The following is a 72089-nucleotide window of genomic DNA, read 5'->3' as shown; positions in this document are numbered from 1 at the left end:
GAAAGAACAGAGGAAGGCTTTACAGTAATCAGAATTCGTCGGAAAAACTTAGTAAGACGACGCTGAGATTTTGAACCAAAATCTCCCAGGCAAGTTTTATAACTATCTCTCTCCCTTTGACTTGTGTTCTTTACATGCTTAATACAATTCCAGGAAGAAATAAAAGTTAAATTAATCTGGTTTGCATGTTATTAGATTAAAAACAGTATGTGTTCATGAATTGGTATTTTGCTTGTTTTTAAACTGTCTTGCATAATTCTTGTTCTAATTAATGATGAATAATGAATAATGAATTTAAATAATTCTGGAACACACTGGGGCTTAGTATTAACCAGTAGGAAACTAGAATTAGAGGAACAAAGTAGCCGGACACCGCCGGAGTTGAAGAAGATGATGGAACAGGGGAAGAGCCGGCTCCCCTTTGTAGGGAGCCGATTCTATAGGGCTTGGAAGCGGCTCCCTCGTCAATTTTTAATTTTTTTGGTTTTCTGCGATTGTTTGGCTACTGTGCTTGGATTATTGAGTTTCCAGGTTCAACTGAGGGCTAAACTAGGGGTTTGCAGTGATGTTTAGAACCTTATTAAAACTTCTGAGGGCATGGAAATACATAATATACCATAGGAGGTTAATATATGGAACAGTATGAAACTCTTAAGAAAGTTTGTGTGTTAGCTTTGATGCGGATGATTCAACTTGCTTATTTTTAAATTAGCAATTAACTTAGGGATTTTATGTTTAAATCAGGTTGCAGTGGTATTAAAATAAGCATGTCAATTTATATAATTTATGTTATGCTTAATAGGAAATTAGTTGATGTTTACAAATTATTATCTATCATCAACTTACTAGATATTGTTGTGTAGTTTCAAATAAGCATGTTAACTCTGATATTATTATTATTATGCTTATTGTGGTTTAAAGGATGACTACACTTATTCTCTGCGTTTTAAATTGTTAGAGAATCATGTATCAGTAGTATAGAACAAACATGTTAATTACATATTCTTGTTATACTTGTTATGGATTGGTTGATATTGATATTTATATTGTTATCTATGTTATCAACAACTGGATTGATGGATTATATGCACCGGTACGGGATGGTGGCATACTAGGGGGATTAGCTCAAAAACGCTAAGTTCTACCTACTTTGGGATTAAGGAGTGGATTAACTATTAAGTTAAGTCCTATTGATTTATCGTGTCAAGGCAACGAATAGTTGAGCGGCACTGATATGGTTTCTGGATGGATTTTAAATATGTAAAATTATGGTACCTCGATATGAGTGTGAGTCTCATGATTGATGGTTATGGAGCGTATATGTATTGGGATGCATAACTGGCTATGATGGTTGGAGGTATACCCTGTTAGGTCTAGGTACTTATGCCCACTTCAAATGTGAGATACCCCTCGGATTCGAGATACGGGTTGATCAGGCCCAGGCCTAAGCCCGAGGGAATATCAAACAATTAAAGTATTTATAATGAACACGGAATACAAAATGAATTAAGAAATGAAATTAAAGCTGAAAAGAACTAAAAACAGAATCCGCAAAATATTATAATTATTAAAATCCATCAAACCCAAACTCCAAAACTCCATCAGTTTACAACTCGGGAATCCATCCATTGGACCCCTTATTTAAATTCTCCAAACGATACTGAAATAATAAAAACAAAATTCAAAGCTAACATAGAGAAAATTCCTACATAATCGGAGGAGTGAATAGCTGTATCTGCTCTGCACGTCCAAACTCTAACCCTGGAACTGACGAGCACCTGAAAAATAAAGAAGTAGGTCAGGCCCACATGCAAGTCCTGATCTACTACAATCCAAACAGTAATTCGATACGCAGATACATCCTAGGAAGACTCAACAATATCTAGAGTAGTCAATATATGTATATAGTACACACTATAGGACGCTCGCTAGTCCAGTAGGTCTGTCTCAGCTTGAATAGAAGGCAACATGCGAATACGCACCCGAAGGTGGGCATGAGTACCTAGACCTACCAGGGAACAACACCTATGTCCAGTTATCCATCCTAGGCGATATACGCGCCCTAACCATGGTCCTAAGACTCAATCTCATACCATGGCACATAAAATAAATATATAAAGTCCATACTCCTAATACAAAATATCATCTATCTATATAGTGGTCTGATATATGTATAACAAATCCATCCTGAAACCATAGTAGGTCATTCAATTCTCAATTGATATGACACAAGTAGGTGATGGACTTAACCTATATGATTAATCCATACCTTAATCCAAGTTAGGTAGAACTCAGTGTTTGAACAAGTCCATACCAAGTATGTCACCGTCCTATACCGGTACATACAATCCTCCAGTTAACGAAGTTGACAAAAATAGGAATAAGTATTTATCAACCATACTCCAGAATTAGCATAAATATAGTTTAACATGTATATAACCAACTTATGCATTCAATATAAGATTTAGAATTCCAATTACAGTCCGTTAAATTGATAAAGTAGAGTTACACAGTCTACCTCTCCAAACAGTACCATAACTGATGCAATGTAAAACAGATTTTAACACCAGTTGATCCCAACTGAGCATGCATATAACAATACCACAGTATGCTTATAACACAGCTGCAAAACATGATTTATAAATCCAAGTCATGCAGAGAATTAAAGTTCCAAAAATAGTAGACAACAGAAATTAATTTTCAAATCATCCACCCACGGGTTCACTGTTTAATCTTAGATTAATCCCGTCCTCAATTCCTACTTGTAATCATGCTTCCCAACATTTTTACAAGTCTTAAACATTAAATTACAACATCCAGTAGCCTTTAAATAATTTTAGAAAAAACCAATTTCAGCCAAAATTCCCTAAACCTTCAATTTTGTGCGTTTTAAGATTGAGCAGGCTCTAAAATTTGGAGCCTGCTCTATTTTTCTTTTGGAGCCGGCTCTAGACCACTTAGATCCGGCTTAAAGACACTTGGAGCCGCCTCCAAATAAGTTTAGAGCCGGCTCTAAGATATTTGAGAGCCTGCTCACTTTTCCCCTAGGCGCCGTTGCCCGTTCCAGCTTCGTCTTCTCCAATTCCGGTGATTACCAGAGCCTCTGTAACATGTTTTAATTCTCATCCTAGGTTCAATCTCAGTCCTAGATACATATTAAACCACTGATATTCAATGATAGCATGCATAAAACATAGGTTTAGAAGCAACGATTACAAAACCTTAGTCTGAAACTTTAAGCAACCCACAACAGATTTATTTGGTGATCTTCATTACTGTTTTAAGAACTTATTCTAGGGTTCATTTAAATATCTCAGACTAATACTAAAACATAGATATCCAATCACAACAGGAATTTAACACAAGTGCTAAAATAATCGACAACAAGATTTCTGTTAAAACTTTTAAGCAACATCAAACAGATTAACTCAATAGAAACAAAATACTGATTCAACATGCATACAAGATGAATTATAACATTCGTTGAATCTGTTTTAATGTTTGATTAATTCCTGGAATCTAACTAGGCATGCACAGAACACGAATTAACGGGAAAGAGAAGAACAGAGACTTGCCTGTAGTTTCAGATTTGAAACTATAATTCACCGTCTCTATAAATTCTAGCATTGTCAACTTGTTGTTATCAACCTCTGCCACTCCTAGTTAGGACCAGAACTCCTCCTTGAATCCCTCCCTTAATCTCCTAAAGTTTCTCTCAGTAAACCATACAAGCTCCCTATCTGTTTCTCTGCCCTCACAACTCTCTAAATGACTATTACGTGACTCTGTTATTGAAGGTGGTGAGTAGGGTTTATCAAAAACCCTAGGCAGACGTATACCCATATATTTATAGAGTTATACCAAAACCCTAAATTAATTAAAGCCCTAACTAAATCCTAACCGGCCCATAGAAGTTAATTAAAACCTGTGTCGGCTAATACGTGAATATACAGAAAACACAATCCTACTTTAAACCAATTTAATTAAATAAACCCCATTATCAATTAAGTCAAATAAAACATCATAAAACAATTTAATTTAAAACAATGTAATAAAAGAAAACCAAACAATTTAAGCAATTAATTAAAACAAAAAAACAAATTTAAATAACCATGGAAGAAACACATAATTAAAATAATTTAAATAAAAGATTAAACAATTAAATAAATGTCAGGACTATCCTTTTAAAATTAGGGGTATTACAAAGTGCGTTTTGCATGTTGCCTACTAGTTAGGGTGAGACCGACCTGTAGTCCAGTGAAAGTCCTTTAGTGTGGATATATATATATATATATACGGATTATATAGTTATTGCTGAATTGTTTAGGATGTACATGCGTATCGTGTCTCTGCTTAGATTGTAGTAGTATAGAACTTGAGCGTGGACCTGACCCACTCTTATTTTTCAGGTATCAGGTGGTTTCAGTCTTAGAGCGTGATCGAGCTGAGCAGAGACAGTCACTCATTCTTCCGATTATGTAGGACTGTTTCTTATGTTTTTGTTTTACCTTTTGATTTTATTCTAGTAGTTTATATTCTAGTTTGGGTTTTTATTAGAGGTCCACCAGAGATGGATTCCCGAGTTGTTTAATGATTGAAGGATATTTATGGAGGATTTGGTTTATTGGATTTTATATCATTTAATTTTAATGATATTATTTTAGATATCTTTCTAGTTTTCTTTTTTTATAATTATTTATTATTCTATTTTTTATTTCGTGTTCAATTACATATTAATTGTATGGTATTCCTCGAATCTATGCTCGGACTTGATCACCCATGGCTCTAGAATTGAGGGGTATCACACAGACCGAACACTTATTACCTAACATTTAACTACACCATTACATACTCGTACAACGACCACCAACCACACCAAGCAGCAATCACTAAACTTATCATCCTTAAGAGAACTAAATAATGAATCTTCCAACGACTACATAATCATGAATCACTAGAACAATAAGACAAATTATCCTGTACCTATATCACAAATCCTCAAAACAAAATCTTCAATAATTAATGATCGAACTGCAAACACTATACCAAACACTTGGTACTACCTAACACGCTTCGTCACCTAAAACAAATCATCCGAATCCACACTATCACACCGACACAACGCGCACTACCGTGCTCTCACTATCCCTGACAAATTGAAACAATCATTGACATTTGACCCAACATTGTGCTAAGAGGGACTGATTCAGAAGAAATGGTTGGCCAGGCCATTCTCATCATCTATCCGGTCTCAACACAGATGTCGTTCCTGTGCTTAGGTTTAAACCTCAAACACACTCTCACACAGTCCAAAAGACAACCATGAGATTCACTCGCTACTAATCCATCGTTCTACGTAACCACAACGGCTAAACAATCATATACTTACTCTAAAAATCCCAATCATGCTTTAATCACATAACCCTTAACAAGCTAGAAATATCACCGCACTAAACGTCACAATCATCGATTAACAAAAAACTTTCTAATGATCTCATAGCACCCATACCAGGTTGACAACTCTATAACATCATTCGGTTCAATTCTTATTTCTTCAAAACATACAATACGACCGTCTCATGCTTGAAACCTCAAAACCAAAATCAATCATTCTTATTATTCTTCAACAGAATCCCATAATCACTCTCTAGCTGCTTAACACTCAAACAATACCAATACTTGTCCTCAAGACACTACTTGAATCAACGCCTATAAAAACATTCGAGTGCATGACTTACATCACATCACCTAACCATCCTCAAGCTTACAATTCACGACATACCCCTAGCCATCACCGAAAGTACCAGACACCGGAAACACAATCCTTATTCGGCAACTCGCGCTATCAAAATCACTCTTAAAATAAGCACTACTAAAAACCGATGACTTTATCTCTTTTCGTGGGAGTGAGTCGACCAAGTCAACCAAACCTTTATTGATGAACTCAATAACATAACAAATTGCATACAGGTCTGTCCACCCACGGACACGCACAATTCCTAAATGAAAAATAAGGCTCACGACAAATGACGTCCTTACCAGGACTAGAACAAATGGAAAGGGTAATAAACTCCGCTCTCACAAGAGACCGACGACTTGCACCTGAATGCACCCGACACCTTGTCACATGCTACACACCAACTGTCCAACCATGGATACCCAATCTCACTTGAGATAAACTAAACTCCTCTCACACAAAGAGAAGAACCAAATGGATACCCGTACAGAACTACGAACTCAATTCTAGGCGACCTCGCCACTAGCGGATCGTCATACACTAGTAACACAAAAACCTCGCATACGATACCCCGCAACACCCATGCTAACCAAAACCAACCAGATAAGAGCACCAATGCCCACAACATACTAACACTAGGAACAATCACTGTATGTTGGACACCACATCCCATTCCACCAAGAACTCGTCACTCCCAAATGACAACCCATATGCCATAAAATGACACTTTACCACCCATTCCATCACTACCTTCCCAAACTATACTGCCTTGATCACTGTGCACACCAGACTCGTGACCTCAGTCACAATAACCCACTGACTTGTCAAAAGAAAAAGGTGTCTATTTGGCAACATCGTCCTCACTGGCTCTAATGACTAAGCTTTTCATTATCGCTTCGACTGATACACAACCCCTATCACCTTATTGATAACATACAACAACAACCCATACTCTCTAATCCACCCTCTGATCATACCCCAAACCATTCAATTTGCTCATCAATACTAAATATCACGCCATAACGCCTCTACTACCATCATCCTCGAATGATAACTCAAACCTCTCATCTCACTAGATCACTAAATCACTACCAAACAATTCTTCTTATGACACCATCATAACAAAAAAATAAATATTACTCTCGATACCTTCCACAACAGTCACTATTTGCCACTAGAAAAGAATCTCTATACGGTAATACCACTCCGACAAATCCCAAGGCGCAAAAACCAGAATGCTCAACATCCAAATGTCTCCTCAAACCATCTACAACACAATCAGTCATTAACACTTAATCGACTACTCTGACTATTCTTCCCAAGATAATCTACGTACCTAAGTAAGATAACTTCACACCATTGGTTCAACATCATTACCTCTTCTCTTCACTATTCCTCAGAACTCTTGATCTTGACAAAAGTCAAATGGGGCTACCAACTAGACCTACGGGATCACCCTCGTCCTAATCATTCCAATCATCAGTCTATCTCTTTGAATCGTTAAACAACAAGCACTACCTCTTCATACCCCATACACAACATAAAATTCAACTCCAGTCCACAGCTTTCAATTTAAAAGACACAGTTCATTTGGTAACATAGTACCTACCATCTATCACTTCACCTGAAACAACCAAATATACCAATGACCCCATACTACCTGCCTTATCGTGCAATCCTACACTACACAGCTAAAACTGACCACTATACCTTACCTCGTGAATTTATCGACAACTGTGACAACCTATAATCCCGCTTATCCACCAAGCATGCAATCAACTCAACGAGAGTTAATTACCTGCAACACGCTCCTGTAGCTTCCTGAAATGGGAATCATTCTCGACTAACAAGTCTCTAAGATATACTCTTATATGACTGTGAAATGATCCACATCCCGCAACCGGTCCTACGTCACCCTATACCTACAGAGTACAATAAGTCCCCTTAACAATCAAAACCAACATGCTTCATTAGACCGTACCAGAATATCCGAAATACACGTCTACAACCCATAGACTACACTCGTGACTCAAGGAACCACCTGTCACACCCACCACAAACCGGTTCAAAAAGAACCTTCGCACCAAACCGTGACCCAAGTCACAAACACTAGCCTCCTAAGGTCAAACCTTTCTTCCTCGAAACCCTCACTCGTACACTTGACCTCCACGGTCAAAGGATCCCATCCACCAATGCATGAAACTTACACACAACAAAAATACCATGCCATAAAATATGAACCCGTTCTAAAGTCGTGCTCTAAGTACCGCATAAACGCAACAAGAAAATCAGGAGGACCCCACTCTGGATAGCTTAATCCACGAGCTGAAAGACCAAGCAATTCGTTCGATAAGAACTGGCACCCAATAATTCTAGAGCAACCGAGCTCCTCGTCTACCTAGGTCAAAACTCACACAACCATCCCATGCTCGACCGCATACTCCTATACATGCATACATATATGTATATATATATATATATATATATATATATATATATATAATAACCGTAACTCATACCATGATACAATCATGTCTTATCATTTAATTTTTATTTTTTTTTATTTTTTTCCTTAAAACACCCCGTCTTTCATTTTAAAAAAACACTTGCATAACCATGCCTAATAAGTGTCACAACACCATACGAGACATGCTTGCACCTACCGTGCTCATTACTTGCCACATTATCATTTAAAATAAAACTGCACACACCGTGCCTACTACTTGCCGTTACCACCTAAATCACACTTATCATCATATCATAATTAATATATTTTCAACTATTTATATGTTTCATCGTCATAGCCATATAACACACATTTTTAGCAATTAAACACATAACCATGTGAACACTTAGCAAATAAGCATGCTTTTTTAAAACTGTAAACACATAAGCACTTAATCAAATAAGCAGGCTTCTCAAATAACAAACACTTTAACACCTAAGCATATAAACAATTCAATCCACCTTCCACATAACCCTAGGTAGTCCTCTACCCGTCGTTTTAATGGTTTTCGAACCATCGCTCTGATACCAAATTTGTAACAACCCGAACCCGAGGGTTCGAATCGCTAACCGAGTCTTTACGCGAACCCGAGGTCAACTAAGGGCACTACCGTCCTTTCCTATATCAATACATAATATACGTGTCATCCTAGTTATAAGATGATAATAATAATAATTAATAAATAAATAAATAAATAAATAATAGTAATAAAATGAGATCATATCTACAAACTATGTCAAAATGATCTACTAACCCGTCGAACCCTGTGGAGGAGCGTCATCCGCCACTTCCCTTCCGTGCCCTGAAAAATGTTAATAATAAAGGAGTGAGCATAAGCTCAGTAGAAAGTGTCTAAGACACACCTCTTATGACCCCGTGAATCCACGTATAGAATAGAAAACAAGAGAATGGGATCATACTATACCGGGGATGTAAACCATAACCACAACATCTAATATAAACACAAATGTCATCCAAGTCACAAATGCACCATGTATGCCAATGAAGTGCAATGTCATGCTCATGTCGCTCCCCGTTTCTGAAACATTTCTGTTTCAACTTCCAAACCGTTAGTGTAATCTGACCCAAGGCACCTCCAAGGCGTCAGGAGGGAGGGGTTGGCTAGTCTTCCCTGACCACATGGCACCTCCATGGCGTAATCTGGGTAGCTCAACCACACTAGAGTCTCTCTCTAACCATTTCTAGGTCACACTAACACCACGGACCACTAGGCGCCTCCTAGGCGTCCAGGTTTTCGCAACATTTTTCAAAAACATTTTCCCAAAATCATTTTATTTGCTTTCAAAACATTTTTTCCATTTTTCATTTCCCAATGGATGCACGAATGCTTTATGCTCCTAATAAAAAATTCAACCATATAATTTCACACATGCTTTGTGTAATGACCCGGATTTTTCGGATAAATTTTTTCTGTTGTCTTTTCCCTTCTGAGTTTGGTTTCTTGTCGATTAGTGTCATCTCGAGTGCTCAGGAGTGATTTTCGAGACTCTTTTATTTAGATTGACAACTTCCTTTGAGAACCGAGTCATTTTCACATTTTTCGTTTTTCGACACTATTCACTTTTCGTCCTTTTCCCTATTCCGTCTTCTTCCCTATTTCGTCTTTTTCCTCGTTTGGCACTTTATTTGCGTAACCACACTTCTTGTGTTCGGAGTTGGTTTCTGAATTCACGTATCTTCATTTCCAATGATTTCTATGAGATACGTATCTTTACTTTCGTAAGAAAGTACTCTGGTTACTCCCGGTGTTCATAGGGGCATAAATGCAAAGTTCTTTGGAAAATTTTTCTTTTCTTGGGGTGTTTTTCATAAATATCTTTTGAAGATATTTTATTTCAGGGGTATCTAAGAAAATATCTTTTGGAAGATATTTTCATTCTGGGACAGTTTCGTAGTTTTCACTTTTTGGAGGGGTCATTGTGCAATTAATGAAAGTTATTGCTCAATGTCTTGTTTTGAGCCTGGATCCTCGTACGGGATTCATTTTCTTATTTCGTCGAGTCGTGGACTCTCAGAATTTCCTCCTGGACGATGTTTTCCAGTTTCAAGGTTTCTGGCCCCGGTTTGTGCCAAACTTGTTTTGGGCATAACTCTCTGCTCGGGACTCGGTTTTCAACGCCATTTCTTCCGTTGTTCATATTATCTTATTTTGAATCTTTTTCGTTCATGGAGTTTTGCCATTTGAGCTCGTTTACGGGAATTCCACTTTTCCGGACCCGGCGGGGCCCGTTCGAGGCACTTTTTGAGTTTTTCTATAAATAGGAGGTCTTAGAAAGAAAAATTAGATTTTTCTCTCTCTCTCCTCTCTCATGGCCGGCCTAAGCTCCATCCATGGCTGCCATCTTCTCTCTCCTCTTTTGGATTTCTTCCCTTCATTAAAAAGTGGTGATGCCTTTGTGTTTATTATTCCCCTCGGCGAGGCCTTCGATTCCAACCGATTGGAATCTCGTTTTGGCCATTTCTTGAGTTCAGGTTTGAAGTCAAGTTGTGTTTTTGATGGGGCTTCCTTGGGATTCATGTTCTTGGTGTTGTCCCCGACAAAACCTAGGAGTTTCGTCGGATTCGGAGCCGATTTATTTTGGTGGGGATTTGAGATTTCATCTCAAATGGAGGTAGGAAATGTTTTAGGATTTTATATGTGTTATATTGTGTGTTTTTCATGTTTATATAACTTATATGCATGCCTTGTATCAAATCTAGGAAATTTGAAATATTTAATTCTTTGTATAAGATTTAATTTTCATGATGATGAGAAACTTGGTTTTGAATTGTGGCATGGTAGAAACTCTTGTTTTAATATGTTGGTTAACATATATTAAATTGCAATTAATTAAATAATAATTGCTCTTTTTAATTAATATTTATCTTTTGTGAAAGATTTAAGTTCATAGCCATACCTTACATGGAATTGAGTTGTATTATGCTTCTAATTTAAGTTTTGGTATGTATGTTAACATACTTTAATTTGAGAGCATTTGGTTGAGTTTGGAAATCTAAAGACTTTAATTAAGGGAATTAATCAAAATCTATTTTGGTGGTTTCATGGGCCTAATTAAGCTTTTGTGGGGATATATGTAATGACCATGATATGTTTATTAACATATATTAAATTGGGGCCAATTGGAAATGATTTGAAATCTAGAGAGTTTAATTATTTTGATGTAATTAAATTCTATCTTGTGTATCCATAGATCTAATCATGTTTTAGAAGTTGTTTTTATTTTAAGAGCATGGATTTAGACTTGTGATGTATTCACTAGATTGTGTTATATGCATTGAAGAGCATTGTTGTTAAGTTCATATTCATGAGAGTATGTTTCTAATATGAATATATTATTGGCTTGTGATTTTGTAGCATTATGGATATGAAATGCTTATTATGCACAATTGAGAGTTATATTGCTAATTTGTTACTATGTAATAGTAATATGTATAAGTTATGAACTTATTTGGCTTATTTTGTGTGATACCCCTCGGATCCGAGACACGGGTTGATCAGGTCCAGGCCCAAACCCGAGGGAATATCAAATAATTAAAGTATTTTAAAGCGAACACAGATGACAAAATGAAATAATAAAGATGGAATAAAACTGAAAGAAACATTAATTATAAAACCCTCCATGCATAACTGAAAAAATAAAATTCCAATCCTCCCAAAACTTCAAGGTTACAACTTGGGAATCCACTGGTGGACCCCTAACCAAAAGTTCAACTGAAACTGAAAATTTAAAATAGAAAATGCTAGAAACATTGAGAAAATCCTACGTAATCAGATGAATGTGAGACTGTCCTTGACAAGCACGATCAAGCTCTAAGGCTGGAACCGTCCTGTACCTGAAAAGAATAATAAAGGAGTGGGTCAGACCCACGAGCAAGTTCTAATCTAATTGCAATCCATACAATGACCCGATACGCAGATACACCGTAGACACCTCACAATATCTATCTAGTCCATACGTATAAATATATCCACACTAAGGGACATTCACTAGTCTATAATAGGGGTCTCAACCTGAATAGAAGGCAACATGTGAATACGTACCCAAAGGTGTGCATGAGTACCTAGACTTAACAGGGTACACCTCAACCTATTATAACCAGCTACGCATCCACCGCATATACGCACCCTAACCAACGAGTCTGAGACTCAAGCTCAGCTTGTGGTACCATAAACATATATATAAAATCCATCCAAATCCAGGGTATGTAGTTCAAATATTTAATAAACTGACATACAACAAACCAACTGGTTAGTCACTCAACTTATTCAGTTGATGTGACTTAACCTCCGTCCATTAATCCAGGAAGCCACCCAACTTAGTTGCAGTTGACATGTCTTAACCAAAATTAGGATTCAATATTTATAAATCCATTCCTTAAATCCGTTAGGTTAGGTTTAGGTGCTTGGAGCTAAACCGTCACCAGTATGTCACCGTCCCATACCGGTGCATACAATCCTTCATATCCAGGTAAATTACAATGTATACATAATGAACAAGTAATTTATAGTTCAAAACCACCATCCAAATAATTGCAGAAAAGTATTTAAGATTTCAACAATTTAAATCCCAGAATTAAACCATATAATTGCAGGAAACAGTTTAATAGTTTACACAACTAGTATCCAAAGCATGCATAGACCCAATCCAATATATCAATGACTCTATCATGCATTTAGAACAAATTTTATAATCCTATTATAGTCCAACAAATTGCTAAATTAACCTAAACAATTTATTTCGTCCCATCCGATAACAGTGTACTAAGTCATACGCTTTTATACTGTTTTATCCTTTATCTTAGAGACTTAAACCATGCATCAACTAGTTTAATCACACTTAGAATCAAGTAATTAGATCCTCTGAAAAGTCCCCACAATCCATTAGAAACATCCCAAGGCTCAAACAATGTCCAGAATACCAAACAGTGCCTTAAAAACTAAAAAAAAAATTAAAATTAATCGTATATTGCAAAGGGAGCCTGCTCCAAATTTTGGGAGCAGGCTCTTTCAGCCTAGAGTCAGCTCTAGGAGTCCTTAGAGCCGGCTCTACTTGTTGTGGGAGCCGGCTCCCAGATCCATGGAGCCGGCTCTCACCTCCTTTGAGAGCCTCTGTCCCCGTTGCTTCGTTTCAGTCTGTCTGTTCCCTCTCTGATCAATTCCTACCACTCTGTTGGTTTCTAAAATAGATCTTAAGCATCTTATTAACACCCATGAGCATCCCAAAGGTTTGATAACAACCATTAGAATCAATTACAGAGGTTAAATTGGCTACCGAACTAACACGCGTTAGGAACAAATCTGCAACTATTTTGCAATAACAGTTCTAGTCCAACCCCTTTGTTCCTCTTTACTACTGATCTTAAGAGTCCTATAACACCCCATAATCATCCGCATGATTTACTTACAGAGGTTAAAAACAATTACAGAAACTAAAATTATTAACAACAAAACATGCTTAAACAGAGAACTGAAACAAGACTTGCAAGCATTAAACAGAATTTATTTTAACACGCAAAGATCATCAATATTTTATATGGTAAGCATTTAAGTTCTGATTTAATAATTAATTAAACCCTAGAGATTATCTAGGTGCACAGAACACAAGCCAGATAGAAGGAGGAAGAGAAGAACTTGCCTGTAGTTTTAGACTCAAAACTTATCGCCGTTGTCCTAACTTCAGGCAACCACTGCAACACTGTCTAGCCTCCTATTACTTCTGTTCTTCCCTTTTCCTAAGCCAAATCCTGAAGCCTCGGTTGGAAACTTCACAAACTTGATCTGCTCTCTCAAAGCCTCACTCTGTAACTATCTGTATCTATGTTACGTGAGTAGGTTTTTTGTTCCAACCCTTAATACAGATTATAACTATATATATATAGGTGTAAAAATCCTAAACCCTAATCCTTGTTTAATTAAAGCCAGAGCCCTAATGTAAAACTCTAGTTAGTCGGCCCATATAGCAATCTAGGTTATAAGATACTCGGCTACATACGCGTAACCTCTTAGGGAACCCTACTGTTTAAAATTAGACCAGTTATTAATTTATTTTAATACAGTAACTGATACTAATTTAATCTAATTAAAACATTTAAATAAACCAATTACACATTAGAATGACCAAACTAATCCAATTACAGAAAATGCACATATAACTAAATACACAACCCAATTAAAGAAAACAAGAAACAATTAACGAAAATAAAATTCATAATTAAACAATAAATGCCAATTAAACAATTAAAACACTTAAACAATAAATGCCAATTAAATACATGTCACATAGGTAAACAATTAAATAAAATTAATAAATAAAAATAATTAAACCAAATAATCACGCAAAAATACAATAAAAATAATAAATAAATGCCGAGACTATCCTTTTAAAATTAGGGGTATTACATTTTTGAATCTTGGAACATTGTTGAGTTGAGATGGCTAGGGTTTGGCTCTAGTACGGGGACGTGAGTCCTCTAAGTCATTGAGATAGTGCGCACTTAGGATGGTTTTCCCTGCGGATTAGTGCCCGGAAAAACCATTGAGGTCTCGGTAGAATTCCGAGCGTGATGTCCAAGTATTCCACTGTTTGTTTTCGCATTCAATTCCAAGTTGACAATCATGTTTTCCTTGTTAACTTGTGGTTTTGGCTATTGGCAATTTTGATGTTGTTAAGTACATCCATACTAAATTGATATATTTAGTTGATTTCACACTTTTAGATTTCTAGTTGATAACCTAGAGAATCTATGTCTTGATGTGTGGTATTAGATATTTTATTATGCTAAATTGTTATATTTAGTTGATGTTGCATTTTAGACTTCAAGTTGATAACCTTGAGAATCTATATGTTGTTGTTTTATGTAAGTATGCGCCTATGTAGTTGCTTTGTGTAAGCATGCTCCTATGTTGTTGCTTTGTGTAAGCATGAGCCTATGTTGCTAAAATTGCATGAATGAGGTGATTGATGCTAGAAATGATCTTAGGTAGCTAGGATGCTCCTTGAGTCTCACCTTTGACATAGACGTTAGGTGGAATGAACCACAATGATTAAATCTTGCAAACTTGTAAAACGTAGGTCGATGCATGCTCATTTCCTACGAGTAGCTTTATGTTACTCACCTCTACGATACTGGGGCATATTTCAGGTACAAAAATCAAAGTTGAGGTCTTCATTATGCTTGGATGGTTTGTGGACTTGGAGACTTCCATTTTTGGTGAAGGTTGGCTTGGAATGCCAATTGTAGTCTTATATGTCAACATGTGTACATTTGATTCCTTATATGTAATGTGTACATGAGTACACTCTTTTCGATATATTTGACATGTATGAGATGAGGCCGGAGGCCAATGACATGTAAATTGTATCCTATGTAAATTTTGACTTCATAGAATATTATGAAAGTATTGTAAAATATTGAGTTTTTGATTCACCATGTTTGCATTGGGTGTGGGAATTTCATTTTGATTCTTCCATTAGCATTCATTCACCATGTTTGAAGTGTGGCCAAGGGCCAAGCGGCATTTTGAAACCATTTCATAGTTTTGAATTCCAAGTTTTCGTTCCAAACTTCATTTTTGGCATTTTGGCCGTTGGGGGGGTCATATTTTGCATCGGCCATATTTTTGGACCATGGACCATTGTAGCACATCTTACTAGGTAAGTTACGTTTGTGTGCATGGTTGTTTTCGGGCAAAACTTCTTCTTTGGTGAAATGAGCCTCCTACGGACTCATTTTTCACTTTTGTTGCATATTTTGACCTAAGGGTATTTTGGAAATTTTCTTTGAGAAATAAATTCCATTCTTCATATGGTCACTTAGAAAATGTGATTTTAGGGGGGGTTTATTCTTTGTGTTTTTTCAGAAAATGCCATCTTGGCATCGGAAATCGCATCTGAAGTTCAATTCTCAGTTTTTAAATTTAGCAGCTTTTTGGACCCTCTGGACCAGTTTTCTTGGGAGGGCATTTTGGGCATTTCACATTGCGTATTTTTCGATTTTCTCGCGAGCACGAAGAAAACTTGATTTTGAGGGGGGTTTCTTTTTTGAATTTTTCCAGAAAATGTAATCTAGGCACTCAAATTTTCATTTTTTTCGAAAAAACCCCTGCTGCCAGGTTTTTGGGTCGCACCCTTAGTGCCCCTTCACATCTAAACGGTTACGAGGGGTTTCGTAACCGGTTAGATGAGTGTGGGCAGCGTTTTTTTCACTGTTTTTGGCTTCCTAACCCGGTTAGATGTTCTTGGTTGCCCCCTTTTTGACCGTTTTGCCCCTTCTTCTTCCGTAAGCCATATCTTCTTCATCCGGACTCTAAATTAAGCGATTTTTGAGTCTAAGTTCATTGATTTTTTGTTGTCTTTCCAATGGTGTACTTGGTGGCACCTACTTTTAGGCTAGAAATGACAATTTTGCCCCTAGGTGCATTCTTGTCCTTTTTTAAAATGTTGTTTCCGCATTTGATTTCTTTGTGTCCCGTGACCTCGTTGAGGGTCACAATGGTGTCTTAGAGTCATGTTGTATCTCTAGAGGCCGTTGTTTGTCTTTTGCTTCCGCATTTCAGATCCGTTATCGGGTCATTTTTCGGTTCATCACTAACGCACCGGGTTGAAAAACTTGGGCCGTCACACTTTGCAAATTAAATTTCTAAAATAGGTAATTCATGCTTCCTTTCAACATTTTATTATTATTATTATTATTATTTGCATACCAAGCATACAAAGTGTAAATCCATTTCATATACATCATGCTTGCATGCTTTCAAAAAATAATTTAATACTCTACATCAATTTCTCAATTTAACAATTATGTCATCATAACAAGTGTAGCAATTAACTTAAATAATCAAGCTCACATTTTCATAACAACTCATCTTAGCATGCCACTTAACACATAAAGCACATACAATATATAAATCATCTCATGATTATAACAAGATTAATACAATAAAATCATGCTTGGGCCAAATTTAAGGAGATAACTCACTGAAATCAAAGAATTTGTGGGTTAGAACACCCCTACCTTAAATTGTAAAAAAACCCTCAAAATGGGTCTCAAAACTCGAAATCCTAAGGGGGGCCAAAACTGAAATTGCTTATACTCACACGTAAATCTCGCCATGTTCTCCGTTTGCCGCAAATGGCTGCCAAAAACTCCAAGAAATGAGAGAATAATTGAAACTTTGGTTTTTGATACAAAAGAAAAGAAAAATGAAGAACAAAAGAGGGGAGAGAGCTACGAACAGAGAAGAGAGAAAAATGGTAATCTGATGACCCCATGATCGCATGACTTTTGAAAATTAGTGGTGGGTCCCATGTCTTTTAAAAAAAAATCTTTTTTTTAACATTAATATATATATATATACATTATTCACTCACCACCACACACACACACACACACACACACACACACACACATATATATATAAATCACAAATATTACAACTGTCGCCACCGACTTTCATTATCGCACACCGCTTTCCACCAGCACCACCATCGCCACTTCCTTTCACCACATTCCTTTGCCGCAACGACCACCACCATCGCTATTGCCTTTCAACACCCCCACCAACGCCGCCATCGCCTTTCACCACCGCCACCACCATCGACCACCACCGCCTTTTACCACCGTCACCACCATCCACCACCACTACCACCTTCCACCACCGCCTTCCACAACCACCTTTCACCGCCACTGCCGCCACCACCACCGTCGTTTTCCACATCTATCACCTTTCACCACCACAACTGCCATCGCATTACACTTTCCATCACCACCACCGTCACCGCCTTCCACCACTGCCATCACCGCCTCCATCGCCACCACAGCCTTCTACCACTGCCACCGCCACCGCCACCGCCTTCCATCGTCACTACTTTCCACCACCACCACCACCACCACCTTCCACTATCGCCACATCCACTGCCTTCCACCACCACCTCCATTACCTTCCACCACTGCCACCTACACCATTATCTCTTTCAACAACATGTACCACACTACTGCCACCGCCTTTCACTGTCACCGCCTTCCACCATTATTACCACCGCCACCACCGCTGCCTTCCAACATCAGTACCACCTACATCACTACCGCTTTCCACCTCCTCCATTACCATTGCCACCATTTATTTTAAAAAAATTATTAGAGAATGTCATTTTGTTAATTTAATTTATTTGTTACTAAGATGGATATTTTGGAGAATTCAATTTAAAATTTATTCCACGTTAAATTTTAAATTGGTCCAACCAAAGAGTAGAATGGTTATTATCATTCTATTCCTACACATTTCATATTTACAACCAAACAATAGAATGAGAATGGTCATTCCATTCCATTCCCATTCTCATTTTATTCCCACTTGCATTCCATTTCATTCGCATTCTCATTCCATTCCCACTTGCATTGCATTCCATTCATGCACATCAAACACAACATTACTCTCTAGTCTCTAGACTCTACCATCTTTTGCAAACACAATTAAGAGTTGTTACTGTGCTTTTATTTTATTTTTTCTTATAAGCTATGTTTGCTCATTTCTTCTCTGTCATTATATTCGAACGCAATGTTTAGTTGAAATTAGGGGTGTACATGGTTCAGATTGGATTGGTTTGAAAATATTTTAAAACCAAACTATTCCTAACGGTTTAATAAAAATTAGAACCGAACCAAATCGAATTGCGAAACTAATGGAATCGAACTGAACTGAACCAAATCATGAGAAAACGGTTTGGTTCGGGTCGGTTCCAAGGTTTTAGGCTTTTTAATTCAATCTAATTATAAATGAAATTAAAATATAATTTTTCATTATAATATAATTTTTTATTATATATTATGATATATAGTTGATTGGTTAAAAGGCTAATTTTATTATTCTATTATTTATATAATACAAAAAATATAAATATATCTACAATTTATAAAATTGTTCGGTTCGGTTTTGTAGAACCTCCAACCATAAACAAACTATTTATAAATGGTTCAATGTTTTTGGAACCTAAACCGAACCGAACCGTAAAAAAATTGAACCAAACCTACCGGTCCGGTTCAATTTATCGGTTCAACCGATTTTTTGTGCACCCCTAATTGAAACAATGAAAGGGGTAAAAAAGAAATGAAATAACTTCCAAATTGCTTGTAAAATAAGACCAAATAATTTAGAGTTATATTGAATAAGGTAAATTACATTGACATGCCCTCTAGATAAGAGAAATTATAGCAAAATTACATAGAAGTTGTAGTTTTCCTAAATTGCCATCAGGCTTAAAATATATATATTTTTCTTTACATACAATTTTTTTTTTCAACTTTACATAATTTCCAGAGCAAAAATGTAAATTATTTTGCTGACATAAACTAATCCTGCTTCCGGGCCAAAAAAAAAAAAAAAAAATATATATATATATATATATAGAAAAGAACATATAGAATCATATTGCAAATAGAGCTATCAAATAGTGTACATAAAGGACATTAAAGGGAGTTTAGGAATTTAATCATACATTTATAAATAATTAATGGATCAAACGTGGTCCATCCTGGAATTTTAATTTATAAAGGATGACCAAATTTGCTCCATTAAAGCACAAACCTTCTAATCATTCTGGGCTTAAGAGATTCAACTTTCTTTAATATTATTGCCCTAATCCAAAAAAAAAAAAAAAAAAAAAAAAAAATTGCATATATCTATCTATGATTAACTGGTTCCACTGAAGTTAGGGGGTGACCAAACACCTCCTGTGTCTGTTACGTAAGACAAGTATGACAAAGGCACGAGGCACAGCCCTCGGCTTCTAAGATCTCGCTTTGCCTCTTCATTGTCGTCCTCCATTGTACCCTGATAATCACAGCCATATATATGCTGTATATATAATAAGCTTACACTTCACTAACATGGCACGTAACAATAAAATAAGACAACGAATCGAAAAATAGAATTGTGGTAACGATATAGAGATCAAGATTCAAATATATAGTACGTCAGGATATTAAGGGTCCAGTTGACAACAATTTTTGCTTTACATTTCCAATTTCATTACAATGATTTTCTCGATCATTGGACTGATAAAATTTTCTCAATTCATCGCGGTCATGAATAGTAATTATTATTTCAAAGGGTCGTCAACGAAAAACACCAATATAGTATGCATATAAAGTATATAACCCCCTTATACGTTTTAAAAAATCCCTAAAATTCAATTGTGGTGCAAATGAGGACATGAATATTTAAAAAACTAAAGTGTGTCTCTATAATTGGATAAAAATAAAATAAAATAAAATAATTAATTAAATGTGAAATGACTAAATTGTCACACTTTTTTTGTTTTGTTTTGTTTTGTTTTTTTTTTTTTTTTTTTTTGTTTTACTTTTTTATCGTCATTGCTGTCGGTAATGGAACAGCGGTGATGACTTGATATGTCTGGCGTCGATTCAGTGTGTGTGTGTGTGTGTATATATAAGGGTGATATATATAAGTGCATTATTGAAAGAAATAAGGGTAGATAAGGGCATTTTTGAAATTTTATATCAAACCCTACGTTGCTCATTTTATATACAAGTAAGTCATTTTTTGCTCATTTTTTTTTTCTTTTCAAAATTAATGAACTTATATACACAACATAAAAGATAGGAGTATTATTTGCTCAAAATATAAACATAGGAGTGTTATTCTCACTCTACTCTATTTTAAATGACAAGAGCATGATTCTTGATATCTATGTGGTAAATTTTCTGGATTTGTAAGAAAATTGCTTTACGTACCCCTCTCATTGTTCTGCTGGTCTTCTTGGGCGACGACTTCATGTATGGGACGCTTAATGTCTGCAGAAAATATTCAACAACATATTAGCTTTACATATATGCATATTGTTGACAAGTCCTATATATCTATTTAGCCATATTATCATCTAATCATTTGAATCCACATAAACAAAGTTAAAAAAAAAAAAAAGTAACTCACGGTAACAAGAAACTCTAAAAATAATTTTCAGAAAAAAGTTGTGTTTAAATATGCTTGTATTGCGATCGATGTCATTACTTGGTGTAACCGATGTTGTAAATCAAGTATCGGATTACAGATTCAAGTTTGAAAACAATTACTTTATGCAAAATGATGTCAAATGTTAGAATCTTCTTTCAACTCCGGCCTCATGCTTGGCTTCTAGTTTGAATTTGGAAGAATAATTTTCCTCTTTTTATTTGATTTTAAAAACTACTGTATATCGATTGTCATGAGCCTATGCATATGCTTAGGGATTGAAAATCCACTCAAATTTCATGTCTATTTTAATGGATTTGAATTTTAACAACAATCTCATAATCATTTTATAGAGGGTAAAGTACATTAAACTCCCCTAACATTCAGCAAAAAACACAAAATCCTCCTGAACTAAGTAATGCCCCTTGAACTATTTAAGAAGTGCAATTTAAGGACAAAATAAAAAAACACGGTCACTGGAGGTCACCGGAAATGTTAGATTACCAAATTGCCCTTTAGTAAAACTAAGCCTATTTATTGTTTTAGTTAATGATGTGCCAAGTATAATATTCACAGCCAATAGAATTGCGACAACACATCACCCCATCAACAAATCACCTAATTTTTGTGCTAAGCAACAACTTTGTAAACCCACTAGGGGACCATTCAAAGCCTCCATCCATGGCAGAACCTCTGTAAACCCACTCAAAGTGAAATGAAAAAACAAAAAAAAAAAAAACCCCACTCAAAGCCTCTGTAAACCCACCTCCATCGTCCATGGCAGCCACTTCCTTTCTCTTTTCTTTTATTTTTTTTTCTTTCCCCAATTGTCCATGGCAGCTTGAGCCACCACCTATATCCTCGATTAAAATTCATGGCAACAAGGAGGATTCTAACTAGAAAGACGAAGATGACGGAGCAAATTAACCCACCTTTGAATAGAAGTTTGAGTTTGGGAATATAGAGATAACCAGATGTAGCAAACACTGATCGTATCGAAATAAATCAAGGGACTTTTTTTTTTTTTTTTTTTGGGTGCAAAGTTAAGATAGAAATCAAAGATCCCATCCTTTATGATGCACGTGACCGGCTCTCCAATGTTAGAACTGAAACAATAAACCTCGAAGACGCGTCTTGGTGACGGCTTCCAAAGGATCAAGTATGAATTGATCGCCGGAGGCTCTTTCGGGAGTCCATTAGAAACGGTTTGGAAACAGGAGTGAACGTGGGTGTGGCGGAGCGGTGGGCTTGGTTGGTGTTGAAGAAGGCAATATTGATGCCGGCGAGCTTGAGCTTGATCGTTTTGTGTGTTGCTCGAGTTCTTCTCAATTTCAAATGGGTTGCAGATAATGAGTGGGTTACGATTGCTATTTGTGAACGAAAATTAGGGTTAACAATTTGGAGCTTTTATTAATTTATTTTTCTAACATTTATAAGGTCAACTCTGTCCTTTTGAAATTATTTCTTATGTCATGTGATAATCACACGCCGGAACAGTTTTGCCTGGCTTTTTTTTTGTTTGCAAAAAAACAGAATAGTTCAGGGAGTTTATTTTAAAAATAGAAGTTCAAGAGGGTTTCTTGGGAAAGAAAAAAATTGTTCTATTATTGAAACAAGCAGATAAAATATTCATACCACTATCAATTTATCCAATTAACAATTGTCCACTATGTATCGAATTGTGACTAATGAGATTCCTTATCCATTAATGAGTTTTGTTACATTTCAAATGTACACGGTAAGTATTTTAAAATTTAATATATCCAATAATTTCATAAAAGTTGGTTATGATTAGGGTTATTTATTTATTTTAGGGTTAAGTGCTGAAAACTCTTCTGTAATATAAGAATTGTGCACAAATAGTTCGTCCTTTTTGAAAATGTGTATTTCAGTTCATAAAATTAAAAAAATGTGCAAATAAATCTCCCTAACCACTTTTTGGTCAAAATTGACATAAAATAAATTTTAAAACCCTAATTTACCATTCTCTTCCTATTATGTCCTTTTCTAAGGGACTCCCGGCTGCCATATCTCTGCCACAACAATTGGTGGTGGTGGCTCCACCACCATAGTGGCCGCACTAAAAAACCACCACCACCACCACACCCAATACAAAAAAAAAAAAAAACAAAAAAAAAAATGCAACCGTGAGCTTCGCGTGCGGCGACAACGGAGCTTGAGAATAGAAGGTGAGGTAAACAAGGCTTATACCTGGCTGATTGAAATCATTTGTATAGCGGGAGTCACCATGGACGAAGATGCTGGAAATGATGGAGATGTTGACATTGATGGCGGAGATAACGACGTTAAGGCAGCGATAACAGATTGGTTTGATTGGATTTTGGGAGTGAAGAGGGACCAAAATAAGTACATGGTTGCGGTAGTGAGAATGTCATAGTCGACACCGAACAACAAAGCCCCGATGATGTTGAGGATGTTAGTAGAATCTGAACGACAAGGGGTTTTTCTCGATGTCAGCGACTCAGCGTTGGTGACGACGGAGGCCGGCGTGATCAACGATGATGGTGTCGTACGAGGGGAAGTGGGGGAGGTGGAGCATGGCATGGGGTCGAGTTCTCTAACCTACATGAAAAAGAAGGTGGAAGAATCGATCGTGATTTTGTTGGATTGGGAATTAGGGTTTAGCCGGAAGGAGGTGGAGGAGGATGTGGTGGTGGTGAAGAAAATTAGGGTTTTATAAGGGTGGAAGAGGCGGCCGGGTTTGTATTACCAAAATTAATATTTTGAAGGGGTGGAAGAGACACCATGGCAGAGAGAGAAAGTTTGGGAATTGTCTAAAATAGTAATTTTACCTTGTATTATTTTTTAATATTATTTTATTTTATTAATAAGAGGGTATTATAGTATTTTTATGCCATTAGGAGGGTATTTGCACCAAATTGTTAGTATAAGAGGGTTTTATACCACACATGGACTTTTTTGCACAATATATATAGTATAGAGGTTTTTTTGCACTTAACTTTTATATTATTCAGTCTAATAATTAACTCAGCCCCCAGTAATTCAGCCCAATTAGTCTATTTTTTTTATTATTATTTTTTATTTTCGTAAAATTTCACTAATGAAAATCAAGCATTACTAATACAATCTAGCTATGAAAAAGAAAAAAAAAACAATTAGCTATTATTTTATAATTTCTATTTATATATTATATATGGGTTAAGTGCAGAAAACACACTAAGATATGCTTACAGTGCATATCACACATCTCACGTGCAAAAAACACTTCTAAAATTTTAATTTTGTGCAAATAGGTCCATTTGATAAATTTAATCCCTAAGTTCACTAAATTACCTTTACTGAACCATTTTATAAAATATATAAAAATAAATAATTTTGTAAAATGACTGAAAATGACACTATTGGAGGATGCCTCTCTTGTGCAAAAAAAACCCCTAAAGTTTCAATCTGGTACAAATAGGTCACTCTGACAAATTTGAACTCTAAGTTGACCAAATTATTTTTACTGAACCATTTTATAAAATATATAAGAATAAATAAATTTATAAAATGGCTGAAAGTGATACTATTGGGAGACGCTGGCAATGGATAAATAAAGATAAAAATATAAAATAAAAATAAAAGTATAAAAGAAAAGTAAAGATAAAAATAGAAAATAAAAAACAAAAATAAAGTGCAAATTAAAGAAAACAGATTTTTTTCAAATTCCGAAAACCAGTGCACACTGATATTGGGAATTTTTTTGTTTAACAATATTGGTACGAAACAAAAAAAAAAAAAATAAAGAAAAAAAAATTAGTAGAAGAGTAAACTAGAATCTCATAAAATTCAAATTCTTGTTTACAAATTCTCAAAGTATGTTTAATAATAAAAAAATGTTTAGAGATATATATAGAGAAAAAAGTTTATATATAACGTAATGTGCACATAACACCCTTATACTATGATATTAGTAACATATATGCTCCCTTGGACATTTTCGGAAGAATAAAAGGGTAAAACAGGTATTACAGAATTAATTTATGTTAGAAGGAGTATGTTTGTCAATGTAAAAAAATTAAAAATATTTTTTGCACATTTTTTCAAATAGAGGATAAAAATATTAGGTGAAATATACTTTATCAATATTTTCTGTACTTGTCCCATTATATATAATATATATATAAACTAATATACATATTCATGTAGCAGTGCTGGTCGGATTGCTCCTCAAGGACCCAAAGCAAAAACATAATGATTGGACAGAACTGTTAAAAAGCCTGACCAAATTGACTTGTGCGGTTCGGTTCAGGTCTCATTTATGTTCAACTTATTATTATTAGCATATCCCAGCATTTCTCTTCCCAAATGAAAACCTAGTTTTGCACTGAAAATGAAGAGGAATAAAGAAACCCTAGTGATACCCTATCACACCTAGAGTCAAATAAACAAACACACAGTCAAAAATCAAATGCAGCACAAATAAACACACAGAGTCAAACATATGCAGTATGTTCACACACACACACAATGACATATATGTATATCTATGATAAGGCCAGCTACTACATAGGGAATCAAAAACCAAGAAGAACGTTTTCAAGAGAAAGTACCTCGACCTGGTTTTGAAGGAATTTGATGTATCCAATAGCCTCCATTAATACGGATGCTGTGTCTGTCTGCAACATTCTCCAGAACACATGCAAAAATGCTCATCATTTCATATTATACAAGTGAAAAAAATAAAAGAAAAAGAACACACACACACAAACTAGTGAGTCCTAAAAATAACTAATCATGCTCTCTTGGGCTATGTACTTGGCAGTTTGTGATTGCATATTCCTGAAATTTGTAGCAGGAATTTCAGATGAAAAAGGGTCATTTAGCCTTGAGTGGTCAAAAAGAGGATATATCACACCATCCCAAAATTGGATATCCAAACTTCTATACTTCAAGATGGCCTTACTTATTGATCAAATAATCAAATGGTTCATCTGGGGCTTTACCGAGTGGCCTAGTTGGTAGAGCTCCCCGAGTGGGTGTGTGAGTATTTGAGTATTCCTTAGTTTGCCAGGTAAAAAATTTTTTTTTTTTTTGTGTAATCTTGATTACACTTCTGCTTTGGAAGCTAGTTATATTATAGTTAACGATCACCTGCTGTCTGGTGATGATAAGGTGCAAAAATATATATATATATACCTTGCCAAAAGGTGCCACTAACTGCTGAAGAGCTGCAATTCTGTCTCCTAATTTCTCTTTTCTGACCTGGTTAATCAATACAACATTTGTGCATGAACAAAGGCAAAAAAGGCAAATAAATCACATAATATATATATATATATATATATATATATAAGGCTAAAGAATATATATGTTGATAATTGTGTGTGATTGATCCTTAATGATCACCTTCAAGGGTGGGCAGGAGGCCCGTGACTCAAATCGCGATCTCTTTGCCGCTGTCTGAGGTGCCTTTGGCTCCAAAAAGCTGCTGGTTCTCTTTGCTTCTGTAACTCCATTAGTAAAGGGTGGCATCTTCAAAATGCAAAGTAAAGGTCAGCTGAATGACCATTGAAATCTATTCATCAAAGGGTACCTAAAAAGAAGGCTGATTTTCTTGGAAAAAAACAAAAGATGCACATATGGGATAAAGCTGAAAGTACCCCCTTATATAGCAAGAGGTGAAGGGTGTTTTTATTATTTTTTTTTTCTTTTTCTTTTTGGTATCACTTTTCACAGAGGGGAAACAAAAAAGAATGAAAATGTTGTAGCTTTTCATTTTCTCCAAATTTTAAGTTAAAGAAAGAAAAAAGTTAATTAGATTTATCAATCTCATTGGTAATTTTTTTTTTTTTTTTTTTTCTGTAATTAAATTGATAATTTTTGCTCAGTAGAGTTAAATTGGTAAATGTTGCATAGATGTGTGAAAAAGTACAAACAGGCCTGGGATAAAACACAACAAACAAAAGAGAAGCAAGAGCCTGGACGGCACAAGCTCAAAGGAAAATCTTCAAAATTTTGCACACACATGATACTCTTCTGTTCAAGTATATATAGGATCTTAGGATTTAAGTTATATATATGTATATATGTATATATATATATATATATTTTTTTTTTCTTCCTTTTTTGGGGTTTTATTCAACCAAATGACATCACTGAAGATGTTCAAAAAGTGTAAAAAAAAAAAAAAAAAAAGGACCATGCAAAATGAATTGATTGAAAAAGTCCATCACAGAGGAATTTGATGCTATGCATACCAAAGAAACAATCAACATTTTCAAACTATCATTATATACCAGAAAGATGAACTAATTCAGGGTTATACTACCTATTCATTATCAATTTATTTATTTACTTACCCTCCAAAAAAAATAGTGGGGAATAATTATTCAGTAAAATATATATATATAAATTATTCAGTAACTTGATGCTAAGATGTAGCTACAAACCTTAGTAGGGCCATTTGATGTATGACTTGATTGCTGCATATGATCAAGACCACAAAAAAGACCCTCTCTGGAAAGGTCAAGATGACCATGTGAAGGCTGGCGTAAGTTCCCACAAAATTTTGCCGAGGTGAAGAGATCCAAAGCCTGCAAGTTCACGTCTGAGGGGCTCAAAACTGCCGAAGACGATTGATTCAAGTTTGAAATATTGACAGTGGGAAATATCTGGCTGAAATTCCCTCTGCTAGGTCTTAAAGTACTAGCACAGTTCTGTGCATTGGAGTAGTAATCTCCGGTACCACCGGAAAGTTGAAGCCCACTGATTTGGCAGCCAGAAGAGAAGTTTCTAAGTAAGAGCTTCTCACTTAGGTCATTCAAATGACCCTTTTGCTCATTCTTTATGTAGGTTGTTGGATTTAAATGGTAATCTTCAATACTTGAAGCACTGTTTATCATTTCGGTGAATTTTGGGTATGAATCAGCTGAGAGCTCTTCCTTGTTAACCTTTGCAAGTTGAAATTCATGGGCAGACTGAGTACTGCTGAAGCTCCCTGCTCCATTGTTAGACCAGTGAAAGCCCAGGTCTTGAATCATTGGAAGAGAAGGGGTTAGAATGTCATTTTGCTGCCTTGAATCCCTTGAGTTTGTGTCTAGTCCATTAATAGTTGGATCAAAATTACCATTGTTCCTGCACAATTAGTTGAGAATAATTATAAAATCTCCACTGGATAAATCATAGAGAAACTACAAGCCCCTAGAAGTTCAAGGTGGGGGAAAAAAAAAATCCCTAGAATCAATCATGTCAAGACTCCTAGCTAGATATTTAGTGGCTTGTATGTGATACAAATCCATCTTAATCTTCAAAAACTAAATAAAAAGAGTTGGGGAAAAATATATAGAAGACCCAGCAAGCATATTTCGAGTTTAGGGCACTTTATGATTGATATATTTATCAAATAAGTAAGAAACTAAAATAGTAATGCATGCAAGTAACATTTCAGTGTTCTTGTTAAATCCAAAAGCTAGCTAGAGCAAGTCAAGTTGTAGGTAAAAAGCATATAGCTTGGGTGTGTGTGTGTGTGTGAGAGAGAGAGAGAGAGCTAGAGAGAGAAAGGAGGAACTTACAAAATGGTTTTTGGGGCACTCCAAGCATGGGTGTTTCCAACTCCATAGCAGGATGAGGTAGCTAAAGCAGAAGATGAAGCAAGCTGATCTTGGAGCTGATGTTGGTGATGGAGATTTGCAGACTCCATAATGAATTGAAATGATATATATATATATATATATATATATATATATTAAAGAGATTGAAAATCCCAAGATGAGTAATTAAAATTAACTAGCAAAGGACTGGGAATCTCTCTCTATTCAAAGAAATAGTACTTCAGGTGACACCCACATACCTTCGTTGCTTTTACTCACTTTTCATAGTTTCCTCTTTACTCTTTCAAAGTCTCATCTTAATTAAAGCAGTCTTGAAAAGAAAGAAAGAGAGCATGAACAACCCTTCTTCAGAGCTCTCTCACTTTATTTTTTTGTTTCTTTTCAGTCAAAACTTTTTGAACCTTCACAATTTAAGATTGATTATAGATCACATCTCTCTCTCTCTCTCTCTCTTTCTCTCTCTCTGAGCTGTACTTTTTGCATCCTCTGCAATAACAGGAGCACGATTATGTTTTCCTTGCCTTCGATCCCAAGGCTTTCATCAAAGGTCTGAGGGGAGAAATGATAGCACCCATGCGCTCTCTCTCTCTCTCTCTCTCTCTCTCTCATGCCCACATGTTGTAAGGCTGCCTTTATATCATATTAGGTTCCAACCCTGTAGAAATAGTAGAGAGGAGTGCCAACCGATAACTAGCTATGATCTGGCTGTTCTCTACTCAGTGAATTCTTGTGGTCCAGTCAATCATAAAATACTGTATTTTTTTTTTTTCATGAAATAATAATAATAATAATCCCCCCAACAAAATTGTTACTTGTTTAGCAAAAAAAAAAAAAAAAAAAAATCTAGTATATAAATTAGTGTCATATTACCCTTTGCTTTTAGTAGAATCAACCAGGTATTCATATTTGTAATATGTTTATTAGTTGTTTCCAATCTCTATTTCCATATATCTGAAAGAAAATATCAACCCCCAAAACTAGATTGCATACCTTCAGTCATGAAATTAGTGTTGTTAATGCTTACAAAACAAAGTGAGAAATCTTCAAGATGTTTACATCTATACAAGTCTTTATATGTATACTTGATGGAGACAACACAACCTGTTACTTGTTGGGCATGAGACCTCTATAAGGAAACTGTATGAATAAATCACCATCATGTAAACCCCTTCCTTTATTCTAATTCAAAAGGATGATTATTAAAGGGAAAATTTAAAATCTCACTACTTAATTTTACATATTAAAAAAATTGCTAACTTTTACAAAGTATTAATTTTGACTGCTAACTTTTTGAAACTAATTACAAATCTATACTAAAACACTCTTTAGATATTTTTATGGTCCAAAAGGCCCCTCTTAATACCATTGATGTCTCTTTCTCTCAAACTCTCCACTTGTATTGAAGTTAAGATGGACATTTTCGTGCTACACATTCCGACGAGCTCCCAAGCAACAATGAATTAACACTTCGGCGAGCTCAAAACATGCATGGTGTTTCCGGTGACGATGATCGGATAACAAGCTCAAAGTCCACGAACTTCACACCGAGCACACAACAACGAAGAATTGACCAAACAATAACGTGAAAGCTTTGGCATGTACTCTCACCGGAAAAGCTCCATGCAAATAAGAATGATCTTTGATGATGACATGTAGATTGCATACCATAGTTATTCCGGCGTTGAGAGACCCAGTTCGTACCGGCGAAGACAAAACCATCGGCGAGCTTTGAATTCCATGAAATCCGATGAGCCTTAATTAGCAGTGCCCATTGACTCTGGCAATACCCAACAACTTGAAAAACATGAACACTAGCGACAGTTCTATGCTTCGATGTCCATAAAATCCCACGAGACTGGGAAAGCTTCGTTGAACTATACCCTCCATTATTTTCGGTGACAAGCTCCAATAGTGGCGATGCCTTTGATCTCCAACGACTCCAAGCACTTCAATGGTGGAGATGCTTCTAATCTCCGTCGGGACATGGCAGCGTTCACCGACTTCCCTTCCTTCTCTAACGGTGACCATGCCTCTGTTCCAACTCATATTTTCCTAGAAAGCTACGCGTTCAAAACTAATAGACAAGGGAGAACCACCTATTTGTAGAAAGAAAAGTGGGATCCTTCTCACGCAAATACTAAATAAGATCAAGAACCTTGAGATGCTTTTGAGTGCTGTACCTTTAGTTTCAGCCTTTTACCCGAATTGACTCAATTGTTGGAATTAGTCTTTGTTGAAAGCATAAGCACCGGATCTAGGACTTTACGTTGTAGGTGTAGATGCAGGTGGAAAAGAAGGTCTCAGAGGTGCGACCAATCCATCAAAATCTCACTGATCTTATTAAGCAAATATGAGTTGGAACAGAAGGTCCGAGAACGTTGCTTCACGTTACATCCGATGGTCTACGAGAAGGTATCGTCCCGATTGGAGAGTTTGACAGAGAGAGACAACAATTATTGAATTGATGTTAAGAGGGGCCTTTGGGACCATAAAAATATCTAAATAGTGTTTTAGTACACTTTGTAATTAGTTTTAAAAAGCTAGCAGTTAAACCTAATACTTTGTAAATGTTAGCATTTTTTAAAATATGTAAAATTAAGTAGTGAGATTTTAAATTTTCCCTGTTATTGAACCACCTTTAACTTCCCACAACCACACACCTGTAACTTCCCAAAACTATAACGTTACATTCCACAATATGACTAAACATTGGTCTCCCCCGGACAGCGCCACTGTTTGGGTCTTGCGAATTAGTGGATCCAAGCGGTGATGGAATGTCTCCATACAGTAACCGATTCCATTGTGCTTAATGTAGCCCAGCCCTAGTAGGGTTTGACATTTTCCTTGTTTGAGAACTAAAACTTTATCTAAATAATTTCAGTATATAAAATTAAGGAGGAAATCACACTCTACAAATGAGTGTTATCTTCCAAGCATCATTATATCATTGTCTTTCTTAGATAAACATCTTTATGCGACAGTACTTTATGAATAGATCTGTCAAAATCTATTCAAGGAACCAACTTTATTGTCCCAATAGACTATCTGTATGAATAAGCTCCCAAAAGCTCATTCTAATCGAGGTTCTACTTTATTATCCAAAAGAATAATTTGTCATTTATAAACTTTATGTATAGTAGCCTTAAAATGACAAATAAATACTAAGAATCATCATAATATAAATATAATTGCAAACTTTAATGTGTATCAGTAACTCAAACACAAGATAGATCAATAAGTCCCATATGTCATACATGTTCCTTATACAATTTGGGTGACAAACCCTTTATCATAGGATCTGCGACCATTGACCTTGTTCTTAAGTAATCTACCAACACTTGATGATTTTAAACTTATTATTTAACAATAAGGAACTTTATGTCAATCCACCTGTTTGAACTCCTTCTTGCATTATTGTTACAAAAATAAACCTCAACAGAATTATCACAATAGATTCTCAATGGCCTATAAATCAAATCCACAACTTTAAGATCTGTGATAAAATTCGACAACCAAAAGGCACATCCCGTAGCCTCATAACATGCTACGTACTTCACCTCCATAGTAAAGGAAGTGACTGATTTCTGTTTTAAGCTTTTCCACGAGATATATAACTCCTCTTGTAAAGAGTAATACATATCATGATATTGACTTTTTAGAGTCAATGCATCTTTTAAAATCAGAATTAGAATATCCAACCACTTGCAAAAGATTTAATCTTTTGTATGTCAGCACGTAATCCTTTGTCCCTTATAGATATCTTATCACCTTCTTTGCAGCTCGTTAATTAATAATCCATCCCTGGATTACTTTGGTATCTGCCTAACATTCCTATTGCAAATGTAATGTCTGGTCTAGTGCATACTTGCATAAACATTAGACATCCTATTGCAGATGCATAAGGAATGACTTCCATCTTTTCCCTTTCTAAATAATTTCTTGGCCATTGATCATTTAGACTGAATTTGTCACCCTTGACAATAGGAGCAAAACTTAAAGAACAATCCAATATTCGAAATCTCTCTAAAACTTTATTGATATAGGCCTTTTGGGATAATCTAATCAATCATTGGGATATACCCCTATAAATTTCTATGCCAAGAAGAGGTCATCAGCAAATATAGCCGGCGCTTTGATCCTGAGAAATTGGAGAAAAAACATTCATCTCTTTCCTGGCTTTCACCGAGCTTTCGAAAGAGGATAGCCCCGTTCTCAGGCGAAACGCGATATTGAACGCAATCTTCACAATTTCGAAGCCCGATAATGAATAAGAGGCTTCTATCAATATCGTGTCGCCCAAGGGAACCTCCTCTTTTTAGTTAAAAAGGGCGCGAAATTTCTCTTTCTTCTTTTTTTGATTTTTTCCGGTATGCCGCTCCGCGAGCAAGGAGCGAAAGAACCAAGTGGGCTGTGGTGATGTCAGAATTTGCACCTGCGATGTGAGATGTGGATATCCGCACTATTCCCACCACCTCCTACTCGACTTCTTACGAAAGTTTCTCACCCTTGCCGCAGAAGAGTAAAGGTTTCTTTTGTTTTCTAGACTTCAATGACATATGATGTTTCACCCATATATTTCATATCAAACTTTTTAGGGAAAAAAAATTTAACATTATGTAGCAACCCTAAGTTGCTACTGGTAAGCAAAATGTCATCCACAAATAGGATCAAAAAATTGAATTTACTCCCACTAACATAAGGTATATACATTGATTAACGATGTTCTCTTTAAACCCAAAAGAAGAGATAACATTATAAAATTTGTAATACCACTAACGTGAGGCTTGTTTGCAATCCTTGGGTTTGTAAACAAAATGGTTTTCTTTATCTGAATGAAAACCTTCAGGTTATTTTATGTATACCTCCCCATTCAAGTCCCCATTAAGAAATGTCATTTTCACATCCATTTGATGTACTTCTAAATCAAAATGAGCTACTAATTCCAAGATAATACGAAGGGATTCCTTTATAGATACAGGAGAAAATGTATAACAGTAATTAATGCCTTCCCTTTGGGTACAAGTCTGGCCTTATATCATTCAATCTTGTCTTTTAGGTCTCTTTTAGTTTTATAAACCCATTTACAACCAACTGCATTAGCCCATTCTGACAATTGAATATCAATTTCAGACTTGATTTTTAGCAATATAGTTTAGTTTCTCTAATATGGCATCATACCATAACTTTGAATTTTCACTTATGGCTTGTGAAAACGTAATTGGGTCTTTATCAATTCCAATATCATGGTCAATTTATTGTAGATATACAACATAATCAGTGGGAATTGCAGCTTTTCTTACTCTTGAGGACCTTCTTAACTATATTTGTTCATTTATAACAGGTTCATTGACAATAAGATCCTCGTAGGTAGGCACTTCTTCATTTACCTGTTCTTCCATAATAACATCTTGAGAAATGTCTTGAAGTACAGGTAAAGGTTCTTTAATCACAGGTCTATCAACCAAATCTCGTGTTTCCTCAAAAATTAAATTTTGAGGTTATTCACTCCCAATAATTTCAATATCATCAAGAAACCAAACATTTCTCGCCTCAACAACAATGGGTTTATGTGAAGGATAATACAACTTGACCGCTTGTAATTTTCTGCATAGCCAATTAAAAACCCACTTATTATATTTAAGTCCAACTTTTTTTCTCTATAGGATTGTACACCCTGACCTTAACTGGACAACCCCATATATGTAAATGTCCTAAACTTAAAGGGTGTTTTTGGAACCGATTTGGTTGGACCCTGTTTAAGATATACACAACAGTTTTTAAAGCCTTACTCCATAGAGACAAAGGAAGAGAATAATTACTAATCATAATTCTTACCATGTCCATTAGTTTTCAATTCTCTCTTTCTGCTACACCATTTTGTTCTGGCGTGCCTAGCACCGAATATTGCGCTATAATTCCATTCTCCATAAGGAATTTTGCAAATGGACCTAGTCTTTATCCTTGCTCTGTATATCTACCATAATATTCTCATCCTTTATCCAATCGCACCATCTTAATTTGTTTTTCTACCCTTATATGATTTAAAAGCATCAAGTGCTTCACTTTTATCATTTAGAAGGTAGATATACATAAAATGCGTGCAATCGTTAATAAATGTGATAAAATATTTTTGACCATTGAAACACGAAATTTGAAAAGGTCCACATATATCAGTGTGTATGATCTATAAAACTTGAGAACTCCTTCTGGCACCCTTATTGGTTTTTTTAGTCTGCTTGCCTTTTGATGCCAGAAGACAATAAGGTGAAATTGGTTGCTGTGAAACAAAGAGGAAGAGTATAAGGTTGGTGGTATCAGACCATTATGGCACAACAACAGCAAGGAAAGCCCAAGATTGTTGATTGGGAAAGATGCAAAAGAAGGTAAGGGAGGCTTTTTTTTTTTCCTTACAATTATACCCAGTCAATGTTCCAAAGGTTGCATAATTGTCGTCAAGGAAGCAGGACTATTGAGTTAAATAAAAGTGAGGAGTAAAAGGTTGCACGGTATATAGGGGGCTTGCGAGTTAATCCTGCAGGACATACTAAATTAACAAGATATTTAGAATGTTTCTCAAGCGCATCAATATGCCAAAGCTGCAGAAATTTAGCAAGCAAGAGGGACACTTAGAGCACCAAATAATCAGGTTAATTCTAATTGAGTTACAACTTCTACGGGGCAATCTCAAAGTGGCAGAAATGCATCCCCTCAATTATAGCCAGGTGGTAGAGCAACTGTTGCTAAATTGTAGCCAAATTAGGAAGGAATTAAATGCTTTAAATGTGGAACACCTGGACACAAGTCGGTAAATATCGAAAAACAAATAGTCGTGAAGGAAAAAAACTTCTTATTGAAGAATGTGGTGAAGAATAAGAACCACAAGAAGAAGAAAAACCATCTTATGATGATGATGTAGAGAAAATTATTATTAGAGGAGACACAGGGCTTTCTCTTGTGATATGAAAAGCCTTTATAGAACCATGACACAAAGATCCTAAGGATTGGCTGTGACATAATATTTTCTAAACTACTTGTATCGTTGGTGGTTGTGTTTGCAAACTGATCATAGATAATGGAAGCTATGAAAACATCATCTCTCAAGAAGCGGTGGCGGAGTTAAAGCTATCGGTGGAAGCGCATCCTCAACCTTACAAACTTTCCTGGTTTAAGAAAAGAAATGAGGTATCCATCACTAAACAATGCTTAGTTAATTTATCTATTGGTAGTAGGTACTTTGATAAATGATGGTGCGACGTTGTGGCAATGGATGCATGCCATGTCTTGTACGGTTGACCTTGGCAATTTGATAATAAAGTGTAATATGATGGCTGCAAAAACACTTAATATTGGATCCATCTAAAGATGAAGAAGTTACACCTAACCCAAAACTATGGGAGGGTGTTAATTTACTCTATATGACCAATTTTGAGGAGGAATTGGAGGAGAGTGGTGTGGTATATGTTTTAATTGGTAAAGAGAAACTTGCATGAACATATTGTCTAGCTACTGTTCAGTCACTTTTAAAGGAGTTTACTGATGTTATGCCACCAAATTTACCCCATGGATTACCTCCCATGAGCGACATCTTACACCACATTGAGATCTAGTGCCTGGAGCTACTTTACCTAATAAGCCACACCATCAAATGAGTCCTAAAGAGAATGATGAGCTTTATAAGCAGGTTTTAGAGTTATTAAAGATGGGTTATGTGTGTGAAAGTATGAGTCCATGTGCTGTACCAGCTTTATTGGTACTAAAGAAAGATAGGAGTTTGAGAATGTGTATTGATTCCTATCCCTTGGGTAGAAGACATGCTAGATTATCTTTCGGGAGCCAAAGTGTACTCAAAGATTTATCTCAAAAGTGAATACCACCAAATTAGAATTCGCCCCAGAGATGAGTGGAAGACATCTTACAAAACTCGTGAGGGGTTGTATGAATAGTTGGTTATGCAATTTGGTTTATCAAATGCACCAAACACCTTTATGCGAGTGATGAATCATGTGTTGAAACCTTATATTGGAAAGTTTGTTGTAGTATATTTGGATTACATTATTGTGTATAGCACTTCCAAAAAGAAACATCTTGAACACCTATAAGCTCTCTTGACTACTCTAAGGGAGGAAAAATTGTTCATAAACTTAAAAAATTACAACTTTTTAACAAATCGAGTGCTATTTTTGGGATATTGGTGTGGTCCTGGTTCGTCATTCCCGAACCCACACGGTTTGTTGAACCACCAAAAAGGATAGTGGTGTAGAGCTATGATGAATGTGGCCAAGTTTTACATTTAGAAATTGCCACTACTACCTTTCATTAAAAATATAACTAGGGCAAGTAGGGATCGTCCCAAGGGATTGTGGGTCGTACTAGGTTGAGGAATTAAGATTAGGGTTAGTAGGTCGAGTGATCAAAATAGTGGTTGGTTGGTTGAATTACACTAGATGCAAATTAAACTAAAGTAAACAATAACGCAATAAAGAGAATAAAAGAGAGAGAGAGATCTTGAGGTTTAGAGATCACCACTAAGCATACTTTTCTACACCCTCAATGAATGATTAATGAGGGGAAAAATATGTATTGCAACATAGTGTGTGTGTGTGGTTATTTTAACAAGCATGGATGACAAATTAAGCATATATTGTCTAAGCAACATGGTGGATAGCACAACATATCAAATTAAGCCATTAATCCTTTCTTTAAGCTCACAACCAAACACATCATAAGGTTAGAGATATATGTTACTTGCTTTCATAAGTATGGAACATCAATAACAAGTATGGATTGTCCTCCCATTTAACATCTAAACTACAATTATACTACAATTAAGCTAATGGCATGAAATTAAACTAATTAAACTAAGGGAGAGGTACAATCCATCAAGAAATGAGTATGAACTATCAAATAAACCACAAGAACATTCCATTAAGCACTATGTCTTGACAATCTCTAGATCTTTAGCATTAATACACATAGACATGCATCAACAACACAAAAAATGGAGACAAACACATGAACATCTGTTATAGCATACATAGACATATGGATAGAATGAAATGATCAATTGGAAGCATTAAACCATATAAATCATTGAATAAACAAGATCTATATATATAAAAGTGTCAAAACATGTATCACAATACAAGTCCCCTAAAAAATACATAAATCAAGATGTAGAAAGCATGCTTAGGGCTAACTCTAGCCCCAAGAGGATGTCTAGCCACTCATGGATGATGTCTCCTAACCCTAAAGGGCAAGCTCCATGGAAGAAATCTGCTCCTTGGTTGATGAAGAGCCTCCAGTGGTGTCTCTAGCCTCCTCTTCTCCTTTGCTTCCTCATTAAGAATTCTCTCCAAAAATCCCTCTATGTATCTCTAAATCTAAGTATATATGTATCTCTCAAAAAGTGGCTCATATTCTTTATATAGGTAGGTCAAATATCACCCAAAATGAGCTGGGCTCGTACACCAATAATCCTTTAATGATTGGATATGAGATAACTTTTAATGAGCTGGAATTTGGATTTTCTCGGGATTTGGGAAGTTCGATCGATTGAACTTGTGGTGAGATCGATCGAACATGGCTGAGATCTATCGAATTAAAGCTGGATCGATCCTCAACGGCGGCACCTTTTTGAATAAAAACAAATCTGAGATATTTTGAAGATATTTTTGGGAAAAGGACAAAAGTGGTTGGTTGGGTGGTACAGCTGGATAAGATCAATTATTTGGATAAGGATAAGATGGTTTGATCGATCAGCGAATGAAGTTGGATCGATTGAACTTTGAGATCTTTGAATAGGGACAAACATGGCTCAGATCCATCTGGAAGTGCTGAGATCAATGAAAGTTGGATCGATCAAACTTTTCTTGAGATCGATTGAAGTTGCTGAAATTCCACCCTTTGCTTCCTTTTACTCTACTTTGCTCATTTCTTTGATTCATCCTAGAATTGCTTTATTTCTACTTTTATTTGGCCGAGTTAGCTTATTTTAGGGATAAATACCTGAAAATAAAAATAACACGAAATCAATCTAAAGCGGAAAAATAAGATAGATAAAGGTCCTAGAACACCTAAGCTTAAGGGATTTAAATGCACACTTTTCAGCGCTCATCACACCCCCGAACTTAAATATTGCTAGTCCCTAGAAATGAACTAGAAAGTAAAGGAATGAAATGAATAACTATACAACTATTAACTAGAAAGCAATAAATGGATAATGCCACTTTCGTAGGGAATACGATTACATTTAGCATATGCAACAAGCCTTTTAAACCCCTAGGTTACCCTTAGTGGACGAGTGAAGTCTCGTGAGGGTTTCTAGAAATGATACTCACAAACATTAAGCTCATTCTTTCAAAAGAGGCACCAATATTGCAAACAAGCATTGGGAGAAAACTATCTCAAGTATGCAATGTTTCAACCCTTTCCAAGCAATCTCCCAAAATTTCAATATCAAGCAAGCAAATATGATCCTCCACACATCAAGAAAATGATCATGAAAATCAAAACAACTCTAGAATCCTTTTTGAGTGGACCGGCATCAAATATGTTGCTATCTTAGCCAACTAAAGAAATGATCACATCCTTACCCTCAAACTAGCACACAAATCTAGTACCGATCATCAAGACAAAAAGTGGACCTTTTATTAAAGCTTTATTGTTCTAGGTGCGCTTATTCTTTTTAGTTGATTTTTTTTTTATTTTTTATTATTTTTTTTAGGATCAAAGATGGAAGCATGGTGCAATGTGTTGATCTATTAAGCTTTCTAGTGATCCATGAGGTCGAGCGTTAGGTCAATGACTCCCAAACCAGACGGCTTTAGGGCACTAGGTGTTCAAACACCCTTAATGACTTACATGCTCAAATTAACTAGGTTACAAATCAAAACAACCTCCATCTAATCATTTCTCACTTCTCACCTTTTGGGAGAAGTCTTCACTTTTTTTATTGCTTTTGTAACTTTTTTTATTTTATTTTTATTTTTATTATTATTATTATTTTTTAAGCAAGTTCATTTATTAACCTAGAGTTTGGACCCTCCACCTTTCGGCGCGAGAAGTTCAGTGCTTGATGAGACTAGAATCTCGTCTACTTAGTGAAAAGGGGTTGTTATCCAACTTTATCAAGGATGAAAGCTTTCAATGCACTACTAGCCTAATTGGGATATAACCATTTCAATAATCAATAAAGCATATACCCCACAAATGAATGATAGTGTGCGCCTGTGCTAGTGTAGAATACTAGAGTGAATCTCAAAACAATCACAAAATCAGAATGATGTGGACCACAAGTTCAAGTATGATATCAATCTTTCGAAAAATTTACCCCTAAATGGCATTCACAAGGCATACAAGGAGTATTGGACTATCAAGTCAAGCAATTTTTAAATTTTAAGCAATATAGTCCTCAAAAGATCAAAATCATAGCTAATCATGGACCAATCATAGAAAATCCCTCAAATACACAAGTCATGCTCAAAATTTTGAATTAAAAAATAAACACTACAAAACACCATTACCCCCAAACTTAAATGGCACAGTGTCCTCAATGTATAAAGAGAACAAAAGGAAAGAGTATACCAATGTAACTAAGGCAAAGAATAGCTGGGACAGAAGTATCCAAAGTGGGTGGCATAGCCTCCCCAAACATGGGATTAACTGTGGTCCTAAAATTTTGGCACTTGGATAAAACTCATCAGATAACAAAAAGGGATAATAACAGTGCATAGTAGACATGTAAGTGTAAATGGGATAGCAACTGAAAATAGAGAGATGTATAAGGGTGGTCCTGAAAATTTTGGGCAATACTCTCTCTTACTGATGTCACTGGGATGCACCTGATGGAGTCAAACAGATAGATATAAGAATATGAAAATAGGACATTCATAAAGAAAACATATATAAACCAAAAATAAAGTACAGTACATCTAGTATCAAAGTCGACAGACACGGTTGCAAAAATAATATAACAGTATAAAAAATATGCAGATATCACAGATATATAAGAGGAGTAAGAAAATATGGAAATCATGAAGAAGAGGTAGGACGGGCAGGGCGCGCTCCGCAGATGTCTTTGGATAGATCTCTGAATGCGGTCATGACATCCATGCAGAGGGAAACAATGTCAGCTTTAATGGAGACAGTCTCTGCACGGATAGATACCACAGCATCCTTCAGAGTCTGAAGTCACTCTCCAAAGTCGGGTATGTGAGCAGGAGCCTCAAGTGCCGCTGGAGCTGGAGAATGATGATCCTAAGCCTGCTCCACATCCTGAACGGGTGACCCAACAAGAGAGTGCTGCTTTGGGTCCTCTACAGGCTGCTCCAAATCAATGTCCATGTGTACGGCAGTCGGATCGACTGCGACGTTGTCCGCTGCCGGGTCTGCTGCTGCTGCTACCGCCAGCTCCTCTCTCTCTAACTCCTCAGCTGCCTCGGCAGCGTCGTCCCGGAGACTCTTGATAAGAGCGTTGTAGCTCTTATCCCAGTCCTTCTTTTTGAAAGAATAGGCCCCATAACCAGTCTTCTCCTGTGGCTGGAAGGGATAGCGTTGATCACGTAGAATCTGGGTGATGAGGTGGCTCAATGGGAGATACTTAGCCCTTTTGGGCTTGGCCTTGCTGATGTGGTCGACATACAGCTTCATCATAACGCTCTAGATGAGCGCTGGGATAGATAACCAATGCCCTGTATTGAATGCGTACAGAGCTATCAGATAGTCACCGCGCCTCTGTGTCTTGTGGCCAGCCATAAAGATGTTACGGAACAAGACAGAGTCGAAAGATAGGTCCGGGTGGCGAAGGTCTTGCCACCGGCATAGTGACCTGTGAGTAAAACGGCCATGTCTGCATATGATGGCTTGTAAAGAGTGGGATATGTGTCCTGTAGCTCTGGAGGGCAGATGTGTGGACATTGGCAAGATCTGGACAATGTATCCACTGTGATAGTGATAGGATGGCCATTAATGGTGGTCCTTAGCTCCGCTAGGTTACGCGGGGCAGGTCGGAGGTTCTGGAAGAACATCCGTACTAGCCTCGGGTACACCGGGTAGGAGACAGGGGCAAGAATGGCTGAGATGCCCCTCCGGAATATATCATCATATGCTGATCAGGTAAGTATTGATCGGGAAAGAAGTCTGTGTCAAAGACCGACTCGTGCGCCACTCGAAGGCGTGAGTATCTATGTAATGGCCGGTCTAACTGCAGGGCTGGCTGAGCTGGTAGTGGTGATGGAGATGGTATATGCTTAGCCTCAGCATCAGCCTGGGAAGAAGATGCCTCGGTTCAAGAGTGCAATCTGCTGTCAAATAAGGGAGACTGAGGTGGAGTGGGCTCTGCTGGCTCCTCCTTAATGGGGTCCTGGGCATGAGATGGACTTGCCTCTTTGTCCAAACTCTGCCTGCCCCTGTAGTGATAGTGTCCGCGAGCTACAGTCTTGACCCTAGCCATGGCTTGCAAAATAAAAGGAAAACTTACAAAATGGGAGTCAGTGCCAGCATAAAGAATTAAAGCACAATTTATAGAATCATGTATATCAAATATGATAGACAAAACAGATAAGGAACATGAATCTATGCAAGTGACAAGAAATGAGTGACATGATGTGAAGCATGCTAGACAGTATAAGTATAGAATGCATCAAATGTGAAAAACACAGGCATTGGGCATGTATGAGATAGCAAGAAACACAAAAGATGGTGTGTGGAATGTGTGAAGTAAATCTGTGAAGTTTGATCGATCACAAAAAGTGAGATCGATGCAAGTTCGATCGATCAAGAATAAGTGAGATCGATCTGCGACAGATCGATCGAATAAAAAGTTCGATCGAGATTGATCTGCGACAGATCGATCGAATAAAAAGTTCGATCGATCGAACTGTGGAGTGAAACTCGAAAAGTCACAGATTTGTGACGTGGATGGCACGGGGCCTTCACGAACATGGTCGTGGGCCCATCCACACAACAAATCAACCTATTGGGTCACTTGATTCGGCCCATATCTCCAAAATCAAATCAAAATCAAGAAAAATACAAAAAATATATACATATATATACAAAGAGCTTAAAGCTTCATCAATGGAGTTATTCATCATCATAACAACTTAGATCTAACATTTAAAGAATGTGTTCATGAAATCGAAGCTTGAATCAAAGAGGTGATGTCTTGGATCTTACTGGAATATAGAGAGAAGGTGAGATGGAGATGAGATCCTAGATCCGAGAAGAGAGAGAGAGATTCGACACTTGGGATGCTCGCCGAAGTCTCGCCGGAGATGGAGAAGAGTTAGGATGCAGCGGCGAAGGGGAAACGAGGGTCTGAGATCGATTCTTGTGAAATCGATCGAATGACCCTGAATCGATTTTTAAAAACATTCCCTTGACAGTTCGATCGATCGAACTGAATCCTCAGATCGATCGAACTGACATCGATCTCTCCTCATAACTGACAAAATATTTTTTGGATTTTTGAAAAAGTAAAAATAAATAAAAATAAAAAGTAAAAATATTTTTAGGATTTTTGAAAAATATTTATTTATTTAAATTATTTACTATTTATTTTTTTATTATTTATTTATTTATTATTTTTATGAAAAATAAAAATGACAATAAAAATTAAATAATAAAATATATTTTTGGAAATTTTGAAATTAAGAAATTAAAACAAAGTCAAAATTGAAAAACAAAGATCGATCTCCCCAAGATCGATCTCAGAATACCTTCGATCGATCGAGAATGGATAGAATTGAAGAAATGTTCGATCGATGGGATATAGAGGCTTTTGGATGCAGGTGGATGCAGGTTCAAAATTTTTCTAAGTGTTGGAACTGTAGATCGATCCAAGATAAAGTTGGATCGATCGAAGAACTAAAGATCGATCTAGGAACAAGTTCAAACGATGGGACAGAGAGTTGAAATATGTAGGTTTCGTTCGAACGATTGGACAGAGAGTGATTTGGATGCAAGTTTGATGTATGTGGGAAGTTCGATCGATCGAACTCATTTTGAGATCGATCAAACTCATGCAAAATGCTCATTTTCAACATAAAAGTGCATGCAATCCTAATCACAGTTCCTAGCAATGCATATGAATCCAAAGCCAATATCTAGACTTCGCAAGAAATGAAATTAAAGATAGAAATAAGGGAGGAATAGGGTTTTGACACCCTACGAAATGTCTTGCTAGTCTTTAACGTCTCTAGCAAGACGTTGGGCTCTTTTAGTCCGGATCAAACATCTTGTAGTACATCCTCTCCTCAATAGGGTGATAAGTGTTTTGAACTCCACCCAACAAATAGTTCTTTAAGGAACTTGTTGGATTAAGCTCAAAAGACGTTTTCGGTCCTTGGTCAATGCAATCTATGGGCTTCCACGCCCTTTCAAAACAAGACTTTGAAACAATTTTCTTAGAATGTAGGGTTGAAGATGGACTTTTTGAAACTTTGGTTTCACACAAAAACTTAATTCCTTCATTTTAAGGTCATGAACTTTCTCTACAACATTAACTTCTTCATGCTTGTCAAATGAATTGGGGGTTGGGTTAAAAATATTCAACTTTACCTTCATGTGGCCAAATGAGATCTTTATTATCCCCGTCCTACAGTTAATGGTAGCATCCGCGGTTGCCAAGAAAGGACGGCCAAGGATAACGGGAATTTGGCTCTTAGGATTTGGGACCGATTCTGTGTCAATGACAACGAAATCAATGGGAAAGAAGAATTTATAAATCTTAATCAATACATCCTCAATAATACCCCTAGGCTTTGTGATGGATCGGTCGGCAAGTTGTAAAACCACCGACGTCGGTTTCAAGTCTCCTAAGCCTAATTTGACATATACCGAGTATGGAAGAAGATTAACACTTGCCCCTAGGTCAAGAAGAGCCCGATTAATGATTTGATCTCCAATGATGCATGAAGTGGTAGGTGAACCAGGGTCCTTAAACTTTGGAAGAGTGTTATACTACAAAATTGAGCTTACTTGCTCGGTTAAGACCACTTTTCTAGGTGCTTGGCTTTTGTTCTTCCTCTTTTGGGTGCATAAGTCTTTTAAGAACTTGACATAAGCCGGAATTTACTTGATTGCATCTAAAAGTGGAAGATTGACTTTCACTTGCCTAAACACATCCATGATTTCATTTGCTTTGGCCTTTTGCTTGTCATTTCAAATGGATCCTTTTAAGGCATCCGGAAATGGAGCTTTTGGCTCAAAAACTTTTTTAGAATTTTTCTTTGAAGTCTCTTCAACACAAGAAGTTTTCAAATCATTTTGCAAATCTTTCTTTTCAAAATCACTTTTCAAATCACTTTTCAACACATTCTCATTTGAAAGATCATCTATATGCAATGAAGGAGGAATATGATATGAAACGGGACGGGTGTCAACTTTTGGTTGCACCGGTTCACTCTCTTCATTGGACATACCCACTTGGTTATCCACAATCTTTCCACTTCTCAAGGTAGTCACCGCATTGACATACTTTATTGTGTGACCTTCCGATGAGGAATGAGTTTCCACAACGCATTATTGCTTTTGTGGGGCATTCAAAGGCATTTTCCCTTTCTCTCTTGCATTTAAAGTGCTAGCTATTTGCCCTACTTGGGTTTCTAGCTTTGCAATGGATTGAAAGTGAGAATGAAGTAATTGTGTGTTTGCCTCTAGAGTGCCCAAAGCGGTCAAAACTTTCTCTTCAAAAGCAGGACTTCTAACATTTCCTTGGGAATATGATTGATTGGGAAAATGAGAATTTGAGAATTGGTTTCCTTATGATTGGTATGATGATCTAAAACCTTAGGAACCTTGGCCTTGTATTAGAGGTGGAATGTACTTTCCTTGAAAACCACCTTGGGAAGGGTTTGAGCCCTCCCCTTGGTTTTTCCAAGAGAAATTCGGGTGATTCCTCCAACCAGGATTGTAATGATTGCCATAAGGATTATTCCCTTGATTTACAAATGTTGCATTTACTTGTTCATGATGCTCACTTTGCACATGTCCATGGGGACAATTGGAAGTAGAATGTAAAACACTTGAACAAGTCATACATGTCTCATTAAATACATGATGAGAATGGTTAGGGAAGGAAGATACTTGATTTGTCAAGTTTTGGTTGATCAAGAATTGATCAAACCTTTGAGATGATGATTTCATCTCGGCGGCAATTTCATTGGAGTGGTTGACTTGATGTAAGCCAACACTTTTCCTACCACTAGAATTTCTACCATTCTTCGAAGATAAAGTACGATGCAAAGAATTTTCACTTATGCTCTCATAAAGACGCCACACGTCATCCTCATGCCTATCAATGTAAGAGCCACCCATGGAAGCATCAACCATGCCCTTGTAATTGTCCGATAAGCTCTCAAAGAAATATTGAACTAATTGCCATTTGGACATGTCATGATGTGGACATTTCCTAAGTAATTCATTAAAGCGTTCCCAAACCTCATGAAATGTTTCCCTATCCCTGTGTGAAAATTCCTTAATTGAAGTTCTCATGGCATTGGTCTTAGAAACCGGATAGTACTTCTTCAAGAACTCTTGTTGCATTTCTGCCCAAGAAGTTATTGAAAAAGGCCTAAGATTGTTAAACCAATATTTTGCCTTGTCTTTAAGGGTGAATGGAAAAATTTTAAGCCTTAAGACCTCTTCCGGCATGTCTGTGTATCTCACGGTGGAAGATACTTCAAGAAACTCATCCAAATGCTTTTAAGGTTCTTCACTTGAAAGTCCATGATAGTTAGGAAGCATTTGAATGGTTTATAGTTTGATCTCATAGTGGTGTGCTCTAAATGATGGCAATTGAATGCATGTGGGTGCATTGTATTCATTGGGCATACAGTGATCTCTTAAAGTAAGGGGAGGATTAACAATTGGAGGTGCAACATGGGCACCTTGATTGCCTTGAATGATAGGAGGTGGTGGAGTATAGATTGGCCTTGGCATTCCTAATGGAGCTTGGCCTTGTTGTTGTGGTGGATGAACGAATGGCCTCAGCATGCCTAATGGAACTTGCATGTTATCATGATGCACATTGGGGTGGAGGATGCCTTGTTGGTCTATGTAACCAAGGTCCTCCATATGGTCCTCATTGTGTCCTTCCATTGATGAAATGGATTGACTAGAACTTCCTCTTCCCCTAGGGTTTCGAACAATGGATTCAAGATGAAAATTTAGAGGGACAAGAGTGGGTCTCAATGATCTACGACCATGCATGCACAATGCAACACAACAAGTAATAATGACAAACACTTCACTTTCACAACAAATTAACAATCAACAAAATTCCTCTACATACAATGTTTCCATACTCCATGCTTTAACAACAATATGCAAGAGAAGTAAATTGCCTCCACGCGAGCTCACAATTTATCTAAGAATTGAATTACAAGCCTCCATGCGGGCCGACGATTTAACTAGAGATTGAGTAAGAAAAAGCTCACAAAGGTCCTTTAGCACTTCAACTCCAAATTTTTTTTTTTTAGGTTTTAGCTTAGCAATATTTATTTATTTATTTATTATTATTATTATTTTAATGATTTTAGCATTTTTCCTTACTTGCTTAGCTCCTTGCTTGGATGTTCCTTTGCTCACCTTCTTAGCTCAATACTTCTAGTCAAACGAGAACAAACACAATAAGTAACAAAAATTGAAATGAAAATAAAGTAAAGACACGATCAAAAGAGTACTAATTCCTAATTGAATCCACAAATACGACGTTGCCTTCAATCAATCCCCGGCAACGGTGCCAAAAACTTGGTGTGGTCCTGGTTCGTCACTCCTGAACCCACACGGTTTGTTGCACCACCAAAAAGGATAGTGGTGTAGAGCTATGATGAATGTGGCCAAGTTTTACATTTAGAAATTGCCACTACTACCTTTCACTAAAAATATAGCTAGGGCAAGTAGGGATCGTCCCAAGGGATTGTGGGTCGTACTAGGTTGAGGAATCAAGATTATGGTAAGTAGGTTAAGTGATCAAAATAGTGGTTGGTTGGTTGAATTACACTAGATGCAAATTAAACTAAAGTAAACAATAATGCAACAAAGAGAATAAAAGAGAGAGAGAGAGAGATCTTGGGGTTTAGAGATCACCACTAAATATACTTTTCTATACCCTTAATGAATGATTAATGAGGGGAAAAACATGTATTGCAACATAATGTGTGTGTGTGGTTGTTTCAACTATCATGGATGACAAATTAAGCATATATTGTCTAAGCAACATGGTGGATAGCACAACATATCAAATTAAGCCATTAATCCTTTTTTTAAGCTCACAACCAAACACATCACAAGGTTAGAGATATATGTTACTTACTTTCATAAGTATGGAACATCAACAATAAGCATGGATTGTCCTCACATTTAACATCTAAACTACAATTACACTACAATTAAGCTAATGGCATGAAATTAAACTAATTAAACTAAGGGAGAGGTACAATCCATCAAGAAATGAGTATAAACCATTAAATAAACCACAAGAACATTCCATTAAGCACTATGTCTTGATAATTTCTAGATTTATAGTATTAATACACATAGACATGCATCAACAACATAAAAAATAGAGACAAACACATGAACATCTATTCTAGCATACATAGACATATGGATAGAATGAAATGATCAATTGGAAGCATTAAACCATATAAATCATTGAATAAATAAGATCTATATTTATAAAAGTGTCAAAACATGTATCACAATACAAGTCTCCTAAAAATTACATAAATTAAGATGTAGAAAGCATGCTTAGGGCTAACTCTAGCCCTAAGAGGATATCTAGCCACTCATGGATGATGTCTCCCAACCCTCAAGGGCAAGCTCCATGGAAGAAATTTGCTCCTTGGTTGATGAAGAGCCTCTAATGGTGTCTCTAGCCTCCTTTTCTCCTTTGCTTCCTCACTAAGAATTCTCTCCAAAAACCCCTCTATGTATCTCTAAGTCTAAGTATATATGTATCTCTCAAAAAGTGGCTCATATTCCTTATATAGGTAGGTCAAATATCACCCAAAATGAGCTGGGCTCGTACACCAATAATCCTCTAATGATTAGATATGAGACAACTTTTAATAAGCTGGAATTTGGATTTTCTCAGGATTTAGGAAGTTCGATCGATCGAACTTGTGGTGAGATCGATCGAACATGGCTGAGATCTATCGAATTGAAGCTGGATCGATCCTCAACATCGGCACCTTTTTGGATAAAAACAAATCTGAGATATTTTAGGGAAAAGGACAAAAGTAGTTGGTAGGGTGGTACAGTTGGATAAGATCAATCATTTGGATAAGGACAAGATGGTTCGATCGATCAGCGAATGAAGTTGGATCGATCGAACTTTGAGATCTTTGAATAGGGACAAACATGGCTCAGATCCATCTGGAAGTGCTGAGATCAACGAAAGTTGGATCGATCGAACTTTTCTTCAGATCGATCGAAGTTGCTGAAATTCCACCCTTTGCTTCCTTTTACTCTACTTTGCTCCGTTCTTTGATTCATCCTAGAATTGCTTCATTTCTGCTTTTATTTGGCTGAGTTAGCTTATTTTAGGGACAAGTACCTAAAAATAGAAATAACACAAAATCAATCTAAAGCGGGAAAATAAGATAGATAAAGGTCCTAGAACACCAAAGCTTAAGGGGTTTAAATGTGCACTTTTCAGCGCTCTTCAGATATGAAGTCCTCAAAAGGAATCTAAGTGGACCAGTCCAAAGTGCAAGCAATCATTGAGTGGCCAAGTCCAGTAAATGTTTGTGGCGGCCCAAATTTCATAACCCAGAGCATCAGCGAGTAATCCGGAAACTGACTCAATATCGAGTCCAAAACATGGAAGCAGAAAAATAAATGAGGTCTCTAGAGATAGAAACTACTTCTAAGACATCAAATGACCTGCCTTCTAAGAAGTCATGAAACTTAAATAGAAGATGAATACGGAAGTTAAGGTTGAAAATAGCTAAAAACAAGAATAGGGGTAAAATGGTTATTTTACCAAAAGAGAAGGAAATTTGACTCCCAAAAAGTCAAATGAGATCAAATGAATCCCATATAATCATTTGGTAACCTCATAAGAAGTTCTAAGGCCCTTGGAATTGATATCCCACGGAAATTCTATCTCGATTTGAACGAAATCCCGATACTGTCCCACTAAAATGAGCATATCTATTAATAGGAATTGAATATGAAAATGGGATTAGTACCATTGGAAAGCTATCTCACAATCCTTGAATTTAGACTCAAGAATCAACTAATTTTGATTTAAAATGATATGTTATGGTCGTAAAAAGATCGGGTGTCAAAACTGTCCAACTCGAAACTATAGCTATGTCCGAACGTCCAAATGCTGAGGTGTTGCCCACGAAATGGAAGTAGGCTTTGGAGAAGGTTTCCTAAGGTCTAAATTGAATATGCAGTGCTCAAATAAACCTAAATGACCACGGAAAGTCCCGGAATGGTCGGTTTGGTTGTAGAAAAAAATCGATGAATAGTAACCATGACTAAAACTTAAAGAAGGGGAAAACTCAACATATGATACCTTATTCCCCCCTTTCCTATAATAAATCCCTAAGACCTCTAAGGTGTATCCCAAATGAAATGAAACATGAAATGATATTAAAACACTAAACACTATAAATATCATAAGATACCTTAATCATACATTGGATAAGAAAGGCACATATAACATGCATTTAAAAAAAAATGGCCCTTGGCCTCATTACATTGTTTTGAAATACTTTAGTCATACATCCTTGAAGTAAACATAGAATTACATTTCTGAGAAAATAGAATACATCAAGAATACATCCAAGGAGAATAAAGACATAATTCCACAAGTAAGCCCAAAGGTGAATCTTCAACTCTAAAATCATCCGTAGTTACTCTGTTCTTGAAAAATGTTTATATAATAGGGGGTGAGCATAGCCACTCAGTAGGGAATGCATTATACAAGTAAATGCATCATTTGGAATCCCCAAGGACATGCAAGAATGCTCAACATCCCAAGGATGAAAGGTCATATAACCTAAAGCCTAAGCTTCGTGAAATAAAAAAGGGATCATACACCCTAACTCTAATTTTCGTAGCATGATAGTCTGACTCAACTTAAGTAGGCACATAATTAAGTTATACATCTAAAACACTAAGTCATCAAATGACTAACACAATAAACCATGAACCACATAAGGCACATTATGACATAATGACAACCAACAAACTATAATCATAACCAAATCCACATAGTTCTATGAATTATGAACTCAGCACAACCCATGAACTCACCATGATTGCTACTCACACATGTATCCCTTGATGCAAAATAATGATAACCCATGATGCAAAAATGATGATAACCCGTGCTGGAATCAAATCCTGCACATGAAACAAAATTGGTGCACCAACGCACCTCACTAGCCAAGTTTTCCTAGGGACTTTCAACCCTTGGACTCGATGTCCACTTTTTCAAAGTTCGGATAACGACTATCCTCCAATTATATCATGCATGCTATGCATACAAAATCTCCAATTTCTTAAACAAATGAGGACCACAATGCACCTATGGCCGAGTGGCACTCACATCATGACTCACACATGATGAAAATATACCTTAATGCATCTTAATGCCAAAATAAATCCAAGACTACTCAATTGGACAAACCGTCAAACTTTTAAAGTGTATACCAACACATATACATATAACCACCAATATTATCACTATCTCAGTGTAACTCGTGCTTAGGCTAATAGAAATCAATCAATTACCTAAATTTCCTCCCCCACACACACACACACACACACACACACACGCATATATATATATATATATATATATATATCATGCTTGACATCAATAAACCCCAATTCAACCACAAGTAAATCAAATGGCATTACAAGCACTTATCATGATACAAGACACAAATATAGTCAAATTAAACATAGATTAAACATACAAGTGGCAATTAATCATGTTTTACAAATCCCCCACAGCCACAAAAACCCAAAAAAAGTGTAAATTACAAGCATTTGCCACCCCTACCTCACACTGAGGTGAAAACCTCAAAGACACCAAATGAAACCGCTCTAAAGGCGATGCAACTCCTGGGTTACGTCAGGGACAACAAGAAGAACGACAAATCCTTTTACGGCAACTCAAGAATCCAAACCCAAGCAAATCTCTAAATCTAAAAAATGATCCAAATGAAAATCTAATTAGATAGGAAGATGGCCTTTAGCAAGGCTAACACAAAACCCTTTTATTGCAAGAGATAAATCAAAGGTTAATGCCACCCCACATATAAATGTATCTAAAAATGAAAATAGAGATAATGGTTATGTAGCCCTTAGTGTCCCCAACACTACTTTCTCTTATTGCAAGTCAAGAAGGTGAGTGGATGGTGAGGTAAATCAAGCTCTAAGCTTGGTCAACAATGGAAGAGGGTTTGCGAGAGGAAGAATATGAAGTTACTGAACAAAAAGGTGAAAGACAAATAAGATATATCTCTACTAGATTGTCTTACATTGCCTCTTTCACACACACACACACACACACACACACACACACACTTATCCTAGCCTTCCACTTGTCACAATCTCAAGCCTCCACACAAAACACACATCCTACCCTATACTTGGCATCATCCAAGCCCTACACATGTCACCAATCAAGTGCCAACACATGGTCCAATGAAAATGAGACGCTTGTCCCAACTTTCCTCTAATTGCATAAAAGTCCCTCCTAGAAAATATCCAAAAAGATAATTGCACTATTGCCCCAAATGAAAATATCTCTAAAAGATATTCGCATAAAGGCCGCCCAAAAAATGAAATTTCAACCAAAAGAAATCGTACAAAAAACCCCAGATAATAAAAGGCGTAATAAAAGTAAGTACAATACAAATCTAAAATGCTAAAAGTGTTGGGAACTATTCCCGAGCACAAGATTCAACCAGGTTCGACAAAAACCCGAACTCGGGAAAAAAATAATGGAAAAAGAAAATTCATAAAATGGAAAAGGAACAGGTCACTACAACCTATCCTCCTTAAAGAGATTTTGTCCTCGAAATTAGGCACATACCAAGGAGAAGTAAACTAAGACATTGGCATAGCTAACATCGAAAGAAAATGTCACCAAAAAGTGTTAAAACACACCCAAAGGACAATCACCAAAAGAGCTCCAAGAACTAACACATCAAATCAAAGCACTTGACTAATGACAACATAGTAGAATGACTAATGACTAGAACCCGCCCACATCGTACTCAAGTGCATGGTAGCATTGACAATGACTAGTACCCACCCACACATACTCGTCAGTAAGGTAGTATTGCCGGTAACTAGCACCTGCCCACAAAATGCAAGTTGGTATGGTAGTATTGATAGTATGTAACACTAATTCATGACTTACCCCCCCCTAATCTAACCATGAAATCTCTCGATACAAATGACATCAATGTTACAAACAATCATTGCCAAAAGAACTACAGTAACCCGACATTCTGTTAGAGTTGGGGTATAGTTCAAGGATGTCTAGCCAGACCATCTTAGCCAATCCCAAAACTTCGACAATAATACCATTGACACTGTCACGCGTAAAGCCTCAAATCCACATTACAACAAAAACCAATAACTTTTATCTTTTAATACTTTTAGATCAAGTTATTAAATTAAATCAAAGATTCCTCAAAACACCTTTATTAACAACTCTTGGTCACGAATCTAAAACCTAACAAGTCTGTACCCTCAAGAAAAATGGATCGACACGCAATGATCCTCCCCACAAGACATTTTCCACTGAAACTCTACACATAAGGTCTCCTTAATACCACGAGTCTCCAAATCAAGCACCACATCTCAAAACTACCCTTTAAATAAGAGAAAAGTCACTAGAAAATAGCCACCTGCCATCAATGTAACCAACACCAAACGGATCCGAAAATATAAGCGTCAAATAAGTTTTCTAAAAATAACTCAAAGCCAACTTTTCAAGAAAGTCATCAACGGTCACAAAACTAGACTCCATTACAAGGAATCACACCTAAAACCATACTATCCTCAACCATACCTACTATAAGGCTCCACAAGTAAAGTTATAGTACCAACTTAAGGTCCTTATGTAACCAAATCGTTGAAAACCCAAGTTTACCACTTAGCTCACACATCACAATCTCGATAACCAAGGTCACAAAACCCTATGTATCAGTGCATGAACAACAATATGGTATGAACACCGTGAAATGAGTAGTTTTTTTCGAGTCACATGCTTGCAGGTAACAACCCATGCAATATAGTTATTTTTGAGTCACATGCTCATTGGTAACAACCCATACAATGTAGTTATTTTTGAGTCACATGCTTGCAGGTAACAACCTATGCTATGATAAAACTCGTCAATGAAATACCAATAAGAAAATGACAACATAAGACCATGTCCCTTATCATAAAATAACTATATATATAGTGATCATGTCATAATACCAAAATAAATATAAACCATGTATGCAACTCCAATGCAACACAATGTACCCATGTATGTACTCGATACTCACATAGCACATACCCAAAATTTCAAGTCACATAACTCAAATGAAACCTTGCAATCATAAGAAATGATCCATATAAGGAAACCAAATAATCCACTTATCATATAGGGTCCAAATAACCAAAGGCATGCTATACATCACTAATGATACTAGCATGATGATGAGCGCTAAAAAGTGCGTATTTAAACCCCTTAAGATTAGGCATTCTAGTACCTTTATCTATCTTACTTTACCATCGTAGATTGATTTCGTGTTATTTCCATTTTCAGGCACTTATCCCGAAAATAAGCTAACTCAGCCAAATATGAGTAGAAATGAAGCAATTCTGGAATGAATCAAAGAAAGGAGCCAAGTGGAAGCAAAAATAAGCAAAAGGTGGAATTCAACATCTTCGATCGATCTCAGATCAAAGTTCGATCGATCCAACATGATCGATCTCAACACTTCAAGATAGATCTGAGCCATGATGACATTTTCAGAGATCTCAAAAGTTTGATCAATCAAACATCATTATTCGATCGATCGAACTACCTTATCCTTACCAAAATGATTGATCTTATCTAGTTGTACTATCCTACCAACCACTTTTGTCTTTTTCCCAAAAATATCTTCGAAATATCTCAGATTTGTTTTTATCCAAAAAGGAGCCACCATTGAGGATTGATCCAACTTCAGTTCGATAGATCTCAGCTATGTTCGATCGATCCAAGTCCAAGGTTCGATCGATCAAACTTCCTCCAGTGCGAAAAAGTTAAATTTCCAGCTCATTAAAAGCTGTCCTTAACCAATCATTAGGGAATATTTTGTGCACGACCCTAGCTCATTTTGTGTGTCACTTGACCTACCTATATATAGAATATGATACACTTTTTTGAGGAGAATTCTGAGGACTGATTTATCACAATAGATGCTATTCTTAGGGAGGAAGAAAGGAGGAGAAGGCTAGAGACACAAGCTTGAGAGCTCTTCATCAACCAATGAGTAGATTTCTTCCATGGAGTTTGCCTTTGAGGGTTGGAGAAACATCACCATGAGTGGCTAGACATCCTCTTAGGGCTAGAGTTAGCCCCAAGCATGCTTTCTATATCTTGATTTTGTGTATTATTGAGGGATTAGTGTTGTAATACATGTTTTGACACTTTTATGTATATAGATCTTGTTTATTCAATGATTTATGTGGTTTAATGCTTCCAATTGATCATTTCATTCTATTCATATGTCTATGTATGCTAGAATAGATGTTCATGTGTTTGTCTCTATTTCTTGTGTTATTGATATATGTCTATGTGTATTAATGCCATAAATCTAGAGATTATCAAAACATAGTGCTTAATGGAATGCTCTTATAATTTTCTTGATGGTTCATGCTCATTGCTTGATGGATTGTGCCTCTCCTTTAGCTTAATTAGTTTAATTTCAAGTCATTAGCTTAATTGTAGTGTAGTGGTAGTATAGTTGTTAGATGGGAGGACAATCCATACTTGTTGTTTTATGTTCCATACTTTTGAATGCAAGTAGCATATGTCTCTAACCTTATGATGTATTTGGCTTGTGAGCTTAATGAAATGATTAATGACTTATTAGATATATTGTGCTTTTCACATGCTACTTAGACAATATATACTTAATTGCTAGATATATTGTGCTTTTCACATGTTGTCTAGATAATATATACTTAATTGGTCACCCTTGCTAATTGAATCAACCAAACACACACACACATCAATATTGCAACACACATTTCCCTCATTAGTCACTTGTTAAGGGTGTAGAAAAGTATTGTTCGGTGGTGACCTCTAAATCCCAAGATCTCTTTCTCTTATTTACTCTTTATTGCATTCAATTATTTAGTTTAATTTGCTCTCTAGTTTAATCAACCAACCAACTATTTGTTTGATCACTTGACCTACTGACCCTAATAGTGATTACACAACCAAATTCGACTCTAATCCCTTGGGACGATCCCTACTCACCCTAACTATATTTTTAGTGAAAGTAGTAGTGGCTTTTATAAATATAAAATTTGGCCCTCGCCTTAATGCACACTCTCTAAGCTTGTGGTGAATGGCGAAAAACCACCACATGACAAACAAATATAATATGTGTGAACAACATCATTTCTATCATCACACAACTTAACATATAGCCACAAATTCTCAACATGTTTTTAAGGCATGCTCAAAAATAATAAAGCATATAAACACGTCTACATAACAGTATGCCATAAAAATCATACATCCCAGCACCAAGTGGTAACCAACTCTACTATCTAAACTCTCTATATAAGGAGAGAAAACTATCTCACAAGATGACCATCAAGGTCTCTGAAATATAGGGTCAACAAGCCTTTCCCAAAACTAGCTCTTACCCAAGGTGGAACCTTTACACCCACATAAAGGCAAAACAACAAATTTAATGGGTAGTTCCAACACTAACCTTCACAAGATATCTACAAGAAAAATATATCCCAAGATACCAATGAGTCCGATGGGAACTTTATAGGATTCTATCAGAACCCTAACACACCACCCTAAGTCCCCAATGATAAGGGAGAGTAATTAATTGTACCAATGCAAGTAATCACATGAAACCACACACATATCAAACCATAGCTCACAAGAGCTACCCAAAATAAACTCAAGAAGAATCCTAGGTCGATATGCCTCTTAAGTCCCTAAACCATCACTCCAAGAAGATAAGACACGAGGACCTCACCATTGAGGCTTACAAAAATATTTCTTTCATTCCCCAAAGAAAAACCTAAGTCAATCCTGACTCACCGTCCCATGACGCTAGAAACAAAACACCAAATGATGTCATCGCATCAAGGTCACCACAAAGCCCCAGGAGAAGATACCAACACCTCAAACACACCCACGACTATGTCATGAAGCTACTAAAGAAAATGAGATGAAACGGCACCTTCATGGCCCACGTCTCATTCCACCATGCAAAAACTATAACTTTTCGCTTACATGAGCCTTACTCACATCAACCGTTAACCCAACTACAAAGCTGTCAAAGCAAATGAAAAGGCTCCCACTGTGGAGACCTCATAAAATAAATCCTTCCTATCCAAAGAAGAAATCCTAAATGATAAAAACGTGTCTACAGATACTATAGACTCCAAGAGACAATGCCCTAGCATCTCTCCCACCCAACTAAGTTTGGACAATGCACAAGGTTAAAATAAGACAGGAATAAAACATTTAGCCACCAACATCATATGCATCATATAGTAAAATCTCAAGATAAGCACTTCATGAAACCACATCTCATGTTGTTACTACTGGTGTGTCGTCAAACCAATGCTCAAAGATGTGATGAAATGTGGCCAAGTTTAAATTTATAGAATGCCACTACCACTACTAACTACTAATGTAGCAAGAGTGAGTAGGGATCATCCTAAGGAAAAGTAAGGTATTCTTGGAATCAGTGTTGGATTAGTAGGTCGAATGATTAAAAGAGGGGTTTGATTTGATTAAACTAATGGTTTAATTTAAACAATGCAATTAAGTGACAATCTAAAAATTAGAGAAAGTAATATGAGAGAAAGGTCTTGGGGCTTTGAGTTCACTACTAAGTTGCACTTCACCAAACACTAGTAATTGTAAATTAATGGAGAAATTCAAGCCGTAAAATGTGTGTGTGTGTTACCAACTGAAAACTAAGCATGGATGGCAAATAAGTATAAATTATCTACTCAATCTATTAAGTAACACAAACTATCAAATGAGACCATTAATCATTCAATTAAACCATAATTAGTGCACACATAAAAATCTAGAGAAATGTACTTCTTGCATTCATAGGCATGGAACATCAACAATAAGAATGGATTGTCCACTTATCTATGAAATTAAAGCAATTACACTACAACTATGCTAATGACATGAAAATTAAACTAATTAAACTAAAGAGGTGTCACAATCCATTAAGAAATAAGTATGAACTATCAAATAAACCACAAGAGTAATCAATTAAGCACCATGCCTTGACCATCACTAGATTAACAACGTTAACACACATAGACATGCATCGATTTCATTAAATCTAGAGAAAAGCACATGAACATTCATTCTAGCATACATATACATATAGATAGAATTAAATGATCAATTAAAAGCATTAATACTTACAAATCATGTAAAAATCACAAGATCTATATTTATTCATGGTCAAAACATTAATTACAACTAAAATTCCCAAAAATATACAAAAGCTAGGTTTAGGAAGCAAGCTTAGGGCCTATCTCTAGCCCCAAGAGAAGGATTTAGCTACTCATTGTAGTGGCCAAGGAACCCTCAAGGGTTAGCTTGGAGGTTGGCATCATCATTTTCATCCTTGCTTTCTTCATAAAGCCTTAGTTCTAGAGAGAAACTATTTCTATAATTGGTAAAATATCTCCTTGTGTAACCTCTACAAAAGTTGGTTCAATTACTCTATTACAAGCCTCTTCGAGTAGGCAACAAGTCAGAAATATTGCCTCTGATTGGTGGAAATTCACAGCTACAAAAAGTAAGTAGAGTCTGGGCGTGCTCGGGAATTAGACAGCTCACTACCAGCAGCCATTTCGATCAATTGAAGGCTTTTTGATCGATCCAACACTTACTTCGATCGATCGAAGATGATGTGTCATGAAAATATCTTCTTGGCCTTATCCGGATTGCTGAGCTGGCACCGCCTTGATTTCGATCGATTGTAGCCTTTTTCGATCGATCGGGACTTCTTTCAATCGATCGAAGTTCCACTAATGCAATTTTCTTGACTTCTTTCCAGATTTGCTTCTTAGCTCCAAAATTGAGCTAAATGGCTCTTCTTAGCCTGTTTGAACTTTATTGACTTGAAATAGGAAAGAACACAAATAAGTACTAAAACATGAAAGTAAAATAGATGAATAGACTAAAATACCCTAGCTTAGGTGCTAAAATGCGTCACATTTGAGCACTTATCAACTACAACCATGTTAAGTACATAGAACATAATCATTTCTGCTCATAGGCATACTAAGCACTTAGCATACAATATGGCAATAAGGCCATACACTTATACAAGTATTAAAAAAAATCCATATAAAATATGCTTTGTTACATAACAGCCATGTAAAAATCAAAACACGGTGCAAGTAATAACAAGTATGCTCACTATAAGGCACAAGGCCAACTCAGACACTTAACATATAATCACGCTTAACATCTAGCATATACCATAAGGCATAAAATATACAACGTGTAATAGATGAAACTACCAACTACTATACTTGTGAAAAAGGGCAACTTAAGATCCTAAGCACCTAACCAAATTGAATTCAATCAAGCTAAACATACTCATGCTTAACACAAAGTGATGCGATCCAAGCATGTGCACAAAATAATGCACAACACTTTGGTTTTGGAAATGGTATCAAACGGGCATCATTCTTTTAAATTTATATAAAAGCCGCTTAACACTTATACCGTCAAGTATGAAATGAGAAGGGATCGTTCCTAAGGGATTGAACAGGTGTTGGGATTAAACTTGATTTTAGTGCTAATGAGATTGCATGAGATAGAGATAGAGAGAGTTTTTTTTTTTTTTTTTTTGGTGAAGTGATTAAACTAGAGTTCAATTGAAAGCATGGAAATAGAAATGACAATGCAAGTAAATTAAACTAAGAATTAAAGAGATATGAAAAGATTCTTAGGGTTAGGATTCACCACTAAGCTCATGTAATTAACCATTTGTTTTCAATTAATGGGGAAATCATTAGTGTGATTATAGATGTAGCCACATTATGATCACAAATCACATTTGTAAGTATAGATTATCAACATCAAGAATGAGTTGTCTACTTAATGATAATTAAACTAAAGTGTAGAACCCATTCAAGACTACGTCATAACCCACTATACACATTCACAAGTGTATCCAATAAGTGCACACATCAATCAAGAGAATAATACTAATTGTAATTAAAAGCATGGATTAACATAATCAAGCACAAATTAACTACTTAACTACAATTAACTAATGACAAGTAAGCTAATTTGTAAAACAACCTATCAAGATTAAACCTCTATCCATTAAATTAATTGACAATTATATCAAATAAGTATCATGCTATGGCCATCACTAAACACAACTACAAGAAGTATCTAGTGTAGAATATAATTCTAAAGTAATCACATATAGACATGCAAATTACATATAGAATTAATGAAAGAATTAAGTTTAAATCATCTAATGAAGAATAAAATCCCTAATTAATTATACATAGACATACAATCAACTAGAGATTTCAATGGAAGAATTTATCAATACAAGCCCTAATTTGTCAAATCAAGCATGTATATATAAAGAAATCACAAGCCCATACATTTAATTACAACATATTAATTCCCCAAGAAAAGAAATACAAAGGTTTAGGTTACATGAACTTAGGGCTCGTCCAAGCCCTAAGTGAAGAACTAGCTCATGGAGGAAATGATCATGGTGTCAACAAGCACAATCTCCATCTTTTGGCTCCTTCTTCTTCTCTCTTCAATTGTAGATAGAGAGCCTGTAAAATTTCTTGAAACCTTAGCCTCCTCCCATTTCTCCAGAAAGAACGTCATAAAAACTTAATTAAAAACTAATTTTAATGAATAAAATTCTTTCCTAACTAATGGGTCTTGTTTTTCCTTTAATACAAACCCTATTGGAGGCCAATAGTTCACAAAATAAACCCAAACAAGAAAATCCCATAGCCAAGTAAATAATAAATCCCGTAATGCTACCAGGTGCTAGGGGATCGATCCCACAAGGGCATTTTTAGTTCTGTGAATAGTGAGGGATTGATCCTCCAGAGTTGGAAATTTCCTTTAAGCCTTATTTAGCTCCATTTTGGTCCCGGGCTAATCCGTTTGCTTCTTAATCTTTGGGAACATCATCAAAGGCCCGAAAAAGGTATAATTGACCGCTTTTGAAGAATAAGCACACTATACGAACAATGGGCTACAACCTCTTTTTTGTCATTTTCTGAACTTTTTCCGAATGTCTTTGCTTGTCTCCAAAAAGGCTTTAATGAACCGAAATTAGTCCGTTTGAACCTTATTGACCTGAAATTAACAAAAACATAAATTAGAACTAAAACATGAAAATAAGATAGATGCAAGGACTAAAATACCCTAGTTTAGGTGCTGAAATGTGCAACATTTAAGCACTTATCACAAAGTATACATATAAACATGACAACTAGTATGCTCCACGGAAAATGTGTGTACCTAACAATACATGAACTCAAAATGAGAAGCTTCTTGCCTTTCAAACATTCTATTAGCCATCTAAGTCTAAAACACGATGAGTAATGAGAAAGGATGATCAATCACATCCAAGCACTCGTGATAACATGCAAATTATCTAATGAATGCATAAAACAAAACACATAGTAGGATATAATGGCATACATATCACATAACACATGCTTTTAAACACATAAACACTTAAGTAAATAAATGCTATGAATATGTGAAACATGAAGGAAACGTAAAACCCTTCATCAGAGGTTTTTGAACCCGGACACTCTCATACCACTTATGACGGCCCGAATTTCATAACCCAAAAACTGATATCACTTGTCAGTGAGTAACCCGAAAACTGACCGATATAGAGTCCGAAACGTGGAAGTAGGAAAAAAAAGAGGTCTCTAGAGATACATACTACCTCTAAGACAAAAAATTAACCTTCTAAGAAGTCACTAGACTCAAATAGAATATATGAATACGGAAGCTAAGGTTGAAAAGAGTTAAAAACAATAATAGGGGTAAAATGGTTATTTTACCAAAAAAGATGGAAGTTTGAATACCAACAAGTCAAATGAGATCAAATAAATTCAATATAATCCTTTAGTTACCTTATAAGAAGTCCTAAGTCCATTGGAAGCGATATCCCATGGAAACCCTATCTTGGTTCGAACGAAATCCCGACACTGTCCCACTAAAACGAGCATATATCTCAGTAGGAATTGAATATTAAAATAGCATTCATACCATTGGAAATCAGACTCAAAATAATTGAATTTAGACTCAAGAATAACCTAATTTGGATTTAAAATGAGTACACTATGGCCGTAACAAGATCGGGATTTAAAACTGTCCAACTCAAAGCTATAGCTACATCCGAACATAGAAACAGTCATTTGAATGTCCAAAAGCTGAGGTGCTGCCTAAAAATGTAAGTAGGCTTTCGGGAAGGTTTGCCAAGGTCTAAATTGAATATGCGGTGCTCAAATACACCCAAATGACCCCGGGAAGTCCAGTAATGGTCGGTTCAGTTGTAGAAAAAAAAAAAATGATGAATAGTAACCATTACTAAAACTTCAATAAAAAGGAAAAACCAACATATGATACCTTGCTCCCCCCTTACCCATAGTAAATCCCTATGACTTCTAAGGTCAATCCCAAATGAAATGAAGCATGTAATGATATTATAACACTAAACACTCTAAATATCATAAGATATCACAATCACACATTGGATAAGAAAGGAATATGTGACATGCATCTAAAAGAAAATGGCCCTTGGCCTCATTACATTGTTTTGAAATCCTTTAAACATACATCCGTGAAGTAAACATAGAATTACATTTCCGAGAAAATAAGACACATCAAGAATATATCCAAAGAGAATAAAGAAATAAATCCACAAGTTAGCCCAAAAATGATTCTTCAACTCTTAAATCATTTGTAGCTACTCCATTCCTAAAAAATGTTTATTTAATAGGGGGTGAGCACAACCGCTACAAGTAAATGCGTCCTTTGAAATCCTCAAGGACATGCAAGAATGCTCGGCATCCCAAGGATGAAAGGTCATACAACCTAAAGCCTAAGTTTCGTGAAACAAAAAGGGGATAATACACCCTAACTCTATTTTTCGTAGTATGATAGTCCGAGTTAACTCAAGTAGGCACATAATCAAGTCATGCATCCAAAACACCAAGTCATCAAATGACTAACACAATAAACCATAAACCAGATAAGGCATATTATCACATAATGACAACCACAAAACTATAACTATAACCAAATCCATAATTCCATGAATTATGAACTCAACATAACCCATGAACTCACCATGATTGCTACTCACACATGAATCCCATAATGTAAAATGATGATGACCAATGATGCAAAAATGATGATAACCAATATCGGAAACAGATCCTGCACATGAAACAAAATTGGTGCACTAACGCACCCTACTGGCCAAGTGTTCTTAGATACTTTCAACCCTTGGACTCGATGTCTACTTTTTCAACGTTCAGATAGCGACTATCCTTCAAGTATATCATGCATGCCATGTATACAAAATCTCTAATTTCTTAAACAAAATGAGGAGCACAATGCACCCATGGCCAAGTGGCATTCACACCATGACTCACACATGATGAAAATATACCTCAATGCATCTCAATGCCAAAATAAATCTAAGACTACTCAAATGGCCAAACCATCAAACCTTTAAAATATATACCTACACATATACATATAACCACCAATATTATCATAACTCATTGTAACTTATGCTTAGGCTAATAGAAATCATTCAATTACCCAAATTTTCTCCCACATATATAAAGTGTGCTTGACATCATTAAATCCCAATTCAACCATAAGTAAATCAAATGGCATTACAAGCACTTAGTATAATATAAGACACAAATATAGTTAAATTAAACATGACTAAAATATACAAGTAGCAATCTAATTGGATAGGAAGATGGCCTTTAGCAAGGCCAACACCAAACCCTTTTATGGAAATAGATGAATCAAAGGTTCATGTCACCCCACACACAAATGTATTCGAAAATGAAAATAGAGACAAGGGCTATGTAGCCCTTAGTGTCCCCACTACTCTCTCTTATGGAAAGTTGAGAAGGTGAGTGTATGGTGAGGTAAATCAAGCTCTAAGCTTGGCCAACAATAGAGGAAGGGTTAAGAGAGGAAGAAGATGAAGTTACTAAACAAAAAGGTGGAAGATAAATGAGATATATCTCTATTAGATTGTCTTACATTACCTCTCTCACACACACACTTATGCAAGCCTTTCACTTGTCACAATCCCAAGCCTCTGCACAAAACAAACATCCTACCCTACACTTGGCATCATCCAAGCCCTACACATGTCACTAATCAAGTGCCAACACATGGTCTATGAAAATGAGACCCTTTTCCCAACTTTCCTCTAATTGCACAAAAGTCCATCCTAGAAAATATCCAAAAAGATAATCACACTATTACCCCAAATGAAAATATCTCCAAAAGGTATTCGCACAATTGCCCCCTCTCCCCCCAAAACAATGAAATGTCAACCAGCACAAATAACCTCAGATAATAAATGATGACTACCCAGTGTGTGCAGAAAATAATGCACAACACTTTAGGTTTAGAAATAATGTCAAGTGGGCATCATATTTTATAATTTATAAAACCACTAAACACTTATACTATGGAGTATGAAGTGAGTGGGGATCATCCCAAGAGATCTAAAAAATGTTGATTTTTGGAATTGAATTTTACTTTAGTGATAAGCGCCGAATATTATATATTCAAGCGCCCTAAATTGCATTAGTAAAGTCCGTTGTATGTTAATTTATGTAGATTATCTTCATTTCTATGTTTTTATGCATTTTCAGGTTCATTGGCCAAAATGGAACAAGAATAAGGCCTTGTGGAATCTTGAGCAACAAAAGGTGCCAATGCTGAATTCTGGCAGCAGTAGAACCTGGACTTTTCTCGCCATTTTGACCTTCCAAACTCGAGAACTGGACTTCCCTCATAACATGAAAGATTTAGAGCTCTGAATCAGCTTTCCAAATCTTCAAACGGTTTGTCATTCGGAGCTCGGAGCAGAGAGTTATGGCCTTGTTACCAGAGGTGCGCAGAACTGCCTGGCAGCAATGAAATTCTGCTTTGATCTTCATTTTCGACCAACCATCCTTGAGAATTGGATCTCCACCAAAACATGAAATATTTAGATCTATGAATTAGCTTTCTAAATCTTCAAACATTTCATCATTCGGAGTTCGGAGCGCAAAGTTATGGCTGTTTAACCAAAGTAGGTCTGGGCGGAGCAAGTGAAGCATGGGCATTTTTACACTAAATTCGAGTGCTCGAGGCCTTGCTTAGAGTGCTCGAATTTTGGGCAGAATGTCCTTCGGAAATGGCTCATTTCAGCCCACTTGCACCTTGGTTTCTTCACTTTGCTTTCCTCTTTAATGAAGTGGTTGGAGATGTTGGTTGGTGACCTTTTGGTGGTAGATAAGGCAAGGAAGGCCACACATATCATTATCCCATATTCTACAAGATTAGAAGAGGGAGAAGAGAGCAAGGAGATGGAGTTCTTCAAGCTTGAAGAAGGGAGCACGAAAATGGAGGAGGTCTTCAAGCTTCTTCCTTCTTCCATTGCTCCTATGGGTAACTAAATCTTCTCTAGGGAGGTGATGAAGCCCCTCCCTTGTAAGCATGTTCTAGTGTAGATTTTACTTTTGGGATTTCAATGTATTAATGTTGGTGATTTTATGATCTAGAGCATCATATGTGTTGTAATGAATTCTAATGTCTATACATGATTATTTTGAGCTATTCATCTTGTCTTAGATGGTTTCTCTTCCTAATCATATTGCTTGCATTTCCATAGTGACAATGGAAGTTAGATCATAGAATGGTTTTAATGGCATGGAGTTTGAGAACTTTGATAAATCATTGCTTAGGATGCCCTTTGATGGTTTATACTTGATTCTTAACTTTGTGTGCTCTCATCATTTAATTAAGGGCTTGATAATCTTTGGCTTAGGGAGCATGTTGAAGACTACACCCTAGTTTAGGTAGTTCAAGCATGTGAATCTTTGATGGATTATTCTTGTTTTTGATTTAATGAACCTCTTGAGGATAGTATAGCAACCAAGGGTTGTTATGTGTCATGACCATCATTTATGTTGATTTTCCCAATTTAATCTCAATCTAGAATTTGTATAGGGTTGGAGCGGATTCATTTCCCTAGTTTCTCTCTACTTGTATTTCATTTCTTTTTAATTCTTGCAAGTTTCTAATTTATGCAATTTCAATATTCTTAGCTTAAGTGACCATCAAACAAACCCTTATTACCCCTTATCATTCTAAGAACAATTCTAGACACTTAGGTTGCCATAGACTAGCGCAGTCCCAGTGGTTCGACTTACCCGACCAATAGCCCTATTTTACAATGATTCGTGCTATTGCGAAGGTTGATGTTAATTGACCAACCGATCATTTAGTACTTATGTGATTGCTAAAAAGAGATTTGTTTTCTGATTAGAACTAATTTTAATCTAAATATTGTAATAAAATAATAGAGTTTTAAAGATTGGGATGAGACTTAGGGTATATGATTCACCACTAAGCACATTCCCTAACTCACTAACTTTCAACTAATTGTGGAAATAATACTGTGTAATTCAAATGTAGTTAACACTTACAAAGAAAAGTATGAATCATCAATTTCAAGCTTGAATTGACTACTTAATGACAATTAAACTAAGTATAGTGCAATTCACCAATTCAAAGCATTACTCATCAATTTAAGTTATAATTTTAACATATATCAATCAAGAAAGTAATGCAATTGTGGCAATAAACATGAATTTCAAACACTAGTATGGTTTGTGTAATGACAAGGTCATTTTCCTTCCTTTCCTTTTTCGGTGATTTTCTTTTTTCGACTTTTTCCTATTTTGTCTTTTTCTTATTTCATCTTTTTTCCATTTATCATTTTTCCTTGCATAACCTCACCTTTTGTGCTTGGATTTGATTCCGGTTATGCATGCGTTCATGATATTTGATTTCCATGACATTTGTATTTTCCCTTTTGTAGGAAATACATTGTAGTTACTTACTTTTTCATAAAGGATATGAATGTATACTTTAATGTAATTATTCTTGATTTTTTGGGTTTTAGTGTAATGATGAAAAATAATTATTTTTCGTTTTAGGGACCTTTTTGTAATTTAATTTGGAAGATATTTTGAAAAAGGATCTTTTTGCAATTTTGAAAAATGTGACAAGTGTCATATTCTCATGTAGCCACTTGTAAGCATTGGGGTGGAGTGACTTGGGAGCATAATCTATTGACATTTGGAGGGTGGAGATTCACCCACTTATTGGCCTAGAATTGGAGTGCTTGTTGGCTTAGATGGTTGACAAGTGTAGGCTTAAGATTAAGCCTATGAAGGAGCCATTGATTTGTGACAAGTGTAGGCACCAAATTAAGTCTTGCATTAGTGTGTGTGTGAGAGGTACTGTAAGAACACATAGTGAGTGGAGGAATACTAGATCCTCCACTCACCATTTTCACCTTATCCTTTTCATTTTCACCTGTTCTTCAAGAACCCTAACCTAGCCACCATTGAAGAAAAAGCTTAGCTTAGAGCTTTGACTTCACTTTTGGCTTCCTTCCACTCATCATAGACTTAAAACCTTGAGAGATAAAAGTTTCCTCTCACTCTCCTCTTCATTAACCCTAAACTTATTTTCTATTTTGAGCTTGGTAGCTTGGATTATAGAGATTCAATTCTCTATTGAGGTAGGGGTGGTAGTGTGTTTATATTCTAAGTATTTTATAATCCTTTGGGGTTTAATATATATTGTGTACATGCTTTTAGAATTGTAGTATTGCATACTATAGGAAATCTTTATGATTGACTTCAGATTTATTGATTTAAGCATGCATATTGTGTATGTATCTTGAGTAGGATTATTAATGTTGTATAGAACTCTTATTGATTTGAATTACTATACTATTGTGATGTTAATCCTACATTCTAGTAAATTACTATTGGAAATTGTAATTATTTTAGAAGCTTAATACGATAATGTTGTAATTTAGTATATAAAGCTTATTGTTGAGGCATGATTTAAATTGATAAGTTGGTGATATTGTTTTGCACATTATATCATGATAAGTACTTGTCATTTATTATGCCATTCTAGACTTAGAAGCCCTAAGACATGATTTGTGTGGTTTCAAAATACCTGTGCATGGAAGGTGGTAAAAATGCCTTTATATTTATGTATGAGTTTTGAACTTGCTATATTTTAGATTATCTTGGGACATTGTTACAAGTGACATGGCTACAGTTTGGCTCTAGTGCGGGAGGTATGAGTTCTCCACATTTATAGTGCGCACTACGGTGGTGTTCCCAGCGAGTTAATGCTCGGAATAACCGTTTAGGTCTAGGCTTTATCCGAGATTTTATGTCCAAGTATTCCATTAATTGATTTCACATTCTTTTCCAAGTTGATAACCAATGTTTAATTGTGACTTGTGATTTTGGTTATTGGCGAATTTATGTTGTTAAGTACATTGATATTGTTATTATGTTAAGATGGAATCATTACATTAGCTTAAGGTGATCCCTTAGAATACCTTGAACATAGACGTTAAGTGGAATGCTCCCTTGTATTCGTCTATATTAATCTTGCAATGAAATTGAAACTTTAGGGTATATGCATATGTTTCTTCATACGAGTAACTTGATTACACACCCTAGTGGTTTGGGTTGTTTTACAAGTAAGGAGACTATGTTCTTGGATACTCATCATCTTTAGAGGCTCATGAGTCATTTGAAACATTTTTGTATATGGACATGCACTTGTTTAGCATGTTTTACTTTTAGATAACATATTTGTATACCATGGATGTATGGTATTTTAGAAGCTAATGTAGCTTCTTTGATATGTAACGATACTTAAGTATTTACTTTTAACATTATAAGCATATAAGCTATGAGGCCAAGGGCCAAGCATGTTTATTTTAGCACTTGTGTTCATTTGGTACCAACTTTTTCTACAAAAATTTATTTTATCCAACCTTGGGGATTTGACATGTGAAATCTTTATAATTAACATGTATAAAGCCATAAGTTGTTGTAATACATCCATTTATTCATTTAAAAGTTGTTGACATGCTCACATACTCAAATTTTATTGAAAAATCAGTTTTAAACTTTCATTTTGAACCAATTCATGAGGGGATTTAAAGCATGGGTTAAACCTCAACACATTAGGCATTTAGCAGGTCTTATAGTTGGTTTTTGAGGTGTTTTGGTTGACCGATGGCTTTTGGAAGCTTCATTGTACAGTAAATCATCGATTCCAATAGGTTTTTTCACTGTTCAGGACCATTTCAGTTGACCGATGGCCTATTTCGGTCTACTGAATCATCCCTCTCTCAAAAATCATGGTTTCAGCAAAATTGTTCCTAGTTTGGTCATCCGAAACTCTATTTCAGTCGACCGAAATAGCTTGCATTCACACAGTCTCCAGGTTATGTTTTAGCACTGAAGTTCCAACTTCAAAGAGTCATAACTTCTTTGTTTCTAATCCAAATGTGGTGATTCTTGAGCCTAAAATCAAGGATTTTGAGTCAAATTTGCAATGGTACTAATTCCATTCTAATATTCAAATCACAGTGAGAGTTATTCATGTTTTAGTAAGGTAGGGTCAGTTTACGCTTAAACCGGGAAAGGGTAATTTTGTGGGATTCTTGTCCAATATTCTTGGAACCTCTTGGAATGTTGTGAAATGATTAGATTAGGTTGTATTAACCTTAGTTGACTTGTTTAGGGTTAATTTTCTCCTTTTAATTGAGAATTGACCATTTTGCCCTTAATGACGGATTTAGCCCGTTTTAACTCTAGTTTCCTCTTTTGCTCTCTTTAAGTTCCGTGACATCATAGAATGTCACATTGGAGCCTTAGAGATGATTTATATCTCAAAAGACTATGGCTTTATCTTTCGCATTTTGGACCCATTACCAGGTTAACTTTCGGGTCATCACTGACGCGCCGGGTTGAAAAATTTGGGCCGTCACAAGTGGTATCAGAGCTCCTAGGTTTGAATACCATAGGAAGACGGGTTTTGGGTGCATATCATGCTTTTGTTGATCTACTTTGTTATTTTCACATGCTTTTGATAACATGTTTCGACTTTATAACATGCTTATGTGTTTCTTGATAACACGTTTGGTAGTATGACATGTCTTTATGCTTATATGCCTATGTGGTTAAGAGAATCCTTGTTTGACATGTATGCTTATACGCTTAAGTGCTTAACTGTTTAAATAGCTTTCTTTGACTGCTTTAGCATGACTGTATGTTGCATACCTTTTCTTGCTTTATATTTTTATGTATCCATTATACGAAGTTGCATTCGGTTATAATAACTTGTGTTATTGTTGGCCTCCTTTATTTTGCACGTTTAACATCATGATTGTCAAGCATGGAGAGTCTTCACGTCAGGGTACTGAGGAGCAGGTGGTTGACACCGAGTTCACGAGGGGTCTGGGAAGGCCTAGGATTCTAGTTCGTGGAGTGAATGTTAATCCGCCATAAGCACCGACTTATGAGGAGCGAGTTGCCCAAGGAATCAATCAGGGGATCGCTGAATCCCTACATGAATTGATATGAAGGCAGGTAATAGGGGTACAGATTCTGGCACCGGCACCGGCACCGTCACTGGCACCGGCACTGATAGTCAATGAGGCAATGGAGTACTTTATGCTACTAGAGAGGGTTAAGATTGATGTATTTGCAGGGAGTTCAAATCCGCTAGTCTCAAAAGCTTGGTTGGACCTTATGGTTCGCAAGTTGGACAGTATGGCGGTACCTACAGACAGGTTGATAATTTCTTTGACTGCCTCTATGTTCATGGGAGATGTAGATATATGGTGGAGGTCTATGACCAATGTCCACAATGTTGAGTTGATGACTTGGAATGAGTTCAGAGATTTATTCTTCGAGTGCTTCTTTCCTAGGGTTATGAGGCAGGAGATGAGGATACAGTTCACAGGTCTTTACTAGGGCACTATGAGTGTCATTGAGTATGAGACATAAATTACTTCTCTCTCTCGTTATGCCGAGGATATGGTGGCTACAGATAAGGCTAGGGCAATGAAGTTTCAGGATGGGTTACATCTTGACATCAAGCCACGGGTCTCAATTATTGATTTAAGGACTTACAGAGAAGTGGTCCAGAAGGCTATGCTAGCTGAGGCAGAAGAACGAGATCAGTTACGGATTAGGGGTTCACATAAGCAGCCTCACGGAGACACTTCGTCATCTTCCAAGAGTCAGTGGAAGAAGCCTAAGGCAGGGAATAATACACACTCACAGGGGGCACCATAGCAAAATTGTTCTGCACCCATAGTTCCTGTATCTTTGGGATCAGCCCAGGGTGTGATTTGTCACCATTGTCAGCAGCCGGGGCACATTAAGCGTCGCTGCTCACAGCTTCGACCACAGGCTAGTCACACATCAGTTTTTATAAGAGCAGGGCAGGGAGCTTGCTTCTATTACAGGCAACTAGGCCATCTCAAGAAGGATTGTCCAAAGTTATTGAATAAGTCACGCGATGGCACGAATTCACAAATGGTACCTGCTCAGTCTGCAGTGGTTCAGTCTGGTTTCAGAGTTCCTCAGGCACCACAGCCAGTGGCGCCAGTTGGCACTTATCCAGCCAGGGGTTCTACACCTACTCCTTCTACACATCGGTCAGGCTATCAGGGCAGTTCACAGCAGGGCTCAGGGACGAGCCTATGCTCTTCCACAGATGGATGCTTTCGCATGCACCTCTTCAATTTGAGGTATCTTTCTAGTTTTCAGTTCTTGGGCACGAGTTCTTGTTGACACGGGTGCATCATATTCTTTCATTTTTGCATCATTTGCACATTCACTAGGTCTGGAGGTCACACTTCGGGA

General features: G+C 36.3%; 1 protein-coding gene and 1 pseudogene across 8 annotated transcripts; one reads left to right on the top strand and one right to left on the bottom strand.

Annotated features, from left to right (window-relative positions):
* Window positions 1-19905: 19905 nt before the first annotated feature.
* Window positions 19906-29770, bottom strand: LOC132279320 (transcription factor bHLH110-like). 8 transcript variants are annotated; one of them, XM_059781265.1, is made up of 7 exons: window positions 28770-29770; window positions 27648-28332; window positions 26605-26730; window positions 26395-26460; window positions 25809-25884; window positions 21018-21077; window positions 19906-20118 (listed from the first exon to the last, which is right to left on the bottom strand). In XM_059781265.1, exons 1-7 carry the CDS (start codon window positions 28895-28897, stop codon window positions 20102-20104), a joined length of 1158 nt encoding a protein of 385 aa, XP_059637248.1. In that variant the 5' UTR covers window positions 28898-29770; the 3' UTR covers window positions 19906-20101. The 8 variants fall into 8 exon arrangements, with proteins under 8 accessions (XP_059637248.1, XP_059637247.1, XP_059637250.1 ...); XM_059781264.1 differs by having other exon boundaries at window positions 19906-20094; XM_059781267.1 differs by having other exon boundaries at window positions 25815-25884.
* A 16427-nt stretch (window positions 29771-46197) lies between these two features.
* Window positions 46198-46296, top strand: LOC132280345 (small nucleolar RNA R71; annotated as a pseudogene).
* Window positions 46297-72089: the final 25793 nt, after the last annotated feature.

This window comes from Cornus florida, unplaced genomic scaffold (genome assembly GCF_030987335.1).
Source record: "Cornus florida cultivar Cherokee Brave unplaced genomic scaffold, ASM3098733v1 CherokeeBrave_3.0.0_Hap2_Chr10, whole genome shotgun sequence".
NCBI lineage: Eukaryota > Viridiplantae > Streptophyta > Magnoliopsida > Cornales > Cornaceae > Cornus > Cornus florida.
This window is presented reverse-complemented; position numbering and strand designations above follow the sequence as displayed.

Excerpts from the sequence above, each read along its gene's own strand:
- LOC132279320 (XM_059781260.1), bottom strand. The coding sequence starts at position 28,897 with ATGGAGTCTGCAAATCTCCATCACCAACATCAGCTCCAAGATCAGCTT. Across the intron at positions 26,731-27,647 it reads CATCAAATGGCCCTACTAAG|ATGCCACCCTTTACTAATGG; the intron begins GTTTGTAGCTAC and ends TGCATTTTGAAG. Across the intron at positions 25,875-26,394 it reads TAGTGGCACCTTTTGGCAAG|ACAGACACAGCATCCGTATT; the intron begins GTATATATATAT and ends AGAATGTTGCAG.